Raw genomic sequence first — 72,089 nt, forward strand, 5'->3', positions numbered from 1 at the left:
TTAGTCAATCTCCGCTAATTTTTTATTTTCAAAGATCACTTCACTATTATAAAAACTCTTTTTCTTCAATTTGCATGGGTGTTTTATTGAAAAAAAAAAAACCTCAAAACAATTGAGTTTCAATGTGTTTTCAAAACAGTTCACTTTCCACGCATTAGCTCGACATCATGCCTTACTTTCAAACATACAAAAAAGGAATATTTTTACGTTTATTTTTATTTTCATGCAGTAAAATACTACTTTAAAGTGTAAACAACACGTTAGTACGCCATTTATCCATTGGTTTCACTAAAATGTTTGAATAATTGACGAAATTCGAATAGATAAATGTGATCATGGTTGGACCTACGCATGATGATGGTTGGACCTATGTGTTTCCGAAGACGGCCGCTAGGTGCGCTTCGGTTTGTCTACATCCTTCATGCTCAGCTGATTTGAAATTCGATTTCGTTTTGGCCGAGTGATCAGTTGCTTCGATTGAAAAAATGGCTAACGAAAAGAGCTATACAGTCGAAAATCTTCAAGAGGCTGTTATTTTAGTAAGAAATAAATTTACCACGTATCAGGCACAGAAAAGATACACGCAAAAATTAAGGGAAGCCACGGCAAGAAATATGGAAGGGAAATAGTGTTGAGTGTTGATTTGGAGAACCAGCTAGGGGATTGGGTTTGTATGTGCGCTGCTTTTGGCAGTCCCAAGACGACCAAAAAGATCTTGGAAGCTGCTAAAGACCTTGCGTCACTAGTTGGGCGTAAATTTAAAGGAGGAATCCCATCGTCAGGTTGGCTGAAAGGGTAACCACCGATTTCCGAACTACCACGAAAGCACCGAAAGAATCTGTTAATATGAATTTACCTTAAGCACTTCTCATACACCTTATGTGTGTAAATTAATTTGAAATAAAATGTTAACAAACTAAAAATTGCTAACTGAAACTTATTTCCGAAAAAAAAACTCAGGAGATAAAAAACACTATAAAACCGGAATTAAGTTCTGATATTCTGTCAAATTCCCCGGGGCACCCAAAACATGCCCGGAAGTGGCGAATGTGGTCCAAGGCACTGAATTTTGTTATTGATCTTGTTATCGAATTTGGAAGTAATGTGAAGTGTCGCATGATAGGTTTTATTCCTTCCATGTCAAATTTAGGTCCATGGTCCATAAACCCTGGAATTGGTTCTGGCCATATCTCCGGAACCAGTTGACCGATTTCAAAAATATTCGATAGCTTTCAATGGGACCACAATACCTATAGTTTGACGTTAAAAAATTTCCAAATCGGGTCAATGATTTCCGAGAAAATGAGCCATGATGAATAGCTAATGCGTGGAAAGTGAACTTTTTCAAAGACGAAGTTAAACAAAAAATTCTTGATTTTTTAAAATAGCAAGTTCATAAAAACTGTATAAGAAGGGTTTTTTTTATGATACCAATAAGTTCTAAACAAAGTTTTTGAACAAATATGGGCTAAACTAGCATTTGCAAAAATAGGTCCAACCATCATCATTTTTTAGGTCCAACCAACATCATAATTCTTTGCTGAATAAAAACGTTTTATAAAATCATTTGTTCATAATATTTAACTTTTTATGCTATTATTAGAAACAAGAAATGTAGACCTTTTCCCTCATCATGCATTTTTTATAATTATATGTTGAATTCAAAAAAAAAAAACGACATGAATGTTCGTGTAAAACCTGCCTAAATAGGTCCAACCATCATCAGTTACCCTAATATTTTGCACACTCATCGCCATACTCAGAACCACACGCTCCCAACGACCACACCACTGTGTGGTGGTGTTCGGTCATCGAAATTAGTAGCAGCAGTAGCAGCAACAATCAATACGAAACTAACTATTGGTCCCAAGCAAGCGATTAACGTACCCCATTCTAGTCGAAATTCTAGTACTACGCAATGTTTGTTTTGATTCGCTATGAAAGTTTGACAGATAAAATGAGGGGTTATTGGTTTCTCCTATGTTTCAAGGGGTGAATCGATTAGCTTGGGACCGAAGAGAGTACCAGAGCTGAGCCAAAAAGTTGAGCACGTTATTTCGGGACCTTCTAGTCTTAGAGTTACCTCTATGGTAGCAGTGCTTTCGGCGTGTGGCGTTGAAAATTGTTCTCCTGTAACAACGAAAGGCTGCCTGCAAGCAGCGAGCTGCAGAGCCCACATAAGCAACCATCAAAGGAGGAAGAAGCTGCACCGCTATGCTATGGATCGGAATCAGTAGCTCTTCATGAGTCGCTGCGGGTCGGTCATCTATGCCAAGCGTGTCACCCTCGCATACATACGACATACAGCTCGACAGCCTTATCCGTGTTGAACACCCAGCTCAGAATTACTCAACCATCACTGCAAAACTGTCCTTTTCAGGGCCACCAAAAATTTGTTAAAGAGTATTATTTGGACATTGGTCAAGGTCATCAGTTTCCGCAAGCAGCTAGCTATCAAGGCTCAACCTGTCTATAGAAGGTGTGGAATTGTAGGCCTGAATATATTGGTGCCATTAGTTTTTCCTCGGCTTTCATTCCGCACGATTCGTTTCTTTCGTTTAATCAATCACCCTTGTAGTGACGTCGAAAAGATTGTTTCAATCGGCGCTTACATATGAAATTTAATGTGGATTATAGAATTTTTTGTATGTTACCAAAATTTATGAAATTATGAAGGTAATTTATTGATTATTGGATTATCACACTGTATACCATGAAAAAGCAGCCTGTTTGTGAGTTTTTGCCTGTTTTCAAGTAAGGAGTTATCATCAAAAACAAATCGCCAGCGGGTATTTCCCGGCGACTTAACAAATAAATAAAATCAAACAAAATCATCATGCAGAACTAGCTAGGATTTGATACAATTGCTTTCAAGTCTTAAGATATCGTCTCCCGCAAAGGTTACATTTTTTCCTCTACCAACACATACATCAGGGCTAGATAGATCTCCACAGGATCTATAGAATCCACGCAATTTCAAAAAACTAAAATGCACAGCATTACGAAAAGAAGTCACGTTTCGACCAAAAGCAGATAGATTTTAATTCTAAACAAGCCAAACGATTGGAAATTTATCTACCAATCTGCTAAAATGAACACTTAGTTAATTTTCAATAGGTCACTATTGAAAAATACACAAATGTCCAACTGTTGCAATGGTGATCAAAATTATCACCGAATGTATGAAAACAGCGCATTCCCTAACACAGACGTAAAAATCGAATTCCATGCGGTCCCACTGAACGGTGCTCATTCAATCACCGTAAGTGGTGGTGTCCAGTCCAGCAGCAGTAGTAGTAGCAGCAGCAGCAGCAGCAGGAGTGCATTCAACAACAACAACAAAAACGAAAGGCTTCCTACAAGCAGCGAGCTGCAGAGCTCATATGAGCAACCATAGAGAAGAAGGAAGAAGTCCCACGGCTAGGATCGGAATCAGTAGCTCGTCGTGCTCAGCTCAGCATTACTCAACCATCACTACAAAACGGTCCTTTTCAGTACCACCATAAATTTGTTAAGAGTATAATTTGGACATTTGTCAAGGTCATCAGTTCCCGCAAGCAGCTTGCTATCAAGGCTCAACCTGGTCTCTATAGAAGGTGTGGAATGTATTGGTGAGATTAATCATCGTCCGACCATTTTCCAGAACACGCTGGTAGGAAGTGTTAAAAATCCATATAGAATTTGAGAGAAGTGGGAATAATTCGCTTTGGGTGTATATTCAGTCCCCAGAAAGCCAATCAAATCAAATTTGTGAGAAATTTATGTCGTTTTCGTTTTTACTACACTACACCGGTGTAGTGTAAGCAGCAATAAGTGCGAGTCATTGACAGTTCATCATCACTTCTTTGTAAACAAAGGTGCAACCGATAGCTACACCCTAATTTTTTTCGGTGTTCGGCAGTGTAGCACCGGTGTAGCTACACCGCAAAAACGAAAACGACATTAGTTCAAACGATACTTTCCGCCCCGCCCCATTCATATAGTTCGGAAGGAAATCCTGTGAGGGGTGAATTGAATACACTTTAATACCAAAATGCACAAAACTTAAAAATTCATAAATAACAAAACATTCAAAATACACCTTTTAAAGTCGGGTAGATGAATCGAAAATACTCAAGTTGACAGTCTCTTGGATTCTCTTCATCAACTTTCTCTTTGAAATAAATAGGGGAAAAGATGGCTTCGGCAATACCTTAACCTAATATCGTCAGGGGGGTAAACAAAGGCCTAGAGCACTCACATTTGGCCAAAAGTTGCTCTGAAACACAATGTATCCACATGCCAAAATTGAGCTCTCAAGGACGTTGTTTACCCCCCTGACGATAATAGGTTAAGGTATATCCGAAGAGAACTTTTCCCCTACTACAAATTTGATACGCTAACAAATAAAAAAAGGAAAGAGTTATGATGATTGATCAATTAAAAGAACTAAATGTTCACATTTGTTCCGTCCACTAGCGGTCCTACGTCAAGCTTCCGTTCGTGCCCCTAGGCACAGACCCTTCTACTTTTTAACTCCTTATTTGTTCCAAATTCAAAATAAATTACATTTCATTTTAACCTAGGTGCTCCAGTTACTACAGTAACTTACCAGCCTTAATTGTTATGATATATAGCTAAGTGTTTTTACATTGTTACTGCCTTGGCAATTCAGGTATTTTGAACCTGCATGTCATTATAACAATTTAAATCTTAAAACTAAGAACTATAACTAAATCTTATCTAAGTATAAAAGGAATTAATCGTTGCAATTGAGGATTTCAACAATTTTTGCCTGATTTTTTTGTTTTTTTTTTTTGTCGTTTGTTCTAAAGTCTCAACGTTCGAAATTCTATGTTCCTCGGCAGTACTGTACAAGGGAGGCAACTGGTACTGCAACAACTAGACCATATTGGCACAGCGTAAAGCATGGCCGGTCTAAAAACAGGCAAAGTTTGGATTTCCTGTTTGTGATCTTTAAAAGTTAATTTTTGGTCAAGCAAGAATCCAAGATATTTCATTTCACAAGACCGAGAAATTGGAACTCCGTTAATGTGACTACTGCTAGGTTTCAAAAAGGAAGCTCTAGGCTTATGTGGAAATATTATAAGTTGAGTTTTGTATTAAGTTTTGTAGTATTGAGAAATCTTCCATTTTTGTTAATAACAAGAAAAAATATTTAAACTTTTCTGCAGTCTGCTGCAAATAACACGAAGACTTCTTCCTTTAGCGGAAATGCCTGTGTCATCAGCGAACAAAGATTTGTGGCAACCCTGAGGCAAATCAGGGAGGTCCGAAGTGAAAATGTTATACAATATAGGCCCAAGAATGCTACCCTGAGGAACTCCTGCTCTAACAGGTAGTCGATTAGATTTGGAATTTTGATAATTTAGCTGCAGAGTTCTGTCAGTTAAATAATTCTGAACTAATTTCATAATATAAAGTGGAAAATTAAACATTTTCAATTTAACAATCAAACCTTCATGCCAAACACTGTCGAATGCTTTTTCTATGTCTAGAAGAGCAACTCCAGTTGAGTGGCCTTCAGATTTGTTTGAAATAATTAAATTGATAACTCTTAAGGGCATGCCCATGGCGAAATCCAAACTGCTCATCTGCAAAAATTGAGTTTGTATTGATGTGAAGCATCATTCTATTTAAAATTATTTTTTCAAAAAGTTTACTTATTGAAGAAAACAAACTTATTGGATGGTAGCTAGAAGCTTCAGCTGGATTTTTATCCGGTTTCAAAATTGGAACAACTTTTGCATTTTTCCATTTATCAGGAAAGTATGCCAAATGGAAACATCTGTTAAATAATTTTACCAAGTAAGACAAGGTACTCTCTGGGAGTTTTTTGATGAGGATATAGAAAATTCCATCATCACCTGGAGCTTTCATATTTTGAAACTTTTTAGTTATAGACCTTACTTCGTCCAAATCAGTCCCCCAGGAATCATCAAAAATATTTTCCCGAGAGAAAATATTCAGAAAATCCCCAGCAACCTGATTCTCAATAGGACTAGTAAGACCCAAACTGAAATTATGGGAACTCTCGAATTACTTAGCAAGTTTCTGAGCTTTTTTTCAAATTTGTGATCAAAATTTTACCACCTTCTTTAAGCGCTGGAATAGGCTTTTGAGGTTTTTTCAAAATTTTTGTGAGTTTCCAAAAGAGTTTGGAACTCGGGTTTAATTTAGAAACATTATTTTCAAAAGTTTTGTTCCTCAGGGCAGAGAATCGCTTTTTAAATTGTTTTTGCAAATCCCGCCAGATAACTTTCATGGCAGGATCGCGTGTTCTTTGAAATTGTCTCCTACGGACATTTTTAAGACGGATCAAGAGCTGAAGATCGTCGTCTATTATAATTGAATCGAATTTAACCTCGCATTTTGGTACTGAGGCAGCTCTTGCTGCAACTATAGAAGTAGTCAGAGATTCAAGAGCATAATTAATTTCATCTTTGGTTTGCAAAGGAATGTTTGGATCGAAGTTATATTCCATAAATGTTCGATATTGCTCCCAATCAGCCCTATGGTAATTGAAAGTAAAGCTGTTGGGATTAGAAATTATTTCTTGGGATATTTCAAAAGTTACTGGAAGGTGATCAGAACCGAAGTCAGCATGGGTAACCAATTGGCTACAAAGTTGACATGAATCAGTTCAGACCAAATCAATAGTGGAGGGATTTCTTGCAGAAGAAAAGCATGTTGGGCTGTTTGGATATTGAATAGTGTAATAACCTGCAGAACAATCATCAAACAGAATATTACCATTGGAATTGCTTTGAGCATTATTCCATGAGCGGTGTTTTGCATTAAAATCACCAATAATGAAGAATTTAGACCTATGACGGGTAAGTTTCTCAAGGTCACCCTTGAGAAAATTCTTTTGCTGGCCTACGCATTGGAATGGCAAATAGGCAGCTATAAACGTAAGTTGTCCAAATTTTGTTTCAAATGAAGAAAGAATTCTATGTTTGATTCGTCTATGTACAATGATGGCAACGCCACCACAGGGTCCATCAAGACGATCATTTCTATAAATTAAATAATTTGAGTCCTTCTTAACCTTATGGTCAGGTTTAAGGAACGTTTCAGTTATAACGGCAATATGCACGTTATGAACTCTCAAAAAGTTAAACAGCTCGTCTTCAATTATCTTTAAGATATCGAGCATTCCAATTTAAAATATTTAATGCTTTAAAATCCATTGCTGAATTTCAAATTTATGACAATATTATTTGCAAATTTTACTCCAGTTTGGAGTAAAGATGGAGTTAGATTTCAGCATATCAGAAATCATGTCAATTAATGATTTCTGTAAAAATTCCATTCTAGGAACAGTAATGCTTGCTAAGTCAAAAATTTCAAAATTTCCGTTAGAATATCGTTGGTTAGTATTTTGATTACCCGCTGCACTCGCATTAACTCGCTGAACATTGTTGGCAGTGAAGGGAGTAGGTATAGATGAAAAATTTAAAGCAGGGGTGATACTTGTACCTACGGGTACGAATGCAGAATTTGTTTCTCGCTGACCGTTGTTAACAGCTGAGTAATTTGTACCTGGACGGGAACGTGGAGCGGAGGTTTTTGAAATTGACTCCAGTCTTCCTGAAGTGTTCTCACTTCACTCGGACATGGAGCATAAGGCTAGCTTTTTCTAAGGCCTTAAGGTTGTTTCGTTCACTAGACTTCTTCTTTCCTTTATTTAACGTCGGTCTCTGTTTCGCAATCTAGTGCCAATCACCGACGGACATCGATTGCCATCCACACCTGCGTAGGATATCGCACCCATTCAACATACATGGGCCGGGACCAACGGCTTTACTTCCCTTCCGAAGGAAGACGTGACCAGAGATTTTTATGCCTCAGAAAAATCCCACCGACCTCGGCTGGGATTGAAACCAGGCCCATTGGGGTGTTAGAAAGCAGTCACGCTTACCACTACACCACTGGCGCCGACTGTTCACTAGACTTGAAGTGAACTAAATAATAATCATTAGAAATCCCGTTGTGCGAATCGCCAGGACGGGATTTCATTTTCATTTTCATTATTTGGAGTGGCACAACTCCAAGTAATTTTGCCAGTTCATCTTTGATCTGATCCAGGGATTCACCACTGGGCAGTCCTTTCATGACAACCTTGAACACACGTTCAGTTTTGGTGTCGTAAGTAAAAAATTTGTGCTGCTTCTCAGTAAGATACTTGAGAAGACATTTAAATTCGTCCAAGGTTTCAGCCAATACACGGCATTCACCCCGACGTCCAATTTGTAGTGAAAACTTAACTTTCACGAAATTCAAAAGTTCCATGCGAAGAGCATGGAAATCGGAAGTGGTTATCACAAAAGGGGGAATCTTTTCCTTCTTGGCATTAAGCCGGGAAAGTTTACTAGAATTTTTCTTGGATGATGGATCATTCTCATCATCCGTGAGCAAATCAAATTGATTACTCAAATTAATTTCTTCAGAAGGGGGGTCAAGAGTTTGCCCCTTTCTTTTGCGTTTAGGCGTCATGGCGGCAGTCAATTTTTTATCCAAATCGACTTCCAAGAAAGATTACCTCGGGTAGGGTCCAAACAAGGATCGAAGAGGAATAAGATTTGAACAAGGTAGAAATTTTTTTTACAGGTTGAGCACTGAAAAGTGCTGTTTAAATTTGTTGTAGCTTTAGGTAGTAGTAGCACTTCCTTCAGCAAAAAGCAAATAGATCCGCACGGCAAGAGAGCACGATGCGGACTGAGGAACATTATTAATTTAGTGCTTTCAATTGTGAAAACTCTTTTGAAGCAACTAGCTTCTAGGTGGTCCTTCCTTGTATCGATCATATCCTTTGATGGATAATTTTCCGAATGAGGTCGGGGATATGATCTCTGTTCTTCAGTGGAACTGTAGAAGTCTTATACCGAAACTTGACACATTCAAATTTTTAGTTCACAACTCACTTTGTGATGCATTTGCTCTTTGTGAAACATGGCTTTCTTCAGACACCGATCTCCCTTTCCACGATTTTAACATTATTCGCCTTGATCGAGCAGATTCGTATGGAGGGGTGCTTCTCGGGATTAATAAGCTTCATTCCTTTTATAGAATCTATCTGCTTTAAGTGACAGTCATTGAAGTTGTCGCATGTCAGGTAAATATTCGAGGTAAAAGCCTCAGTATATCTTCCTCCAAGAACTGCGATTTCTCGCCAAGGTCTTTCAGATATCTGCTCAGCTTTATCTGAGCCTCGGTGCGATAACTTCAATATGACAATTCTAAACACTGGGGAAGTAACACGAGTGACCAAACCTCCAGTAAGAGAAAGTAGATTAGACCTCTCCCTCAGTTCGAGTTCACTATCGTTGGATTGCTCGTGGAAAGTAATTCAAGATCCCTACGGTGGTGACCACTTGCCAATCAAAATTTCTATAACCAATGGTTCATCTTCCACTCACTCGGTTGACATCGCGTACGACCTCACGAAAAACATAGACTGGCAAAAATTTGCGGCCACGGTTCTCGGTGGTATTGAATCGGTTGAGATACTCCCTCCGCTGGATGAGTGCTCCTTTTTATCGCGACTCATCGTTGATTGCGCTCTTCAATCACAGACGAAACGCGTTCCGGGTATTTCCGTTCGCCATCGACCTCTCACTCCGTGGTGGGATAAGGATTGCACCGATGCACAGTGGTTGAAAAGACCATTTTGACGCTCTTAATTAATAGCACCATGGAGAGCGGATTTAGAGTAAGGACGTCTTCAACAAAGTTGATGAGTATGACATGCTTCGTATTTTGAAGGCACGGGTTTTGTGATTAATCCCCCTAAAAGTGAAATGAAAAATTTATTTTTTCAAAATGTCGAGATAAATGGTTGACGTCTTGAGCAAAGTTGTAGCAAAAATGATTACAAACAACTTTGCCGAAGACATAAAAGTCCTAAATTTCACTCAAATCGAGATAGAGAGCGTTGTTTGAGGACGGACCCCCAAAAACACATTTTTCATCAAAACACATATTTTCTTTAATTTTAGGTCCTCATTATGTTCAACAAAGTTGATTGGTTTACTAAAATATACATCGTTCTAGAACATACTATACCTGCATTATTTTAATAGGATGAGTTATTGATAAATTTTCTTCTATTTTCCTCATATTTTGGTCTTGCGTATCTTTCTTAGGTGCAAAAAGGTGCAGATTAAATCAAATGCATCTAAAACTACATTAAAAGAGTTTTCAAATGGTGGTAAATTTGTCCGTCCACGACCGTCTGCTGGGGAGTTGTGATCAAAACAAGTATCTATATCTTTATTCTGTTTTGTGGTATAACCAGTATAAAAAAGATAATCAACTTCAATATATCCACATATTTTTCTTGATTTAATTCTTTTTGTTCGATTGGTTTTGCATTTTTGTTGTCAATATTTTGTATTGTATTCAATTATCAACATTATTATCATAATCATAACCATTAATATAATCATTATCGTTTCCTTCAGCTTCTTCTGCTAGCAGCTGTTTAGCATCACTCGACAATGGCTTCTCGTACTTTTTAGGCCATCCACGAATGCTAGTAATCAATGGATCTGATAACTCTAGGAGCCAGTTCAATAGATCACGATTTGTAAGCGATCTTGATTGCTTGCGGGTATTGAACTCTTGGTATCTGTTAAATAAAAGTTTTATTAATTTATTCGTTGTTATTTTGGTTAAATACATGTACCTCTTCCAATCCTTGTTCCTTGCCTCCTGTGCTTCCTCAGAAAGCTGACCGATTAGAACAAGGAAATGTTCAATCACGGCTGATCCATGTATCAATACTTTATGAATACTAGCTGGCAAGTAATACCAGGTTCGATAGGTTGGTGTTAACAAAGCCAAAGCTTGTAGATCTGTGTATTCGGGTATAGGGTTGCTCAAGGACTTCTATAAAGAATGAACCAACTTATTTTCATCTGCAGGACTTGCGTGAGAAACGGTTTTCAGGATATCCGTCACTTTTTTCTCACTTGATTCTCTCATCTTCATTTGTGTCACAAATGCTAGCTCAGTAAGATGGTAGCTATTCCGAACCTCTGCAGTTTTCTTCCTCTACGTTGTTTCACAACATTCTTCGAAAGGAACAACCTTCCGTACTGCCACACTTTTTGCATTTTCAGAAGTAGACGGAAGCAAGTTTAAAACGTTTTCAGGAAGCGTAAACGGCTTACTGAAATACTCAGCGTGACACTTGGCAACCATGCAAGAGCATGTTTGGTCCAGAGCTTTTCAAAAAAAGTCGCACATCGTTTTCACGGGTTTTCCGACATGTGCAGCCACATCCGGCATAATATTCACATTTATGGCATAACACTGGAGTACCTTCTTATAAACGCAGTTGAATTTTGATGATTGGCCTCCACTCGTTTTTGACCAGAGTGATAAGAGATCACGCTTATCAATTTCAACTTAAATTGAATCAAGAAAAAAAAAGATCATTGGCACTTGTTGTGATCTAACGATGAATTGAAAAATTTAAAAGAAATTAAGCCCTTCCAGATAATGTCATTTTACGTCAAAGCCCTAATCTCGTAGCTTCCTCTGCTGTCCGGTTTCTTTGACAGAATTAGTCTCTCTCTCCTTCGCTTGGCTTCCGCAGTTCTTCTATCTTACATGCTTTCATATACTTTCACAATTCTCGATAAACATTTCAAATGGTCCTATCTGCTTTGATCGATTCTCTTCATCGACTTTCTCTTTTGATAGCCACTGCTATGCAAACAGATTTCGCGCTAATTATTCAACATAGTTTGATAAAGCAGATTCTTATCTAGCATCCAAAACGTGAAATACAATAGCGAAAGGTTTTGAAGCTGAGTTAATAACGGAAGAGAAAGTCGATGAAGAGAATCGATCAATGCAGATAAGAGCTTTTGAAATGTTTATCTAGAATTGCTTCACGCATGATGAAAAACAGTGATGAGCACTATGGAAAAACACTTATCACAAGTTTAACTGAATTTGATAGTTTTTTTTTTCATTCTTGATGCTTCAGTTTTGCCTTCTGCGGAATTTTTGGAAAGAATATGTGCCGTTCTTGAATTTCATAAGCTCTGAGAAGTGGGAAATTTTTTTATTGAGTCGGTTACTATGGAAACGAATTTATTACGCGGTATAAAACACACTATCCCCTTGTTGTTGACATGACTTCTATAAAGCCTATCAACGGGTGTTTGTTTTGATCATAACTCCCCAGCAGACGGTCGTGGACGGACAAATTTACCACCATTTGAAAGCTCTTTTAATGTAGTTTTAGATGCATTTGATTTAATCTGCACCTTTTTGCACCTAAGAAAGATACGCAAGACCAAAATATGAGGAAAATAGAAGAAAATTTATCAATAACTCATCCTATTAAAATAATGCAGGTATAGTATGTTCTAGAACGATGTATATTTTAGTAAACCAATCAACGTTGTTGAACATAATGAGGACCTAAAATTAAAGAAAATATGTGTTTTGATGAAAAATGTGTTTTTTTGGGTCCGTCCTCAAACAACGCTCTCTATCTCGATTTGAGTGAAATTTAGGACTTTTATGTCTTCGGCAAAGTTGTTTGTAATCATTTTTACTGCAACTTTGCTCATCACGTCAACCATTTATCTCGACATTGTGAAAAATAAATTTTTCATTTCACTTTTAGGGGGATTAATCACAAAACCCATGCCTTCAAAATATTAAGCATGTCATACTCATCAACTTTGTTCCAGACGTCCTTACTCTAAATCCGCACTCTATGGTGCTATTAATTAAGAGCGTCAAAATGGACTTTTCAACCACTGTGCAATGCGAACAGTGAGAAGTCCGCCGCGTTTAAACGCTTCCGCAAACACGGCAAGGTCGGGGATTTCGAGTGGCACACCGACCTCGAGCAAACTTTTAAGGGCTTGATTGACGCGGTTACTGGCGTCGGTTCGTCGATGGCTTGTCGCGAAAAACTTCCTTGAGAACACTCTGGAATGTCGGCAGTAGAATGCGAAACGCGTCATCACCGGTCAACGAAGACAAGTAGTACTCAGACAGTTGGATATTCGGTGTCGGTTCAAACCAACGTTCGTGATCGTCCGTCATGTAGTAACGAAATAGATCCTCTCATGTAACAACTCAGCTCCAGGAATGGATAGAATCAAGTTCAACTTGCTTAAAAATCTCCCAGACGTCGCGAAGAGACGCTTGTTGAACTTGTTCAATCAATTTCTGGAGCACAACATTGTTCCGGATGACTGGAGGTAGGTAAGAGTTATCGCCATTCGAAAACCCGGTAGACCCGCGTTGGATTATAACTCGTACCGTCCTATCGCGATGCTGTCCTGTATACGGAAGTTATTGGAGAAAATGATTTTTTTTTCCCTAGACAAATGGGTCGAGTCGAATGGTTTACTTTCAGATACGCAATTTGGATTTCGGAGAGGCAAAAGAACGAGCGACTGTCTTGCGTTCTTTCAACTGAAATTCAACTGGCCTATGCGCAAAAACAGCAATGGGTTCAGTTTTCTCCACGATAGTGGGCTTTCACCAATTATGAACAACTATTTGAGCAACTTGTTGTCTGAGAAATATATGAGCTTTTCTCATGGAAACTCGACAACTTCACGAGAATTAGTTACATGGGTCTTCCCATGGCTCTTGTTTAAGCCCCCTTCTTTGTATAAGACATTGATGGTTGTCTTGATGAAAATTGCACGCTAAGGCAGCTTGAAGATGACGGCGTTGTGTCCGTTATAGGGCCAAGTGCACCGGACCTGCAATGACCATTGCAAGATACCTTAGACAATTTGTCTACTTGGGCTATGAAGCTAGGTATCGAATTCTCTCCGCTTCGACTAAAGGGTAGAACAATCACTCAAAGTATATCTTTCAAGTATTTAGGTATCTGGTTCGATTCCAAATATTGCGTATCTGAAACAAAAATGCCAGCAAATGATTAATTTTCTTCGTACAATTACCGGAACTTGGTGGGCAGCACACCCGGAAGATCTAATCAGGTTGTACCGAACAACCATCCTTTCGGTTTTAGAGTACGCCAGCTTTTCCACATCCTTAAGCTGCAACGGATTCAATATCGTTGCCTCCGAATCGCGCTTGGCTGTATGCACTCGACTCATACGATGAGCCTCAAAGTACTCGCGGGTGTTCTCCCACTGACAGATCGCTCCGTTGAGCTGTCTTTCCGGTTTCTCATGCGTTGTGAAGCTATGAATCCTTTGGTAATAGAAAACTTTGAGAAGCTGCTCGACAGAAATCCTCAAACAAGATTCATGAGTTTGTACTATGAGTACATGACGCTGGAGGTTGGTCCTTCTTTATTAATCTCCAATCGTGATTGCTTTCAAGCCTTCTATAGTTACTCTGTAAATTTTGATCTGACCATGATGCAAGAAATCCATGGAATACCAGATCACCATCGGTCGATGGTTGCTCCCTCAATTTTTGCAATCACTTCCACTGGATTTGGTGTATTTAATCAATTTCATAGTGCCTCCTATAAACCATGCTCCGTACAAGTTGCGGAACTCGCAGCTAAATTTTACGCAGTAGAGCGCTACCTTCTGACCATTATGTCATTTTTAGGGATAGTCTTAGCTCATTGGAGGCTATTCGTTCAATGAGGCCGATGAAGCACTCCTCGTATTTCCTGTCTGAAATGCGATCTAAACTGAGTGCTTTATCTAACTGCTCCTATACTATCACCTTAGCTTGGGTCCCATCTCATTGCTCAATTACGGGTAATGAGAAAGCGGACTCGTTGGCTAAGGTAGGACGATATTTTTAAGCGACAAATTGCCTTCAAAGAATTTTTCTCCATTGCTCGTCAGCAAGTTCTCATCATTTGGCAACAAAAATGAAATGACGGTGATTTGGGAAGATGGTTACATTCTATTCTATAAAGGTGTCGAACAAACCATGGTTCAAATGGTTGGAAATGAGCCGTGACTTTATACGCGTTATGTCCAATCAGTTCGTTAGACTCACACTTCTATCGAATTGGGCTCTCAGGCAGCAATTTATGTGCGTGTGGCAGTGGTTATCATGATATCGAGCATGTTGTTTGGTCATGTACCTTACACCGTGTTGCCAGATCTGAGTTATCCACATCCTTCAGGGCCCGAGGAAAACAACCCGCGATACCCGTTAGAGATGTCTTGGCGAGCCGAGATCTCAACTATTTGAATTTAATTTATGTGTCTTTAAAACGGATGAATCTGAGGATTTAGTAGTTAGTGTCATCTTGTGTTCTCCCAAGTTGTTAGCTGCCCATCGGTGTACCCCCATGTTTGATTGCTCGGATTGCAAACATGCATTTTGTGAATTTGGATCGATCGGGTCTTAACGTTTATGTCTTTTGAAATTTATTGTCGTAGGAGATTTTTGTCTGGTCATGACTTGGTCGGTTTTGTGGGAACGTAATTTGCATGCTTAATTGAAATAGAAAATAATAAAGTTTGTCAAATTACTGAAAGAATGCTTTGTGCAAAATCAAGCTAAAAGAAAAAAAAAAGGTTCGCTCAGCTGAATATGAAGCCTATCGGTTCGATGATTCAGAACTGACTTTTTGTGCCTACTTGTTATCTAGCAAGATAAAGTTGAATGGAATTTGGAATTAACCGAACCTTTTAATCAGTGTTTGATAAAAAAAATATAAATTAATTTCTTAGAAAATGTTATCAGTAGGCGAAAATTCCGCGTTGTATAATCATTAATGCATTAGGTGTAATTAGGATGTTGGGCTAAGGGTAGGCACACAGTGGTCGGAGATGGCAAAATCACGAACTTAATTGAATTAATAATTTCGTCTGGCCATTTTCCACAGAGATGGCGCTGTTCCGCTGGTAGGAAGTGATAAAAATCGACATATATAAATTGAGAGAAGTGGGAATAATTCGCTTTCGGTACATATTCAGGTCAAAAAAAAAAATGAACGACAACCCAAATAAATTAGTCAGGGACTTTGTCGTTCAGTTTTTTCTCGGAAATTATTGTTAAACAAGGTACAATAAAATAAAATAAAATGATTTTTCTCCATACAGTTTTACCTGTTTTACTACCAATCAACAATCAATTCAAAACTAACGATTTTAAATTGGCCCACTACTTGACTAGTCTATTGGTCCAAGCAAATTGATTAGCATACCCCATTCTAGTCGAAATTCTAGTACTACACAATGTTTGTTTTGATTCGCTATGAAAGTTTGACAGATAAAATGAGGGGCTCGTGAATTTTCCTGTGTTTCGAGGGGTGAATCGATTAGCTTGGGACCGAAGAGAGTACCAGAGCTGAGCCAAAAAGTTGAGCACGTTTCTTCGGGATCTACTAAAGGGCGAACACGAAATTATTGCGACACCGAAAATGTCATGCTAATTTTCTTATAATGTTTAGAATCAAACCAAAATTTAAGGGTAGTTTTATACATATATTTACTTCAAAAATCAAAAGAAAAGTTAATCGATGGAGCCTTGAGTGTAAAATTGAACGCATTTTCGCTTGATGCCCTCCATCAAAGTCTTTACAGTGTCATCCGGTACCAGTTTCTCAGTTTTTTTTTTCCATTTTCTTAACATGTCCTTCTCGTCTTTGACTGTCTTCTTGCTCTTCCGAAGTTCCCGCTTCATTATTGCCCAGTACTGCTCCACCGGGCGCAGCTCCGGACAGTTTGGCGGATTCATGTCCTTTGGAACAAAATGGACAGAATTGGCCTCATACCACTCCAGGACACTTTTAGAATAGTGGCATGATGCCAAATCTGGCCAAAATAGCGGAGCTTCGTCGTGCTGCTGCAAGAACGGCAAAAGGCGCTTCTCGAGGCACTCAGATTTGTAGATCTCGCCATTTACTGTGCCCTTTGTCACGAAAGGCTCACTCCTCAGTCCACAAGAGCAGATGGCCTACCAAATGAGATATTTGGAGGCGAACTTCGACATTTTCTTCTTCTTAAATTTGTCGTCCACATCGAACTTGCTCTTGCCGGTGATAAACTCCAACCCCGGAATTTGCTTAAAATCGGCTTTTATATACGTTTTGTCGTCCATCACACAGCAGCCATATTTTGTCAGCATCTTCTCGTAGAGCTTCCGAGCCCGAGTTTTAGCCGTCGATTGTTGCCGCTCATCGCGGTTTGGAAAGTTCTGTACCTTGTATGTATGTAGTCCAGCTCTCTTCTTTGCATTCTGGACGTAGCTCTGCGACATGCCGATCTTTTTAGCCAAATCACGGCTTGAGACGTTGGGATTTGCTTTAATCATCCGCTTCACCTTTCCCTCCGTCTTTTTGTTCTCCGGTCCCGGTTTTCTTCCAGCTCCTTTGCCGTGGTCCAACGTCAACCGCTCCTGGAACCGCTTCAACACTCTGGAGACGGTTGAATGGTGAATGTTCAACATTTTTCCCAACTGCCGGTGCGACAGGTCAGGAAATTCCAGGTGTTTGGAAAGAATTTGATCTCTCAACTCGCGTTGGTTCACCTCCATTTTCGTTGAATCGAAAAACACGACTTCGAGTTTGACAGCATGTACACAATACACATCAATGAGAAAGTGTGCAAAATTTGGTTGATTTTTACCCAATGGTAAAAAAGTTATGCCCTGTTGAATGAGTCGCAATTTTTTTTTTGTTTAACTCTTTATTTGTTCCAAATTCAAAATAAATTACATTTCATTTTAACCTAGGTGCTCCAGTTACTACAGTAACTTACCAGCCTTAATTGTTATGATATATATCTAAGTGTTTTTACATTGTTCCTGCCTTGGCAAAACAGGTTTTTTAAACCTTCATGTCAGTATGACAATTGAAATCTTAAAACTAAGAACTATAACTAAATCTTATCTAAGTTTTCTTCTTCTTCTTCTTCGCATTTCAAGCTTATTGCATTTCACATATTAGCTTATTACGTGCTCTCAACTTAGTGTTCTAGATGCACTTTCACAGTTATTAATTGAGAGCTTTCGATGCCTGTACCATTTTTGCATTGGTATAATTGTGTGGCAAGTCCAATCATACTTCTATGCCCAGGGAAGTCGAGAAATTTTCCAATCCGAAAAATTCCTACACCTTACCGGGAATTGAACCCAGCCACCTCCAGCATGGTCTTGCTTTGTAGCTGAGCCTTTACCGACTGAGCCAAGGGAGGCCCCAGTATAAAGGCAATTAATCGTTGCAATTGAGGATTGCAACAATTTTTGCCTGAATTTTTTGTTATTTTTTTTTGTCGTTTGTTCTAAAGTCTCAACGTTCGAAATTCTATGTTCCTCGGCAGTACTGTACCAGGGAGGCAACTTCAAAATCATGTTCAGAATTTGTTCTGAATCCTTTGAAGTGCTTTTTTCCTGGTAGTGCAACAACAAGACCATATTGGCACAGCGTAAAGCATGGCCGGTCTAAAAACTTGTTTAAATATTAGAAGTTTATTCGTCAGGCAAAGTTTGGATTTCCTGTTTATAAGAGGATACAAACATTTAATATATTTGTTACATTTAGCTTGAATGCCCTCAATGTGATCTTTAAAAGTTAAATTTTGGTCAAGTATTAATCCAAGATATTTCACTTGGTTTGACCAGGAAATTGGAACTCCGTTCATAGTGACTATGTGACTACTACTAGGTTTCAAAAACGAAGCTCTAGGCTTATGTGGAAATATAATAAGTTGAGTTTTGGAAGCGTTGGGAGAAATCTTCCATTTTTGTAAATAAGAAGAGAAAATATCTAAACTTTTCTGCAGTCTGCTGCAAATAACACGAAGACTTTTTCCTTTAGCGGAAATGCCTGTGTCATCAGCGAACAAAGATTTGTGGCAACCCTGAGGCAAATCAGGGAGGTCCGAAGTGAAAATGTTATACAATATAGGCCCAAGAATGCTACCCTGAGAAACTCCTGCTCTAACAGGTAGTCGATTAGATTTGGAATTTTGATAATTTACCTGCAGAGTTCTGTCAGTTAAATAATGCTGTACTAATTTCATAATGTAAAGTGGAAAACTAAACTTTTTCAATTTAGCAATCAAACCTTCATACCAAACACTGTTAAATGCTTTTTCTATGTCTAGAAGAGCAACTCTAGTTGAGTGGCCTTCCGATTTGTTTGAAATAATTAAATTGGTAACTCTTAAGAGTTGATGAGTAGTTGAATGCCCATGGCGAAATCCAAACTGCTCATCTGCAAAAATTGAGTTCGTATTGATGTGAAGCATCATTCTATTCAAAATTATCTTTTCTAAAAGTTTACTTATTGAAGAAAGCAAACTTATTGGACGGTAGCTAGAAGCGTCAGCTGGATTTTTATCCGGCTTCAAAATTTGAACAACTTTTGCATTTTTCCATTTATTAGGAAAGTATGCCAAATGAAAACATCTGTTAAATAATTTTACCAAGCAAGACAAGGTACTCTCTGGGAGTTTTTTGATGAGGATATAGAAAATTCCATCATCACCTGGAGCTTTCACATTATGAAACTTTTAAGTTATAGGCAAGGTCCCGAGAGAAAATATTCCGAAAATCCCGAGCAACCTGATTCGCAATAGGACTAGTAAGACCCAAACTGAAATTATGGGAACTCTCGAATTGCTTAGCAAGTTTCTGAGCTTTTTCCAAATTTGTGATCAAAATTTTACCACCTTCTTTAAGCGCTGGAATAGGCTTTTGCGGTTTTTTCAAAATTTTTGTGAGTTTCCAAAAGAGTTTGGAACTCGGGTCTAATTTAGAAACATTATTTTCAAAAGTTTTCTTCCTCAGGGCAGAGAATCGCTTTTTAATTTGTTTTTGCAAATCCCGCCAGATAACTTTCATGGCAGGATCGCGTTTTCTTTGATATTGTCTCCTACGGACATTTTTAAGACGGATCAAGAGCTGAAGATCGTCGTCTATTATAATTGAATCGAATTTAACCTCGCATTTTGGTACTGAGGCAGCTCTTGCTTCAACTATAGAAGTAGTCAGAGATTCAAGAGCATAATTAATTTCATCTTTGGTTTGCAAAGGAATGTTTGGATCGAAGTTATATTCCATAAATGTTCGATATTGCTCCCAATCAGCCCTATGGTAATTGAAAGTAGAGCTGTTGGGATTACAAATTATTTCTTGGGATATTTCAAAAGTTACTGGAAGGTGATCAGAACCGAAGTCAGCATGGGTAACCAGTTGGCTACAAAGTTGACATGAATCAGTTCAGACCAAATCAATAGTAGAGGGATTTCTTGCAGAAGATAAGCATGTTGGGCTGTTTGGATATTGAATAGTGTAATAACCTGCAGAACAATCATCAAACAGAATATTACCATTGGAATTGCTTTGAGCATTATTCCATGAGCGGTGTTTTGCATTAAAATCACCAATAATGAAGAATTTAGACCTATGACGGGTAAGTTTCTGGAGGTCACCCTTGAGAAAATTCTTTTGCTGGCCTACGCATTGGAATGACAGATAGGCAGCTATAAACGTAAGTTGTCCAAATTTTGTTTCAACTTTGGTATCAAATGAAGAAAGAATTTTATGTTTGATTCGTCTATGAACAATGATGGCAACGCCACCACAGGGTCCATCAAGACGATCATTTCTATAAATCAAATAATTTGAGTCCTTCTTAACCTTATGGTCAGGTTTAAGAAACGTTTCAGTTATAACGGCAATATGCACGTTATGAACTCTCAAAAAGTTAAATAGCTCGTCTTCATTATCTTTAAGAGATCGAGCATTCCAATTTAAAATATTTAATGCTTTAAAATCCATTACTGAATTTCAAATTTATGACAATATTGTTTGCAAATTTTACTCCAGTTTGGAGTAAAGATGGAGTTAAATCTAAGCATATCAGAAATCATGTCAATTAATGATTTATGTAAAAATTCTATTCTAGGAGCAGTAATGCTTGCTAAGTCAAAAATTTCAAAATTTCCGTTAGAATATCGTTGTTTAGTATTTTGATTACCCGCTGCACTCGCATTAACTCGCTGAACATTGTTGGCAGCGAAGGGAGTAGGTATAGATGAAAAATTTGAAGCAGGGGTGATACTTGTACCTACGTTTCGTACCTACGTAGAATTTGTTTCTCGCTGACCGTTGTTAACAGCTGAGTAATTTGTACCTGGCCGGGAACGTGGAGCGGAGGTTTTGGAAATTGCCTCCAGTCTTCCTGAAGTGTTCCCACTTCACTCGGACATGGAGCATAAGGCTAGCTTTTTCTAAGGCCTTAAGGTTGTTTCGTTCACTAGACTTCTTCTTTCCTTTATTTAACGTCGGTCTCTGTTCCGCAATCTAGTGCCAATCACCGACGGACATCGATTGCCATCCACACCTGCGTAGGATATCGCACCCATTCAACATACATGGGCCGGGACCAACGGCTTTACTTCCCTTCCGAAGGAAGACGTGACCAGAGATTTTTATGCCTCAGATCCTACCGACCTCGGCTGGGATTGAACCCAGACCCATTGGGGTGAAAAAGCAGTCACGCTTACCACTACACCACCGGCGCCGGCTTTTTTGCGTTTTGTGGGCAATATTTATGTGCACCCTGCTGAACACGATTTGAAACTACAACGTCAAATAGTGTCAAAATATGACCAAAATATGTGCGTTTCCCCTTGTGATTTCATTCAATTTCAAATGAGCCGGCGCCGGTGGTGTAGTGGTAAGCGTGACTGCTTTCTAACACCTAGCCAGGGTCGATGGGATTTTTCTGAGGCATAAAAATCTCTGGTCACGTCTTCCTTCGGAAGGGAAGTAAAGCCGTTGGTCCCGGCCCATGTGTGTTGTGAATGGGTGCGATATCCTACGCAGGTGTGGAAGCTGCCTTCCTGCACATTCGATTGCCGTCAATGGATGGCAATCGATGTCCGTCGGTGATTGGCACTAGATTGCGGAACAGAGACCGACGTTAAATAAAGGAATGAAGAAGAAGAAGAAGAAGAAGAAGAAGATTTCAAATGAAACTTTCGACGCTTGCTTCGAGCCTCACTTTGGATTTGCTCCAATTTATAAATCACAGTCGTATTCGCATAATCAGGCTTATCGAATTTTTAGGAACTGAAAGATTAAATTGTAATTCACCGCCTCAGGAATCACATCACATTGTTTTCGCTTTTTATCGAATATCGATAACACGAGTCCAGTGACGTCGAGTTTTGAAGTCGTAGATTGATAACAAATCCACGGGTCCATTCACCACACCAGTACCATTACCACCACCACCGTCCACGGCAAATTCAAGATTATGCGCAGATATCAGCCGTTCACTGTTCACATAACCATTTCGTTTCTCACTTGTCAGTCAGATTCTGCTGAAAGGAAAAAAAAACATGGATACCTCCGTAAACCTCCGGCAAGAGCAACTGGTGGACTGGTGGACGCAAAACCAACCCTTAGTGGGTCCGGTAGTGATGAAGCAGATGCAGTTGGATTTAACGAATCGAAACCGGTCGAGACCCTGGCTGTTGGGCCGATTCCGAAACGGAAGGGATCCGTATTTCTAAACACACCTACTCCTTCGAACGCTAAGCTGTACTCTATGAACGGAGCGAAACGTGGCAAGGTGTTAATATTCAATCACTAAACTTTCGATGATAAGAGTTATCTGTTCCGACGCGGTACGGACAACGACGTAGAAAGATTATACCATGTTTAGCCTCGACTCGGATTCCAAAAGGAAGATTTTGAAGTGTACGAAGACATGAAGTCGAACGAAATCTACCGGACTGCGGTAAAACGTGAGTAGTGAATCGGTTATATGATGATCGGATTACTGTGATCGGTTTAATTTGCAGTGGAAAACGACGTTGATCTGGAAGAATCCGATTGCTTAGTGGTGGTGATACTGACATACGGTGCAGAGAATGACATGTTGATGGCCAGAGATGACCAGTATAGTTTGTACAAGTTTATTGAAAATTTCGCTCCCACTACCTTGAACTCGATGGCTGGAAAACCGAAGCTGTTCATAATCCAAGCAGGTTGGGGCAGAAAGGCGGAGATTATCACGTATCCGGGATTTCCCGATCTGGTTGTTGTGATGAGTTCCTCCTACGGTAAGCTTTGTTTGTAAGAGAGAGAAACGATTCGAATCGTGCACCTTAGTACTCTAATACCCCGGACAGACTATGGCTTATATCATGTAATATAGGCTTGCAATGAGCACTCATACATAGGATTTCAAGTGAAAACTAGATGTATGAGTGCTCATTGCAAGACAGTCTATATTACATGATATAAGCCATAGTCTGTACGGGGTATAAGGAAGCCTTATGCTTGTTCAGACTACAGAGTTATAAAACATGTTACAAGGATGTTATAATAATTATCAACAAGAAAACTGTCATCAAGATACGCTTGTAATATGTTATAACTCCATAGCGTAAAATTTCAAAAGCACAAATGTCAGCTTTCACAAAACATACAAAAAATATGAAATTGCTACTGTGCAGTTCCAGGCCAAAGAGCAAGCAAAAATGAATTTTTTACTCGACCTTCTCCGATTTGCATGACACTTTGTACAGTCAGTGGTTTGTTATGGGGAATCTTTCGATGTTTTGCCAAAACTCGGCCATTTTGAATAATGAAATAACGTCTTTGACCGTTTTCAATACATTGTAGCACGAAAACATCACTAAAATACCCCGCACAGACTATGCCTTGTCTCATGTAATATAGGCTGTCTTGCCTGTCTGTCTGTCTGCCTGTCTGTCTGTCTGTCTGTCTGTCTGTCTGTCTGTCTGTCTGTCTGTCTGTCTGTCTGTCTGTCTGTCTGTCTGTCTGTCTGTCTGTCTGTCTGTCTGTCTGTCTGTCTGTCTGTCTGTCTGTCTGTCTGTCTGTCTGTCTGTCTGTCTGTCTGTCTGTCTGTCTGTCTGTCTGTCTGTCTGTCTGTCTGTCTGTCTGTCTGTCTGTCTGTCTGTCTGTCTGTCTGTCTGTCTGTCTGTCTGTCTGTCTGTCTGTCTGTCTGTCTGTCTGTCTGTCTGTCTGTCTGTCTGTCTGTCTGTCTGTCTGTCTGTCTGTCTGTCTGTCTGTCTGTCTGTCTGTCTGTCTGTCTGTCTGTCTGTCTGTCTGTCTGTCTGTCTGTCTGTCTGTCTGTCTGTCTGTCTGTCTGTCTGTCTGTCTGTCTGTCTGTCTGTCTGTCTGTCTGTCTGTCTGTCTGTCTGTCTGTCTGTCTGTCTGTCTGTCTGTCTGTCTGTCTGTCTGTCTGTCTGTCTGTCTGTCTGTCTGTCTGTCTGTCTGTCTGTCTGTCTGTCTGTCTGTCTGTCTGTCTGTCTGTCTGTCTGTCTGTCTGTCTGTCTGTCTGTCTGTCTGTCTGTCTGTCTGTCTGTCTGTCTGTCTGTCTGTCTGTCTGTCTGTCTGTCTGTCTGTCTGTCTGTCTGTCTGTCTGTCTGTCTGTCTGTCTGTCTGTCTGTCTGTCTGTCTGTCTGTCTGTCTGTCTGTCTGTCTGTCTGTCTGTCTGTCTGTCTGTCTGTCTGTCTGTCTGTCTGTCTGTCTGTCTGTCTGTCTGTCTGTCTGTCTGTCTGTCTGTCTGTCTGTCTGTCTGTCTGTCTGTCTGTCTGTCTGTCTGTCTGTCTGTCTGTCTGTCTGTCTGTCTGTCTGTCTGTCTGTCTGTCTGTCTGTCTGTCTGTCTGTCTGTCTGTCTGTCTGTCTGTCTGTCTGTCTGTCTGTCTGTCTGTCTGTCTGTCTGTCTGTCTGTCTGTCTGTCTGTCTGTCTGTCTGTCTGTCTGTCTGTCTGTCTGTCTGTCTGTCTGTCTGTCTGTCTGTCTGTCTGTCTGTCTGTCTGTCTGTCTGTCTGTCTGTCTGTCTGTCTGTCTGTCTGTCTGTCTGTCTGTCTGTCTGTCTGTCTGTCTGTCTGTCTGTCTGTCTGTCTGTCTGTCTGTCTGTCTGTCTGTCTGTCTGTCTGTCTGTCTGTCTGTCTGTCTGTCTGTCTGTCTGTCTGTCTGTCTGTCTGTCTGTCTGTCTGTCTGTCTGTCTGTCTGTCTGTCTGTCTGTCTGTCTGTCTGTCTGTCTGTCTGTCTGTCTGTCTGTCTGTCTGTCTGTCTGTCTGTCTGTCTGTCTGTCTGTCTGTCTGTCTGTCTGTCTGTCTGTCTGTCTGTCTGTCTGTCTGTCTGTCTGTCTGTCTGTCTGTCTGTCTGTCTGTCTGTCTGTCTGTCTGTCTGTCTGTCTGTCTGTCTGTCTGTCTGTCTGTCTGTCTGTCTGTCTGTCTGTCTGTCTGTCTGTCTGTCTGTCTGTCTGTCTGTCTGTCTGTCTGTCTGTCTGTCTGTCTGTCTGTCTGTCTGTCTGTCTGTCTGTCTGTCTGTCTGTCTGTCTGTCTGTCTGTCTGTCTGTCTGTCTGTCTGTCTGTCTGTCTGTCTGTCTGTCTGTCTGTCTGTCTGTCTGTCTGTCTGTCTGTCTGTCTGTCTGTCTGTCTGTCTGTCTGTCTGTCTGTCTGTCTGTCTGTCTGTCTGTCTGTCTGTCTGTCTGTCTGTCTGTCTGTCTGTCTGTCTGTCTGTCTGTCTGTCTGTCTGTCTGTCTGTCTGTCTGTCTGTCTGTCTGTCTGTCTGTCTGTCTGTCTGTCTGTCTGTCTGTCTGTCTGTCTGTCTGTCTGTCTGTCTGTCGGTCTGTTTTTTTTTTTTTTTTTTTTTTTGGCAAGGAGGAAACCTTCAAAAAGGCCATCGTGCCACCGCTTGACGACTGGGCGCACAGTCACGGTGACACGGTGTGTGGGATTCTTACCGCACTAAAACCTCCTTAGACGCCTTGCCCTTTTTCCTCCGGAACCACTTGTCGTATTACTTCGGAGGGGGCCGTGCATTACGCACCTCACTTTACCTCAGCTAATTGGCGCTTCCAGTTCGCTGATCGTCTCTCCAATTTGTGAGCCATTTAGCTCCCAGCGTCACGTTCTACTCGGTTATCCCTGGTGGTGGATACAGCCAACTCTGACGGAGAGTTCTCCCGGCTTCGGCTTTCAGTTCGCACTTGTGTGAGCACATTACTACTTTCTAGTTGGTCTTCCCGCCATTTTCGCTGCAGCGCTGACATGATCTGCGTTACTGCTCTGCTGACGGCGTTAAAGGTGCCCTCCTCTCGACACATTTCTTCGACGACATTCTCCGTGCTAAGGGCGAGCATATCCTCTCGCACATCATCAAATCTAGGACATTCGAAGACCACGTGCTCTGGTGATTCTTCCACATTCCCACACTCCGGACAGAAGGGTGACGTTGTGTGTCCGAACCGATGCAGGTACTTCCTGAAGCAGCCATGACCAGACAGGAACTGCGTCAAGTGGAAGTTGACTTCTCCATGCTTCCTGTTCACCCAGGTCGAAAGAGTCGGTATTAGCCTGTGTGTCCATCTACCGTTCTCTGCTGCATCCCACTCCTGCTGCCACTTAGCCATCGACTCCGTTCTCACCATTTTTCGTACTCCTCTGGTTTCTCTCGTCATATAGCACTCGTAGTCCTCCGCCAAGGTGATGCCGATTGGGATCATACCGGCGATAACGCATACTGCCTCCATCGAAATGGTTCTGTACGCACTCACGACTCGCATGGCCATGAGCCGGAACGTACTGCTCAATTTCCTTTGGTTCTGCTTCGTTTTCAGCGCTTCAATCCAGGCTGGACCTCCGTACCTTAGTATTGATGAGGAAACACTAGCCAGAAGACGTCTCTTGCTGCTGCTTGGACCAGAATTGTTCGGCATGATTCTGGCTATTGCGTTGATGACCTTCGTCGCCTTCTCGCAAGCATATTCGATGTGGCTATTAAAGTTTAGCCGGTCGTCGATCATCACTCCCAGATACTTAAGCATGCGCTTCGAAGCAATGGTGTGCTCTCCAACGGTAATTTCTGCCCGCTGCACTGCTTTGCAGTTACTGACCAACATCACTTCTGTTTTGTGGTGGGCTATCTGCAGCTTCGCTCCTTGCATCCAGTTACCAATCGTATCTATCGCCTCGGCCGCCAACATTTCCACTTCTTCCAGCGTCTCACCGGTTACCGTCAAGACGACATCGTCCGCAAAGCCAACGATCTCAACTCCTTTGGGCAGCTTGAGCGTTAGCACGCCATTGTACATTCCGTTCCACAGCGTGGGACCTAGAATGGAGCCTTGGGGAACCCCCGCCGTGATTCTAAGAGATTTCTGCCCCGTGTCTGTCACGTAGACAAGGACCCGGTTCTGGAAATAACTACTTAGAATCCTGCAGAGGTAGCCTGGAACCCTCATTCTATGGAGCGCCTTGGCGATGGCCTCCCAGCTGGCGCTATTGAATGCATTCTTCACATCAATCGTAGTCACGGCGCAGTATCGATTTCCTCTCCGCTTCTGTTTGGAAGCTTTCTCGGCTCTGTCAATCACTGTCCGAATTGCATCCACCGTCGATCTCCCTTTCCGGAATCCAAACTGTCTCTCCGACAATCCGTGTTCACTCTCCGTGCATTTCGTCAGCCTGTTGAGGATGATCCTCTCTAAGAGCTTTCCTACAGTATCCAGCAAGCATATTGGCCTATACGATGCAGGATCCCCCGGCGGTTTTCCGGGCTTCGGCAACAGCACAAGCTTTTGTACCTTCCACCTATCAGGGAACTGACCATCGTCCAGACATTTCTGCAGCACCATCCTGAACATGTCCGGGAACGTCTGGATCGCCGCCTTCAACGCCACGTTGGGAATTCCATCCGGGCCGGGAGCTTTATTCGCTTTCAACCCTTTCGCTGCTGCTATGAGTTCCTCGTTGGAGACTTGTTCAACGTTGTCTTCATCTACCTCGCCATATGGTGTAGGTGGCCAGTTCGTTGGGTCATGCTGTGGGAAAAGTCCCTCCACGATGACTTTCAGCTTGTTGTGACACATTTCAACCGGCATCGTTGGGCCTCTGATCTTCGCCATCGCAACTCGGTATGCGTTGCCCCAGGGGTTGCCATCGGCATCGCGGCACAACTCCTTGAAACTATTTGACTTGCTCAGCTTTATCTTTCGTTTCAGTGCAGCCCTGGCCTCTCGGAACACCACCCTGCGCTCCTCTCTGTCTGCTTCTGTTCTTGCTCTCTGAGCACGCCTTCTGGCTAGAAGATAAGTAGCACGGAGGGTGCTAATTTCCTCGTTCCACCAGTAGGCTGGACGCCGCCTGTTCGTTGGCTCCAGTTTTCTCGGCATAGTTGTGTCACATGCCCTTGCTAATAATTCGGTCAACTCGTTCGCGCTTAGGCCCGGGACGCTGTTGTCTACCCTTAGAGCTTCGATGAAGAGATCCTTATTGAATGCCTTCGTCTTCCACTTCCGCTCGCTTACTTTCGTCCTCCGCATTTCCACCGGTGTTCGTTCGCCGATACTGTACCGGATCGCCTGATGGTCACTATGGGTGTACTCCTCGCACACTGTCCAGTTCATATTTGCCATTAGCGACGTACTGCAGAAAGTGACGTCGATAATGGATTCCCTACCATCTTTGCGGAAGGTGCAAATGGTTCCTTCGTTGGCCAGACTGACGTTCAACTTTGCCAGAGCTTCCAGCAGGCTATACCCTCTTGCGTTGGTACATCTGCTCCCCCAATCCACTGCCCAAGCATTGAAGTCTCCTGCGATGACGACTGGTCTCCGTCCAATGAGCTCTTCGGTGAGCCCATCTAGCATCTGGTGGAACTGCTCAATTGTCCATCTCGGGGGTGCGTAGCAACTACATACATAGATTCCATTGATTTTGGCGATCACGAAACCTTCGTATGGGATTGCCACCACTTGTTGAATGGGATACCTGCCCATGACTTGTATGGCCGCCATTCCTGCTCTATCCGCCACCCAGTTACCATTATCGAGAGGAACTCGATATGGCTCTGAAATGATTGCAACGTCGCACTTTGTTTCCGTTGTTGACTGCCACAACAGTTGCTGTGCTGTGTTACAATGATTGAGATTTATTTGGGTTACCTTCATTCTTGCTGGCCCACCATCGTCTTCTTGAACTCAGGGCACCTGAAACTTCCCGTCACATGGAAGTTTCCGTCCTCCTTTTTGCAGAGCATGCACCTCGGTTGCTTTGTACAGTCTTTTGCAACGTGCCCCTTCTCTCCGCATTTCCTGCACAGATCAGATCTGTCAGGGCCTTTGCAGTGTCTCGCCTGGTGACCGAAGCCCATGCATTTGAAGCATCTCTCCATTTTCTTAGATACCCGAGGAATAGCTTTCAACGGGCACACTGACCACCCAACCTTGATTCGGCCAGTCTTCAGCAGCTCGTTAGCTGCGTCCGAAGAAAGTCGTATCGACGCCGTCTGCGTGCCACCATACGCCTTTCTCAACCGAATTGCCATCGGTACGTCTCCCAGGTTGCATTGCACCTTCAGCGCACTTTTCAACTCGTCTTCTGTTGTGATCTCGTCCAGATCCCTGCACTCGACCACTGACTCCTGGGATAAGGCTCTTACGTTCGCCGTCTCGCCAAGAGATTTTTCGACGAGCTCCTTAAAAGCTGAGCTCTTAACCGTAGGGTCCCTTTTCAGCTCGAATAGCATCTCGCCTTTCTGGGTTCGCCTGGTTTTCACCACATTCTCGCCTAGTTGTTTCAACTCCGGATCGTCTCTCACTTTCCGGAGGAGTGCTGCGTAGGACGTTTTGTCCTTCGCCTCAACAACCAGAGCGTCACCCTTGCTTCTCTCCCTACGAGGCCTAGGCTTCTCCTTATTCTTCCTGTCTTCCTTCTTCTTCTCTTCCTTCTTCCTCGCTTCTTCTTCCTTTCTCCTCGCTTCCTCTTCCTTCTTCCTCACTTCATCTTCCTTCTGTTTTTTCTTCCTCTCCTGTCTGTCTGTCTGTCTGTCTGTCTGTCTGTCTGTCTGTCTGTCTGTCTGTCTGTCTGTCTGTCTGTCTGTCTGTCTGTCTGTCTGTCTGTCTGTCTGTCTGTCTGTCTGTCTGTCTGTCTGTCTGTCTGTCTGTCTGTCTGTCTGTCTGTCTGTCTGTCTGTCTGTCTGTCTGTCTGTCTGTCTGTCTGTCTGTCTGTCTGTCTGTCTGTCTGTCTGTCTGTCTGTCTGTCTGTCTGTCTGTCTGTCTGTCTGTCTGTCTGTCTGTCTGTCTGTCTGTCTGTCTGTCTGTCTGTCTGTCTGTCTGTCTGTCTGTCTGTCTGTCTGTCTGTCTGTCTGTCTGTCTGTCTGTCTGTCTGTCTGTCTGTCTGTCTGTCTGTCTGTCTGTCTGTCTGTCTGTCTGTCTGTCTGTCTGTCTGTCTGTCTGTCTGTCTGTCTGTCTGTCTGTCTGTCTGTCTGTCTGTCTGTCTGTCTGTCTGTCTGTCTGTCTGTCTGTCTGTCTGTCTGTCTGTCTGTCTGTCTGTCTGTCTGTCTGTCTGTCTGTCTGTCTGTCTGTCTGTCTGTCTGTCTGTCTGTCTGTCTGTCTGTCTGTCTGTCTGTCTGTCTGTCTGTCTGTCTGTCTGTCTGTCTGTCTGTCTGTCTGTCTGTCTGTCTGTCTGTCTGTCTGTCTGTCTGTCTGTCTGTCTGTCTGTCTGTCTGTCTGTCTGTCTGTCTGTCTGTCTGTCTGTCTGTCTGTCTGTCTGTCTGTCTGTCTGTCTGTCTGTCTGTCTGTCTGTCTGTCTGTCTGTCTGTCTGTCTGTCTGTCTGTCTGTCTGTCTGTCTGTCTGTCTGTCTGTCTGTCTGTCTGTCTGTCTGTCTGTCTGTCTGTCTGTCTGTCTGTCTGTCTGTCTGTCTGTCTGTCTGTCTGTCTGTCTGTCTGTCTGTCTGTCTGTCTGTCTGTCTGTCTGTCTGTCTGTCTGTCTGTCTGTCTGTCTGTCTGTCTGTCTGTCTGTCTGTCTGTCTGTCTGTCTGTCTGTCTGTCTGTCTGTCTGTCTGTCTGTCTGTCTGTCTGTCTGTCTGTCTGTCTGTCTGTCTGTCTGTCTGTCTGTCTGTCTGTCTGTCTGTCTGTCTGTCTGTCTGTCTGTCTGTCTGTCTGTCTGTCTGTCTGTCTGTCTGTCTGTCTGTCTGTCTGTCTGTCTGTCTGTCTGTCTGTCTGTCTGTCTGTCTGTCTGTCTGTCTGTCTGTCTGTCTGTCTGTCTGTCTGTCTGTCTGTCTGTCTGTCTGTCTGTCTGTCTGTCTGTCTGTCTGTCTGTCTGTCTGTCTGTCTGTCTGTCTGTCTGTCTGTCTGTCTGTCTGTCTGTCTGTCTGTCTGTCTGTCTGTCTGTCTGTCTGTCTGTCTGTCTGTCTGTCTGTCTGTCTGTCTGTCTGTCTGTCTGTCTGTCTGTCTGTCTGTCTGTCTGTCTGTCTGTCTGTCTGTCTGTCTGTCTGTCTGTCTGTCTGTCTGTCTGTCTGTCTGTCTGTCTGTCTGTCTGTCTGTCTGTCTGTCTGTCTGTCTGTCTGTCTGTCTGTCTGTCTGTCTGTCTGTCTGTCTGTCTGTCTGTCTGTCTGTCTGTCTGTCTGTCTGTCTGTCTGTCTGTCTGTCTGTCTGTCTGTCTGTCTGTCTGTCTGTCTGTCTGTCTGTCTGTCTGTCTGTCTGTCTGTCTGTCTGTCTGTCTGTCTGTCTGTCTGTCTGTCTGTCTGTCTGTCTGTCTGTCTGTCTGTCTGTCTGTCTGTCTGTCTGTCTGTCTGTCTGTCTGTCTGTCTGTCTGTCTGTCTGTCTGTCTGTCTGTCTGTCTGTCTGTCTGTCTGTCTGTCTGTCAGTCAGTCAGTCAGTCAGTCAGTCAGTCAGTCAGTCAGTCAGTCAGTCAGTCAGTCAGTCAGTCAGTCAGTCAGTCAGTCAGTCAGTCAGTCAGTCAGTCAGTCAGTCAGTCAGTCAGTCAGTCAGTCAGTCAGTCAGTCAGTCAGTCAGTCAGTCAGTCAGTCAGTCAGTCAGTCAGTCAGTCAGTCAGTCAGTCAGTCAGTCAGTCAGTCAGTCAGTCAGTCAGTCAGTCAGTCAGTCAGTCAGTCAGTCAGTCAGTCAGTCAGTCAGTCAGTCAGTCAGTCAGTCAGTCAGTCAGTCAGTCAGTCAGTCAGTCAGTCAGTCAGTCAGTCAGTCAGTCAGTCAGTCAGTCAGTCAGTCAGTCAGTCAGTCAGTCAGTCAGTCAGTCAGTCAGTCAGTCAGTCAGTCAGTCAGTCAGTCAGTCAGTCAGTCAGTCAGTCAGTCAGTCAGTCAGTCAGTCAGTCAGTCAGTCAGTCAGTCAGTCAGTCAGTCAGTCAGTCAGTCAGTCAGTCAGTCAGTCAGTCAGTCAGTCAGTCAGTCAGTCAGTCAGTCAGTCAGTCAGTCAGTCAGTCAGTCAGTCAGTCAGTCAGTCAGTCAGTCAGTCAGTCAGTCAGTCAGTCAGTCAGTCAGTCAGTCAGTCAGTCAGTCAGTCAGTCAGTCAGTCAGTCAGTCAGTCAGTCAGTCAGTCAGTCAGTCAGTCAGTCAGTCAGTCAGTCAGTCAGTCAGTCAGTCAGTCAGTCAGTCAGTCAGTCAGTCAGTCAGTCAGTCAGTCAGTCAGTCAGTCAGTCAGTCAGTCAGTCAGTCAGTCAGTCAGTCAGTCAGTCAGTCAGTCAGTCAGTCAGTCAGTCAGTCAGTCAGTCAGTCAGTCAGTCAGTCAGTCAGTCAGTCAGTCAGTCAGTCAGTCAGTCAGTCAGTCAGTCAGTCAGTCAGTCAGTCAGTCAGTCAGTCAGTCAGTCAGTCAGTCAGTCAGTCAGTCAGTCAGTCAGTCAGTCAGTCATACAAATGAAACAAAAATTTCTGCATAACTCGAGAACTAATCAAGCAAATGGAACCAAATTTGGCATGTGGAGGTCATAGATAACAGGGAGCGTACAATATAGCATGCTTTTTTAATCGGCGCATATGCTCAAGCTAACATTGAATCCCGAGCAAGGCCGGGCACTCTCAGCTAGTACCATATAAAATTGAACCAGCACATTTTGAGATATTTAAGTATTTAACACTTTTTTAACTTTTATATCAAAATCATTTTAAAAAAAATAACCGTGTATATTTTCCCCAAAAGCACTTCATTTGTTTCTACAACTTTGTCTTTGGCGTCATTTCGATAAGAATACCTCATGTTTTATATTGAAATTTATACTTGCCCATAACTCACTCAGGGAGCCAGTATAAACTGTCAAATGGGAGCCATCCATTCAGAAGCAAAAACTGCAGCTACTGTTCTTATCTATCGTCAAGCATTGTACTCTCATAAAACTGATTCATACTTTTTCATAACAAATTCTAAATTTTAAGCTCAAAGGCAAAAACCAACAACCTCAGTGATGAAAGTATAAAAACCAGCATAGTTTGTATGACTCTGCTGGGTTTTCATTCGCGCTAAAACATGCTTTGGCGAAACATGTATGTAGACAAACAAACAAACTGCAAAATTTCATGCAAATCGAAGAAGGTTGAGTTTAATCGTTTCGTCATTTGGCGTGGAGTGACTCTACTCCGTGTAGCAATTTTCTTATACACGGCAAACCAGAGCAACTCAGCGACTGAATTCAATTGACTCAGAGCGTGCTCTGAATCAATTGAATTCAGTCGCTGATTTGTTCTGGTTGGCCGTGTAGCAAAAATCAAGCTTAACTTTTCAGGTCACTACTCATTCCGGAACGAACTTCTAGGAAGCTGGTTTATTCAGGACCTGTGCACTGTAATCGAAAGCTGTGATCTGGAAACGGATTCTATGTATGACATTCTGACGGAAACGAATAATGCCGTATCCAAGCGGATCAGCAGTGCCGACGGAGAGTATGATATGAAGAAACAGATTCCTAGCTTCTACTCCACCCTGACTAAGAAGCTGTACTTCAGACCATCAAAATAAATGCAGCGACGTTTGATAAGATGCTTGATTCTTCTGTGGATAGCAAAGGCGAAATCAAGTTTGACACCTCGCGTTCGATCAAACAGTGGAAATGGATTATATCATTCACCCGAAAAAATAATTAATAAAACAACGAAATTACAATGATTTTAACTGTTGAATTTCGAGTGCATTAAAATTTATTGCTAATTTATTGTACGGGAGAAAAAATAGATTTGTTCGAGAAAAGTCACTTTTTTTTATTGTTAATATGCATAAGATAACAACCCCCCTTTTTACTGTAAATTTCTCAAATACCATGAATTTCATTGTGATTTTATGGTAATGGACAAAAATGACATGGTTACAATGACAATGAAAGTCATTGTACACTGGAGTCGCTTTTTACGCGGGTGATACGTCCCGCGTTACAAAACCACGTAAGTTCCGGAATCCGCGTAAAAAAAACCGCGTAGAGAGCGACTCCAGTGTATAACGATAAACCACGTAAATTCGGAAATCCGCGTAAAAAAAAATCCGAAATCCACGTAAAAAAAAACTAGGGTTAACAAACTGACTGTCTACAATCAAATCATAGCACCTGCTATTTTCTACGCTGCACCGGTGTGGGAATCAAGTGCTCAAACTCACAGGAACAAAGTCCAGGTGGCACAAAACAGAGTGCTTAGGATGATCCTTGATCGTTCTTTCGACACTAGAATAACAAATTTACACGGAGAGGCAGACATTCCAAAAATAGATTCCAAAATCAACGAAATTAAGACTAAATTTGCACAAAAATGCAATGTATCAGAACATGCTTTGATAAGCAATTTGTATATAGTAGGTTAGGTGTATATAGTAGTTGTAGTTGTAAATAGTTGTTATAAGTAGTTTCCCTTTTCCAATTTAATACAAACCAATCCCACCAAGGTGGTCATTCTTAAAAACAGGTCTGATAGGACTAGGAACTTTAAATAATAATTAAAAATTTCAAGATGAACTAAACTTGAGAAGACGCATCTGTGTCACTTGTTAATTCAAACATGTAGAACCACACAAATACCAGAAATAAAGATCATTTAAAGTAAAAAAAAAGACGTTTAACTTTTTGCTGAACGAGTTAGGATCAAGTAAAATGGCTTTAGATAAATACAATTCAGCCTGCAAGTTTTCTTTATAAAAGCCATTTTAAAACCTTATGAATTTGTTAAGGATTTCTTGAAAGCAAAACAACTTTTTCACAAATGAGCCATGAAAATCAATTTTTATGCCACCGCCATGTTATAATTAGTTTGCTTGTTTTTTACAATCTTCGATTTCCAATCTATATTTCCTTGGATATAGCTATATTTTGGTAAATTTAGCAATAAGCAAACATTTAAATGAGAAAATCATAAAAAAAAATCTCGGCCAAGCTCGACCTGAAGAATATTTTTTTTTTTTTCAATTTAAAATAATTAGTCAAATCGAAGTTTTACGAGGGCGTACTTATTTTTTTCGATGTTTTCAAGTACGCTTAACATAAAATTTAATAAAGCACATAAAACTAGGCCACTGAAAGCGAACGATTGTAATAAATTTCGATATTCAACAAGATTTTTATTCCATCAGTTTCTATTTTAATTATTTGGATAAGATCGGATTCATAAATCCTTTTCTATCTTGATTGATGCTTTCTTAGTGGATTTAGCCAGCGGCTAGGGGAAATGGCTCGGAAAGGGTTTTTATTGTTGCTAAATAGCTTTTGTTAAAAGCGGTCAGACGGACCACTTCGCTAGGCCCTCGATCCCTGGTCTAGCCAACGGGGCCCGAATAGAAATTTACATTAGCCCAACGTTTGATTTTGATGTCTACATCAGCATCGAAATCAAATGTATGCCTGATGTCAAACATTAGAAAACATTATGATTTAGTTGTATTTAAGCAACGTAACAGGGTGTATACATCAGAAATTTTGGAACAAAATTTTGCCATTCTAATGTCGGTCTGACGTCAAAAATTTCAATCTCTTGACATTAGAACCAAACGTTTTTTGGATGTTTTCGGATGTACACAACGTTAGAACTAAACGTTGTTCGGATGTTTTCAATTGTACTTCCTGTTTGTTGTTCTCTGATGTTTTCAGATGTACAAAACGTTTAAAGTAAACGTTGTTTGAATGTTTTAAAATGTAGATGTTTACTTATGTTTTAAGAAGTACAAACACTAGAATCTTACTTTTCAAATGCTTTCAATTATATTTACAACACATTAGAATTAGTAACATAATCGTGTAAACACTACACACCATTGTTGTTAGATAACATCATAAAAATGCGTACATAACTGTCAATGCTGAAGCTCCCGTTTTCCACCAGTCAGTTAACTGACCTTAGCTAACCTAATGTCATTGTGGCAACTCTCTATGCGGCAGGGGAACTATGCCATTAGCGCGCTAAGAGTTATTAGACCACTGACATAGGCGCCAATTTGTAGGTGACGAGGCACTAGGTGACGTTACAGCGAGCTTGACGATTGTTGTATCATTTTTGAACGAACTACCAGACAAAGATGCCTAGTGTTTACATAATCAAGTTTCCAAATCTACAGGGCCACCTACATTAGATCCGGATCTGGTGCGATGCAGCAAAGTGACAGCTAAATATATTGTCTAACTATAAAATTTACGACAACGCAACGCAAGCAGATCTAATGTGGGTTACCCTTAAGGCCTGTGGAAGAGTGAAAACTGGTGGCCGCGTGAAAGTTTAGGGAAATTCCCCAATAATTTGCAAAATTTAGCAAAACACAAATGCTCCGTCCATGTGTCGAACCACAAACGAAACTCGTCAGTTGGTGGTGATTGATGACTTCCTTGGTTGCTTTGGTGGTGTCATGCCTTCCTTCGAAAAGAAGCACAGCCGTGGATCCTGGCCCTTGAGTTGATGAGTCCAGGTCTAGGTGTTCAATTGCCTCCCTGGCGTAAGTGGTTGCCACTCGGTTGCAGAACATAGAACGATAGAAAATAAACAAGAAAACAAAGCCAAATTGAAGATTAATCCAGGGATTTTGCAGTAAATATTTAGATGAGCTAAGACTAGAGAATGCTAGAGAAACTGTGAAAGACTATCAAAGCAAACTATGCACCTAGCTCCAAATCTTTTCAGAAAACTTATCAATACGCATAGTTTGAACCGATGTATAAACATCATGCAGACATTGTTGTCTTTGAAATGTCTACGAGCCAGGTAAAGGGCCGAACCCAATGACACCAGGACAGCGGCATAGCGGTATAGCGGTAAATGTACATTTTAAGGTTAGTTAGAAGAACTACTAGAACTTCAGGGTAGTTCTATAAACATCAGAAAAATACCAGATTTAATTTAATTTAAGTTAATAATTATTCTGAAGACCTACAACTGAACAGAAATTCAAACGATGTCCTTTTGATATTCTTTGAATAGTTTAAATTGATCAGGTATTATTCTGAGAACCTACAACTGATCAATAAATCAATTGAAACTTTTCGGATATTACTACAAGAGATCAAAATAAGCAGGAATTGTTTTGAAGACCTACAACTGATCAGAAATTCAAATAAAGTAATTTAGAAAATATTCGAAGTGGTCAGGTTGATAAGGATTAGAAATTAAAATCTTGAGATATTTTTCGAAGAGGTCAAGTTGTTCAGGAATTATTCTGAGGACCAACATCTGATAAAAAATCGAATTGAAGTCGTTTGAAAATTTCTTCAGAACGTAGAATAATCGGAAATTGTTATGAAGATCTTACTACACCGAAGGTCGTAGATCTTCAGAGAAACTAGCAGAACTTTAGGGAAATTAAAAAAAAAACTTCAGAGAAGTTTTAAAAAACTGAAATCTGTAGAGAAATCAAAAGAATCAGGGAAGTTCGTAGATCTTCTGAGTAATTTACAGCACTACAGTAATGTTTGTCGTCGTTTCGATAAATAATCACTACTTTATGGATGTTCACAGATCTTCAGGGAAGTTTGAAGATCTTCAGATAAATTAAAGATAATTTTTTAGTTCCTAAGGGAAATTTATAGAACAGAATTTCAGAGAAGTTCGCAGAACTTTAGATAAACTCACAGAACTTCAGGGAAGATCACATAAATTTAAAGATCCTCGTACATCTAAGAGTTATTTTCAGTACTTCAGGGCAGTTCACAGAGCTTTAGGCAAATTGGCAGAACGTCAGGGAAAAATACTGAATTTCAGGGAAGTTTGTTGATCCTCAGAGAAATTTGCAGAACTTAAAGGAGGTCTTCAGATAAATTTTTATTGCTTCAGAAAAAAATGCAGAAATTCAGGAAAGTTTTGTAGACTTTTAGAGAAATTTTTAATGCTTCAGGGTAGTTCGAAGATCTTCAGAGAAATTCACAGACCTTCTGGGAGTACACAGAACTTCAGGGAAGTTCGAAGATCGTCTAAGTAATTTGCAGATTTTTAGGAAAATTTAACATAACTTTTACTTAACTTTAACTAAACTTTAACATAACCTTAACTTAATTTTAACTGAAATTTATTATAATTTAAATTTTAACATAACTTTAACCTAACATCAACTTACCATATCTTTAACTTCACTTTAGCTTTAACATAAATTTAACTAAACTTTAACATAACCTTAACGTAATTTTAACTTAAATTTAACATAACTTTAATCTAACATTAACTGAACTTTAACTTAACTTAAGCATTAACATAACTCTAAATTAATTTTAACATAACTTTAACTTAATTTTAACATAGCTTTCACATAACTTTACCTTGAACATTACTTCAACTTTAACTTAACTTGAGCATAACATAACATAACTTTAACTTATCTGTAACATAACTTTAAGATAACGTTAACGTTAACTTAACTTAACTTAGCATTAACTTTAACTTAACTTTAACTTAGCGTTAACTTAACTTTAACTTATCTTTAACTTAATCTTAACTTAACTTTAATTTAACTTTATCATAACTTAACCTTAACTTTAACTCATCTTTAACTTAACTTTAACTTCTCTTTAACTAAACTTAACCTTTTTTTACTTAACTTTAACACAACATTAATTTAATTTTAATTTAACTTTAACATAACTTTAACATAACTTTAACATAACTTTAACCTAACATTAACTTAATTTTAAATTAACTTTAGCATTAATAGAACTCTCACATAATTTTGACATAACTTTAACTTTATTTTAACTTAGCTTTCGCATAGCTTAACCTTGAACATTACTTTAATTTTAAAATCATTTTAATTTTAACTTCACTCCAACGTAATTTTAACTTTACTTTAACTTAACTTTAACAAACTTTAACTTATTTTTAACTTTAACATAACTTTAACCAAATTTTAACTTAACTTTAACACAACCTTAACTAAATTTTAACTTAAATTTAACATAACTTTAATTTAACTTTAATGTAATATTAACTTAACACATCTTTAACTTGACTTTAACTTTATAATAACTTTAACTTAACTTTAACATAACTTTAACTTAACTTTAACATAACTTTAACTTAACTTGAACTAAACTTTAACATAACCTTAAATTAATTTTAACTTAAATTTAACAGAACTTTAACCTAACATTAACTAAACTTTAATTAACTTTAAATTTTATCTTAAATTTAAAATAAGTTTACCATTAACATAACTTGAACTTAACTATAACCTAACATGAACTAAACAGATCTTTAACTTAACTTAAACTTTATAATAACTTTAACTTATCATTAACATAACTTTAACTTAACTTGAACTAAAGTTTAACAAAACCTTCAATTAATTTTGACTTAAATTTAACATAACTTTAACCTAACATTAACTGAACTTTAACTTAACTTAAGCATAAACATAACTCTAATTTAATTTTGACATAACTTTAACTTAATTTTAACTTAGCTTTCACCTAACTTTACCTTGAACATTACGTTAACTTCAAAATTATTTTAACTTTAACTTTAACTTAAACTTAACTTTAAGTTAACTTATACTTAACATAACATAACGTTAACTTAACTTTAACGTAACTTTTACTTAACGTTAATTTAACTTCAACTTAACTTTAACTTACCTATCACAGAACTTTAACTTCAGCTTAACATAACTTTAACTTTAAAATAACTTAAACTTAACTTTAACAAAAAATTAACTTTAAAATAACTTAAACTTATCTTTAACTTTAAAATAACTTTAACTTAACAATAACTTAAACTTAACTTTAACTTTACTTTAACATAATATTAGCAAAACTTTAACTTAAATTTAATCAAATATAACATAAATTTAATTTATTTTTTGCTTAACTTTACCTTACCTATAACATAACTTTAAATAAAGTTTAACATAATATTAACTAAGCTTTAACATAACTTTAACTTTAAAATTACTTTAACTTAACTTTGACACAACTTTAACATAACTTTAACTTATCTTTAACATTAATTTAACTTGACTTTACTATAAAATAACTTGAACTTAACTTTAAATTTAAAATAACTAAAACTTAACTTTAACTTTAAAATAACTTTAACTTAACCTAAACTTTACTTGAACCTAACTTTAGCAAAACTTTAACCTAAATTTTACCAAATCTAACATAAATTTAATACCTTTTTAGCATAACTTTAATTTTAAGATAGCTTTAACTTACCTATAACACAACTTTAACTTAATTTTAACATAACTTTAACTTTAAAATTACTTTAACATACCTTTAACATAACTTCAACTTAACTTTAACTTACCTTCAGCATAACTTTAACTTAACTTAAACTTTAAAATAACTTAAACTTAACTTTAACTCTAAAATAATCTAAACTTAACTTTAACTTAAAAATAACTTAAACTTTACTTTAACTATAAATTAACTTAAACTTAACGTTAACTTTACTTGAACATAATTTTAGCAAAACCTAAATTTTACCAAATTTAACATAAATTTAATTTATTTTTAGCATAACTTTAACTTTAAGATAGCATTAACTTACGTATAACACAACTTTAACTTAAGTTTAACATAACTTTAACTTCAAAATTACTTTAACTTAGCTTTAACTTACCTTTAACATAACATTAACTTACCTCTAACAAAACTTTCACTTACCTTTAAATTACCTTTAAATTAACTTTAACATAACTTTAACTTAAGTTTAACATAACTTTATCTTTCCTTTAAAATAACTATAACATAACTTTATCTTTCCTTTAAAATAACTATAACATAACTTTTTCTCTTACATAACTTTAACTTAACTTTAAACTTACTTTAACATAAATTTCACAAAACTTTAACTTAACTTTAACTCTACCTTAACATAAGTTAAACTTAATTATAACTTAACTTTAACTTTAACATAACTTGAACTTTATTTTAACAAACTCTTATCTTAATTTTAGCTCTCATTTAATTTTAGCTTAACTTTAACATAACTTTTACTTTAACATAACTTTAACTTTAACATAACTTTAACTTTAAAATAACTTTAACTTTAACTTCAAAATAACTTTAACTTTAACATCACTTTTATACTTAATGAATGATTAAAAAAAACTTAACATTATCATAAAATCAACTTAACTTAAACTTTATAATAACTTTAATTTTAACATAACTTATACTTTAGTTTGAATAAACCTTAACTTAACATAATTGAACTAAACATGAACTTAAATTGTGCTCAACTTTAACTCAATTTTAACTTAACTTGAACGTTACTTTAATTTTAAATTAATTATAACTTAACATTATCATAACTTTAAATTTAACATAACTTTAACCTAACTTTAACTTAACTTTAACTAAACTGCAACATAACCTTAACTTAATCTTTACTTAACTTGAAATTTTAACTTAAATTTAACATAAATTTAACTTAACTTTAACCTAACATATACTTAACATATCTTTAACTTAACTTTAGCTCTAACTAAACTTTAACATAACCTCAACGTAATTTTAACTTAAATTTAACATAACTTTAACCTAACATTAACTGAAGCTTAACTTAACTTAAGCATAAACATAACTCTAACTTAATTTTAACATAACTTAATTTTAACTTCGCATTCACATAGCTTAAACTTAACTTTAACATAACATAACTTTAAATTAACTTTAACTTATCTTTAAGATAACTTTAACATAAGGTTAACATAACTTAACTTTAACTTAACTTTAACTTAACTTGAACATAACTTTAACTTTAACACAACTTTAATTTTAAATTAATGATAACTTAACATTATCATAACTTTAACTTAACTTTAACATAAATTTAATTTAAATTTAACGTTAACATAACTTATACCTAAATTTGAATAAACTTCTACTTAACATAATTTTAACTTACCGTTAACTTAACATTAACTTAAATTTTACTTAACTTTAACTTAACGTTAACTTAACTTCAACATAACTTTAACTTAACTTTATCTTACACATAACTTTAACTATACTTTATCTTAACTTAAACATAACTTTAACTTAACTTAAACATAACCTTAACTTAACTCTAACTTACCTTTAACGTAACTTTAACTAAATTTTAACTTTTACTTTAACATAAGTTTAACTTAAATTTAGTTGTTACATACTTAATTTAACTTAACTTTAAATTTTACTTAACTATAATAAAACTTTAACTTAAACATAAACATCGGGATCCGGTATCGGAATGCGTTGCATCAGTAAGGATGCTTAACTCAGCCGGATTCCTCCTGCGGATCAATTTTGGAAAATAGTTACATCAAAATTGATCCGTTGGAGGAATCCGGATGAGTTAATCATCCTTGTTGATGCTTTGCATCAGTCAATTAAATCCGCCGGATTCCTCCAGCGGATCAATTTTTGGAAAAAAAAAATACATCAAAATTGATCCGCTGGAGGAATCCGGATGAGTTAAACATCCTTACAATAAGGATGCTTAACTCAGCCAGATTCCTCCAGCGGATCAATTTAAAAAAAAAAATAATTACACTTAATAACAAATTGTTCAATACTTACCTCTATTCCCGAACACCTCCGGAATTATTGGAAGCAGCCGGCTGAAAAAAAAAAAAACAATTACAAAATAATCAAAATTTTGGATCTGTTTGTTAGAATTTGTAATTATTTTTCAAAATTGATCCACTGGAGGAATCCGGATGAGTTAAACATCCTTGTTGATGCGTTGCATCAGCAAGGATGCTTATCTCAACAGGATCAATTTTTGAAAATAATTACATCAAAATTGACCCGCTTGAGAAATCCGGATGAGATAACTGATGCAACGCATCAATTTTTTTAAATTACAAATAATAACACTAAATATAACAAATATTTGAATACTTACTGTTAATACCCCGTTCACATTACAGTCTATATCACGTAATATAGGCTGTCTTGCAATGAGCACTCATACATAGGATTTCCAGTGAAAACTAGATGTATGAGTGCTCATTGCAAGACGCCGTATATCACGTGATATACGCTGTAATGTGAACGGGGTATAAAGTTGCTACTTTCCTTCGCGGCTCGGGTAAAGGAATTTGCGGTGCGCTCCGTGCACTCAGCCATCTTGTCTAGTTTGTTTATAAACAAACCAGACAAGATGGCTGAGCGCACGACAAAAAAAAACACACCAATTTAAAAACGTCAGTCTTTACACGCTAACTTGAAAGTACTCATTAATGAGTAAAAAAAGACCCATTTTGAAGAAAAGTGGCTTAACTCATTAATGATTAGACAATTTTACCCATTAATGAGTATCTGTTACCCATTAATTATTAACAATTACTCATTAATGGGTAACATATACTCATTAATGGGTAAAAAATTTACTCATTTAATGAGTTAAGCCACTTTTCTTCAAAATGGGTCTTTTTCAACCATTAATGGGTACTTTCAAGTTAGCGTGTAAGTCGCCAAATGTCAAATGACGTCACTTTGTCGCCGGCAATTCGTGTGTAAAGCCCTACAGTAAAAGTATGGACGTCTGTCAAAAGTTGTTCCAATCGAACCGTCAAAATGCACCGCTTTGCTCGATTGGAACAGCTTTTTTCAGTTTTGTGGTTTCAGTCGTCCTTACTTTTACTGTAGGGCTTTATTCGTGTGGGGTGCTGTATTCGTACACGGATGCGGTATACACGCTAACTTGAAAGTACTCATTAATGAGTAAAAAAAAGACCCATTTTGAAGAAAAGTGGTTTAACTCATTGATGATTAAACAATTTTACCCATTAATGAGTATCTGTTACCCATTAATGATTAACAATTACTCATTAATGGGTAACAGATACTCATTAATGGGTAAAAAATTTACTCATTTAATGAGTTAAGCCACTTTTCTTCAAAATGAGTCTTTTTCAACCATTAATGGGTACTTTCAAGATAGCGTGTACAGCACACTATGGCCGACGTTATGTTTAACGTACAGAACAAGAGTAAAATCGGTTTTCAATTGAAACGATAATAATCAATTAAAACACTAATTAACTCTTGCACTGTAACGTCACCAGGGCATTGTTTTACACACAAATAAACATTGCCCACAGGGCATGCCAAAACTTCTTTCAGTGATTTGAGGCTATGTCAGTCGTGCAAGAGTTAATGGTGGTAAGCTCTACCTTGTAATCGCAATGTGCTATTTTATATTATTGCGTCGAGGATCGCGCATTGGGCACATTTATGAGATTAATGAATGCGGAAACACTAATAAAAGTGCGTTTTACACAGCAAAAAAAAAATGTAATATCGATCAATGTAATTCAAGCTGATGTATGAAATAATGATGTAATAGCAAAAAGCAGATACAATATTACATCAATGGATGTAATTTTGTTCGCAAAATCGATGTACATCGTACAACGTTATATTACACAACCGATGGACTGACCTGGTTGCAGCAGTTTGGATGTAATATTCAACAACTTTTTTTCTGTGTACGTTAAATTGTTGTTGTGTCTTCATCGCACATATTCCTTGGTGAATGAAGAATAAGTGCGCAGAAGGCGTCAAGACGATACAACGTCTAAGAGCACTTTTATTAGCGTTTCCACTCTTCTAAAGAGTTCAATTTTATTTGCAATTGATAATGTCACAAAACTATACATAGGAGGCATCAGTGCGCTGCAAGCCACTTTTTATTGTTGTGTCATATGATGTATTCTAATGTTTTATGCGTGCAACAATTTACATCGTGATGAAGTTTGATTCTAATGTAACGTTTGGTTCTGTTGTCATTTGATGTATTCTGATGTTTTATGCGTGCAAAAAATTACATCGTAATGAAGTTTGATTCTAATGTAACGTTAGGTTCTGTTGTCGGTGGATGTATTCTGATGTCAAATTTTGATTCTGATGTAACGTTTGAGGCTAATGTATTTTTATGTACTTGGACGTCACACTGAAGTCTGAATACATTAAGGGTACAGCAATATACGTTAAAATTTAATGTATTGAAGATGTCTGCTGATGTTTCCTACATTACAATTTCTATTCGGGGGATCACTAAGGGTGGGTTTTACAACAACCTCTTTTGTGGTGGCTTTAGCTCGAGCATGAAAAAGGACCCTTCAGGGTCGGCTGTAGGTAGGATTGTTCGATCAAGGAATTGAAAGCACTTTCTCTCTTGTTAATTAGCTTTTTATTTCGACTTACTGTGTGTGTGTATGTGGGTAGTGTCTCACGATGCCGGCGGATGCAAGCACGAAATGTGGGAATGTCGCCTTTGCCTTGACGCTCGGGGTAATGCCTACGCCGAATCCAAGAGGGACGGATCGTACGCCGCATTGGCGGATCACACTCCTTCAGACGTCGGCGCTAGAAGTCCAATCGCACGCCGGAATGGCGGATAATAATGGGTCCTAAGGAATGAACGTCCCAGGGTGGGTATTAGGAGGGCTACCGGGTATTTTTTTAAACTTTATTCTGTTTTGTGCTATGTCCTTTTACTCCATACCTGATTCTTATTTCACTTTCTAATCTAGGTAACGGTGATTTCAAATGAACTTCTCTCTTTATCTTCAACTTTATCTCTGCTTTTTATGGGGGATAGCAAACTTAACGCTTCGAAGCTCTGGATAAGAAAGACGCTTATCTAGTTATTACCCGGTAGCTTGACCCTCCTTTTTCCATACCCTTTGTTCATGTTCCCTTTTTGACGTGTCCAGTCCCGGTATCTGTGGCAACTCTTGTTTTCCCTTTTTTGGCTCACTTCATACTGTTGTGTAGTGTGTGTTGTGGTGTGAAGTGTGTTAACAAATTATGTTCTTATTATTAGCTACTCCGGAGTATTTATCAATTTTTAGCATTAACATTTACTAACATTTATAATTATTTACTTTACTAACCTACTAACAAACAAATATTCAATTAATATGTTACAAAATCTAGGTTAAGTAATCTCAACAGTAACACTTTTATTGTATCTTTCAAATGGTTCTCAATGCGACCGTCATACCGTGGACCCCCGCTAATCTGAACGACACCTCATTCATATTAACGGGATTAAGTTTTAATTTGAACTTCTCATAACCCTATCAGCGTGTTTCTGGTTGCCTTATTTGCTGTTTTGTTTTGATTCTGCGTTCCGTTTTGCAATGTTCCATTTCGATTTACTCCGTTCCATGTGCAAAATGACGTTTAGGCAATTTTCAGTTTGCAGATAAGCGGGGTTCAAACGGATCATATCATTCGAGCAGTTTAAAATGACGTTTCCTACCACTCGAACTTTAACGTGGAACAATATTTTGGTATTTTTTCTTCAACAACCTTCAGAAAATAGTGTCTTATTTGTAATATGCTTAAAAAATCTGGAATTTTTTGTTTCATTTCCGTAAAATCGCTGGTAGAAGGTCGTCCCAAAACTGCTCGGCAATATGATTAATTAATTATTCAGATTAAAACCGGTCATATTACCAGGGGTCCACGGTACAAACTTTTGCAGTAAATCAATCTTGAAGAACTTCGAGAATACACCCTTCAGAACCTTCTCCAGGATGGGCCAACTAAACATATTCTAGTCTTAAAACTTAAAATGTTACTTGGGGCTGGTAGTCTTTTGTTATCATATGACTCGGGGAGGCGTGAGGTAGGAACTTGTAAGTACCAGAGCTAGGTATTCCGCTCCTTCCAGGTTGTCAACTCACCATTTTGTAGCCCTGTTGAACCTTTTGTCCATTTGACATTTGGTTGGTCATTCCGCACACCAATCGCAATTTTGGGTCATATTTTTTGACAATGTGCTGCAAGTGTACTGCAGGTGTGTCGGTCACAACCCGGTATTTCTGACACCTTGAATGCCCAGACAACCAAATGCACGTATATTCAGAATTGTTTTCGTGATATACAAACATATATACAAACAAACAATTCGTATAGAATGCAAATAAATGGCTTAAACGTACAAAAGTGGAGGCCATAAACGTGCATATTTTAATTTAATTTTAAACGAGTTGATTTAACATCATCGTATATAATGTAATCTGTAATAACAAATTCATTTTGAAAAGTCGATGTAATCCGATTTAGTTTGTGATACAGTACGACGGAAAAATGAGTAATCGCATATAGGTCGGTAATTTGCATTCTATACGATTTAACATAAACATAATGCGAGGTATGCCATTCTTATATTCGATTTTTATTGAATTCTTTCAATAATAATAATCACATCACATGTGGTTTCGGTGAGAACAAAAACAGAATGAATATATTTATTGACAGTTTCTCTCTACACGCTCAAATGGAATCAATTGGATTAGGGTAAAGTCTTGGTCAATACTGCACGCTCAATATTCCCCCTCAATTGATTATCCCCAGCAAATCGCGAAGCATTCGGAATCGCGGAGCAGCTAGACTTTTGTTCATGATATCGGTGTCAACACCGCAGGGCAGCAAACCCAACACAACGGTGTGCGTAGCTGCGGTTGGCGTACCTAATGTTATTGCCGTTTCGAACCGTTGTCAGAAGTGAAGAAAGGGAAGAGAAAAACAAAACCAAAACAAACCAAACACAATTTATAATGGACATTGTTAGCAGATAAAGTGAAATTATAGAGGAATTCAAGGAATATTTCGGATCATAAAGTTCGTCTATACTGTGCATCTGGTTCCCCTTCGGCGTCCCGAACATAGAAGGAAATTATAATTTGGAACAGGCGTATAGGAAAGCTAGCGACGATTTTAACGGGAGAATTCGTGGTAAATAGAAGGAAGAGCTAGAACGAGGAAACGGTTGTGTAGCGCACAAAAGTAGAATTAGACCACTTCTTTTTGAGCTGCCACAAAAAAAGAGGCTGCTACAAAAATTTTGGTTTGGTATCCGAACAATCTCAAAAAGAAGTGTACGAGAATCGGATAAACCTCAAAGCGCTATGGCAAATCCTGCTCCAACCGGTCTGAACCTCACGGAGACTCCTTGTGCGTCGTGCGATGAAGTTTCGACCGAAAATGAGGAGATGATCGGTTGTGATGGTTGCCAACGTTGGTACCATATCCGTTGCGTCGGGATTACTGATGCGAAGAAGGAAGGTACGTGGTACTGTACCGAAGAACCATGTCAACGGATCAAGAAGAAGAAGAGTCGCAGCAAGAAAAATAACGATGAATCGGATCGCTCCAGTGTCAAATCCGACCGTGCGCTCGCTCTGGAGCATAAATTGAATGCGATGGAGGAGAAACAAAAACGGATGGAGCAAGAGCTGGAGATGGAGATGAAGATTAAAAAGAAAGAGATGGAGTTCAAGCGATCCATTGAGATGAAGCGGATGCTGTTAGAGAAGCAGTTACGCGAAGAGGAAGAAGAAGAAGAAAAGCTGTTCCAGGAGGAGATATTGAAGCAGCGAAAAGAGCAGTTGAACCGGATGAAAGCTAGGCAGCAGTCGTTCGCGGACGAAATGAAGGAACTGGATGAAGCTATGTCGGAGACGAAGAGAGCAACAAAGGACATCGATGCCGGCGAAGGTACTTCAGGAGTAAAGCCAAAATTGCGCCATTCGAAGATCGGAAAATTGACGGAGCAGAATTTGAAGAAGTTGAGAGCTACTCAATACGAAAATTCGGATGAAGACGATGAAGATGAGACAGCTGATGAAATGGAGGATGATCAAACCGAATCCGGCGAAGAATCCGATGGTGTTTCGGAGAAAAGTGTAGCTACGAAGAACAGCAAGTCAACGAAAAAGTCCGGTAGATTGAGCCAACACGGGCTAGGGCAGGCACGATCCGGGCCGACCAGAATTCAACTGGCAGCGAGAAGTGGCGTAAGTAAAAGACTACCCACATTCTCTGGAAAGCCGGAAGAATGGCCGTTGTTCTACGGAATGTACCAAGCATCGAATGAAGCCTGCGGTTACTCGGACATTGAAAACCTGGTGCGGCTGCAAGAATGCCTGAAGGGTCCGGCTCTGGAGATGGTGCGTGGACAACTTCTTCTGCCGAAATCGGTTCCGAAGGTTATTGGAAAACTTCGCCAGTTATACGGCCGCCCGGAACAGCTACTGCAGAGCCATTTGGAGAAGGTCCATAAGCTGGAACCACCGAAAGTGGGTAAGCTGGCCAGTTTCATTCCGTTCGGCACGGCAGTCGAGCAGCTGTGCGAACACTTGGAGGCGGCGGAACTCAAACAGCACCTGATAAATCCGCTTCTAATTCAAGATCTGGTTGAAAAGCTCCCAGATAACGACAAGCGCGAGTGGGTGCGCTTCAAGCGCGGGAAAAAGAAAGTAACCCTAAGGACCTTCACCGATTTCCTCTCCGAAATAGTCTCGGAGGCTTGCGAAGTGAACGTCAGCATGGACTACAAGTCAACCGGAAGGTTTAGCAGCGACAACCGTTCGGGGAATGCCCAAAGCAAAGCGAAGGAGAAGGGTGCGGTGTTCAACCACAGCGAAGCTGATAATCGTCAATCCGGCGTTGGAGAACGAAGGAATCTAAAGCCGTGCAGGGCGTGTCAGCGTACAGACCATCGATTGCGGTACTGCCAAGATTTCAAGAACCTGTCGTACGCGGACCGGATGAAGGTTGTGGATCGCTGGAAGCTGTGCTACGTGTGTCTGAACGAACACGGTTCGGCGCAGTGTAAGTTCAAGCTGCGATGCAACGTTGGAGAATGCAGACAAGCTCATAATTATCTTCTGCATCCGATCGATGGTGCAATTGGTACCACAGCGCACATTCGGACAAACAACGTCACTTTGTTCCGAATGATACCGATTAGTCTCCACTGCGGAGAAATATCCATCACTGTGTTGGCTTTCCTGGATGAAGGTGCATCGGTGACTCTGGTGGAAAGGAACTTGGCGGATCGCTTGGGAGCAGTCGGAGTCCACGAGAAACTCACCATAAAGTGGACGGCCGACATTGCTAGAGTGGAGAAGGAGTCAAAGCGGATGAATTTGTGGGTCTCGGCTGTTGATGCGGATGAAAAACTTCTTCTGAAGACGGTCCGCACTGTCGAAAAGCTGATGTTGCCTACACAAGCTTTGGACGCAAAGGGGCTTTTGCGGCAGTATAAGCATATGCGAGGATTGCCCATCTCCTCGTATGACGGACGGCCGGAAATACTCATCGGGTTGAACAACATCCACTCGTTCGCCCCGATTGAAGCAAAGCTCGGTGCAGTTATTGATCCGATAGCCGTGCGGTGCAAGCTCGGATGGACGGTCTATGGACCGAAGCAAGCGAACGCTGTCGAAGCGAGCAGCGAATATCTTGGAATCCACCAGGAAGTGACAAACGAAGACCTTCATAAGCTGCTGAAGGCACACTACGCACTGGAAGAATCGGTCGTTGGCGTACCGCGGGAGTCTGCTGAGGACGAGAGAGCTCGCGAGATCCTCGAGAAGACCACGAGACGAATCGGTGACCGCTTCGAGACCGGGCTACTATGGAAGACGGACGATCCAAGGTTCCCGGATAGCTACCCGATGGCGTTGCGAAGGCTGAAGCAGTTGGAGAAGAAGCTAGAGAAGAATCCGGAACTTCACGTGAACGTTTGTAAGCAGATCGATGAGTATCAGGAGAAGGGGTATGCGCACCTTGCTACTCCGGAGGAGCTCGTTGGAACGGAACCTGATAAGGTATGGTACCTTCCACTAAACGTGGTACTGAACCCCAAAAAACCAGGTAAGGTGCGCCTCGTGTGGGATGCTGCGGCTACGGTGCAAGGTATCTCCCTGAATTCACAGCTGTTAAAAGGGCCTGACATGCTTGTGCCGCTAGTGACTGTGGTTGTTGGGTTTCGGGAATACAGAATTGCTGTAGGTGGCGATCTGCGTGAAATGTATCACCAGATGAAGATCATCGCTCGGGATCGGCAAGTACAACGTTTCCTCTTCCGGAAAGATTCCAAGGGACCTCCACGCGTGTTCGTCATGGACGTTGCCACGTTTGGATCGACGAGCTCTCCCTGTTCGGCCCAATATGTGAAGAACCTCAACGCTCAAGAGTACGCTGGGCAATATCCGGAGGCAGCAGCGGCGGTTATCAACCGTCATTACGTCGACGACTACTTTGATAGCGTCGACACCGTAGACGAGGCGATCGAGCGAACGGAGCAAGTCAGGTTCATTCACCAGAAGGGAGGCTTCGAGATTAGGAACTGGGTTTCGAATTCGCCGGAAGTTCTCCAGAGCCTCGGTGAGCAGAAACCGGTTTCAGCCGTCCACATCACCGAAGACAAAGTAACGTCACACGAACGCGTGCTAGGTATGATCTGGGATCCGGATCGTGATGAATTATCTTTCTCCACCCAACATCGCCAAGAGCATCTTCCGTACCTATGCGGAGACAAACGGCCAACGAAACGTGCGGTGTTAAGCTGCGTCATGGGCTTCTTCGATCCGCTTGGTTTACTTTCTCCGTTCACGATCCACGGAAAGATCATCGTGCAGCACTTATGGCGTAGTGGCTGCGATTGGGACGACGCGATTAGCGACGATTGCTGGGAAATGTGGAAGCGCTGGATTGCTGTACTGCCGGAAGTCGAGAACATTAGGATTCCACGTTGCTATCTTGGAGATTCCTTGTCGTCTGCGGTTGAGTCAATTGAAATTCACATCTTCACGGATGCCAGCGAACACGCATACGGCTGTGTTGCGTATCTGCGAGTAGTCATCGACGGAGCTGTGCGGTGTATTCTAGCTATGTCTCGATCGAAAGTGGCACCGTTGAAGCGCCAGTCAATCCCACGACTGGAGTTGATGGCGGCTGTACTTGGAGCGCGGATGAGTCAAACGATGATCGCTACGCATTCACTGAAAATCGATCGATGCATACTGTGGACAGATTCACGAACGGTTTGGAGTTGGATCCAGTCTGACCAACATAAATACAAACAGTTTGTTGCGTTCAGGATCGGAGAAATACTGGAGTTGACACGAGCGACGGATTGGCGATGGGTTCCAACGAAGCAGAATATGGCGGACGTCCTGACGAAATGGCATCGAGGTAACGATCTGGAAAGCGATGGGGTATGGTTCACGGGTGCACCGTTCCTGCACCAGCCCAAAGACCAGTGGCCGACTATGGAGGTGACGATCGAAGAGACGTACGAGGAAGCCAGGGGCCACGTGACATTCCATGGCGTGGTTGAAGTAGACCGATGCTCGAGATGGACAACGCTGCAAAGGGTGATGGCGTGTGCGGTCAGGTTCATCGACAATTGCAAACGCAAGGTAGCAGGGCTGCCGATAGTCACCTTGAAGGCAACAGATAACCAGCAACATCAAATCCTGGTACCGATGCAATCGATGCAACGTCCGCTCGAGAGAGATGAGTTTCGAACTGCGCAGATCATCCTGTGGAAGCAAGCACAGTTCGAAGGATTCCCAGATGAGATGAGCATCCTCACCAAGAATCTGGAACAACAACCAGATGTAGTAATGGAAACGGTGAAGAAGAGCAGTTGCCTGTACAAATTGACTCCGATTCTGGACAAAGAAGGTGTGCTGCGGTTGGGTGGTAGAATGGATATGTCCGTCGACATGCCTTTCGACAAAAGGTGTCCAATAATTCTGCCAAGAAAGCACGCGACGACGGAGAAGCTGATCCAGTTCTACCACGAGAAGTATGGACACGCCAATCGAGAGACAGTGATGAACGAGCTTCGCCAAAGGTTCTGGATTCCGAACACCCGAGCTGCAATCCGTCAAGTGATGAGCAATTGCGTGTGGTGTAAAGTCCATCGCTGTCAGCCGCATGTTCCTATGATGGCACCGCTTCCGATACAGCGAGTCACACCCTATCTGCGACCGTTCAACTCGGTGGGTATCGACTATCTAGGTCCGATAGAAGTGACTTTGGGACGAAGAAAGGAGAAACGATGGGTCGCGGTGTTCACTTGTTTGGCTGTACGAGCGGTACACCTAGAAGTGGTGCGTAGTCTCTCAACGCAATCCTGCTTGATGGCCCTTCGAAGGTTCAGCTGTAAGCGAGGCGTACCACAGGAAATTTTTTCGGACAACGCGACGTGTTTTGTAGGTGCCGATAACGAGTTGAAGAAGATCAACAGCGACTGTGCGACCAGCATAACGAACGATAATACCGCGTGGCACTTCAATCCACCGGCTGCACCGCACATGGGCGGCATCTGGGAGCGGATGGTGAGGTCGGTAAAGGAGGCGATGAAGGCGCTGGACGATGGGCGAACATTGTCCGACGAGGTTCTGCACACAACACTAGCTGAAGCAGAGGACATGATTAACGCCCGGCCGCTAACGTACATACCGCAGGAATCAGCTGAGGAAGAAGCGATTACCCCGAACCATTTCCTTCGTGGGTCGGTGACAAGTGCGGATTTGGTGGTCCAGCCAGTGGACATTGCGGAGGCTCTACGAGATACTTACAAGCGTTCTCAATACCTGGCGAACCGAATGTGGGAAAGATGGTGCAAGGAATACTTGCCGACAATCAACAGACGGACGAAGTGGTTCGAGGAGCAGAAGCCGCTACAGGTGAACGACCTGGTCTTCATAGTGGATGGAAAAACCCGGAAAAGCTGGATCCGAGGGATCGTGGAAGAGATACTCCGAGGACCAGACGGAAGAGTGAGGCAAGCGATAGTGCGGACGGCTAGAGGAGTCTACCGGCGTGCTGTAGCGAACTTAGCGGTGATGGAGGTCTGAAAGTAAATCCGGGATTTCCGGAGGAACTACCGGATGTTACGGGCTGGGGTATGTCAACACCGCAGGGCAGCAAACCCAACACAACGGTGTGCGTAGCTGCGGTTGGCGTACCTAATGTTATTGCCGTTTCGAACCGTTGTCAGAAGTGAAGAAAGGGAAGAGAAAAACAAAACCAAAACAAACCAAACATAATTTATAATGGACATTGTTAGCAGATAAAGTGAAATTATAGAGGAATTCAAGGAATATTTCGGATCATAAAGTTCGTCTATACTGTGCATCTGGTTCCCCTTCGGCGTCCCGAACATAGAAGGAAATTATAATTTGGAACAGGCGTATAGGAAAGCTAGCGACGATTTTAACGGGAGAATTCGTGGTAAATAGAAGGAAGAGCTAGAACGAGGAAACGGTTGTGTAGCGCACAAAAGTAGAATTAGACCACTTCTTTTTGAGCTGCCACAAAAAAAGAGGCTGCTACAAAAATTTTGGTTTGGTATCCGAACAATCGGCAATTTGCTGTTCAGTCGGCAAGTACACAATACGCAGCTTACCATCCTCAACCAACTCACGAACGAAGAAATGCTGGATATCCACATGTTTCAACCTTTTCTGCTTCCCTGGTTCGACGATTATAGCAATACAAGGTTGATTGTCTTCAAAGATGTTGATTGGTTCGTTCATAGCACATCCAATAGAGCTGAGTAATTTCGCCATCCAAGCCAGCTCGCAACTGGTCAGGCAAAGGGCCATCAGTTCCGCCTCCGTGGTTGAAAGCGCGACCGAAGACTGCTTCTTGGTTGTCCACGCAACCACAGATCCACACAGCTTGATAACGAACCCGGAAACCGAACGCCGATCATTCGGGTCATTACCCCAATCAGCATCCGCGTACGCTTCGAGAATGGTTGGTGATACCTGTCGACGGTACACGAGCTTGTAATCGGTCGTACCTTGAAGATAGCGTAACACTCGCTTGAGGTGCACCCAATGCTCCTCCGTAGCACAGCACTGGAATGCAGCAAAATAGTTTACTGCCGCACAGATGTCCGGCCTCGATGTCACCATGAGGTACATTAGGCAACCGATAAGCTCCCTGTACGGCTTGGACGTCATCTCCTTCGTATCCTTCTTCTTCTCTAGCTTCAGGCCAGGCTCCATTGGTATAGCAGACGGTTTACAGCAGCTCATCCCAAAGCGCTCCAGAATTTTACTTACGTAAACGCGCTGGTCTACAGTCAACACTCCTGCTTTGCGATCGCGATGTATATTCAAGCCAAGAAACGACTTTACTTCCTGAAGATCCCTAGTTTAAAACTCACCGCACAGCTTCGCCTTCAGCATACATATTATATCCACCGAGTTCCCGAGGACAAGTATATCGTCTACGTAGATGACTACGTACAACATCACACCGCCCTTCGACCAACTGTACAGGCATGAATCGTACTCGCTTTGTTTGAACTGCAGCCGGATCATAAACTGGTGGAAACGCAAGTTCCACTTCCTCGAAGCTTGCTTCAACCCGTAGATCGCCTTGTTTAATCTGCACACCAGTGTACCTCCCCGCTCAAAACCAGACGGCTGGCGCATATACACCTCTTCGTCCAACACGCCGTTCAGAAATGCGCATTTGACATCTAATTGGTGCACATCCCAATCTTCCTGGTTGGCCAATGCCAACAAAACACGCAACGTAGATATTTTCACTACCGGAGAGTAAGTGTCCGAATAGTCGAAGCCTCGCCGTTGCGAGAAACCGCGCGCCACAAGTCTGGCTTTGTAACGCTCCACTTCACCATCACTGTTCCGTTTAATCTTGAAAACCCACTTATTGTCCACCACTTTTCGACCTTCTGGCAGTTCAACAAGGGTCCACGTATCATTTTTGTCCAGAGATGCAAGTTCTTCATCGATGGCCTTTTTCCACATAGGCCAATCGCTTCTAGTCTTCAACACTTTCACATCCGACGGAATGTCTTCAACAAATTCATCCGCACTGAGCGCAAACGCCGTTATATCCGAGTTATCCACATCATAATCACTCAACCACTTGGGTGGATTAATCACTCTTCCACTTTTTCTCACGTTACTGTTTTCCTCTGGGGTCTCCTCCAGATCCGAATCCGCACCTCCGACCGCTTCTTCTGCCGAGTCGGCTGCCGACTCCCAACCTTCTTCACTTGGAGGATTACTATTTCCAGCCTCTGAATCGTCTTCTTGAACACCATCACGCTCCGATTTATCCGGCTGTTCCATGATAATCACTTCATCAACCCGGTTTTCTTCATTAACTGCAGTGAGCTTCCCGAATCGTGACTCATTGAAGACGACGTCTCTAGCCACAATCACTTTTTCACCGTTCCAGCAACGAAAACCGTTCGGCGCATAGCCCACAAAAACTGCCTTTTGGCCTTTCGCATCAAGTTTCTTCCGCAATGCTTTTGGAACATGTACGAAACACTCGCTTCCGAACACGCGAAGATTCGATACGTTCGGTCGTTTGTTGTACCACGCTTCATATGGCGTGATATTACCTTCCACCGCGACAGTCGGGCTTCGATTCAGCAGATATATAGCTGAGTACAACGCTTCACCCCACATTTCCTTCGGAAGTTCACTGGCTTCGAGCATTGCACGCACTTTTTCAATAGCTGTTCGATTCAGCCTCTCGCTAACCCCGTTCTGCTCTGGCGTATATGGCACCGTTTTCTCCAGCCTTATGCCTTTCTGCCTACAGAAGTTCTTCACGGATTTTCCGGTATATTCGCCGCCGTTGTCACTTCGGAGACGCGCGATCTTTGTCCCGAAATGGGCGGTTACCATCGCCTCGTACTCCATCAGCCGTTCAAGCACTTCATACTTACGCTTCATGAGGTAAACTACCGCCATATGCGTAAAATCGTCCGTAAACGTAACAAAATACTCGTGGCCATCCCAGGAGAGAGGGGAGATGGGGCCACAAACGTCACTGTGCACAATCTCGAGAGGCCTGCTAGCACGCTTTTCCACCCGCGACTCGAACGTTTCCCGCGTCTGCTTTGCGTTAATGCACGGTTCACACAAGAACTTTTCGGTATTAGCGCGCCCGATTTCCACCCGCATGCCCTCGACCATCTCGTTCCGCACAAGTTTCATGAGATTCTCATTGCCAAGGTGGCCAAATCGATAATGCCACATTTTCAAACTTTTGCACACTCGACCACTCACTAGCGCTTTTTCGTCAGGCTTCAATTTGTCACAAACAAAGTCCATACAGTACAGACGGCCTAGTTGTCGTCCGGTAGCCACAATTCCCTCTTCGTCCTCGACACTCACTTTTCCGCCGAAAAATACAACTCTTTTCCCGGAATTTTCTAGACGTCGCAACGAAAGCAAGTTCAGTGACAGTTCCGGAATGAACAGCACGTCTTCCATGGTAATCTGAATCTTTTTACCATCCACCAAAGCACTAGCGATAACACGACCTTTGTAGCTTGCAACCAAGCTCACACCACTCTTGGCAGTTAGAATTTCAACCGGACGATCCAACTTTTCCAAAACCGAAGTCGTTGGACATATGATCCGATGCCCCACTGTCCAAAAACCACCGCACGTCAGTCATTTTACTAATCGCCGCCATCTCGGGGTGGGTTTCAGCGGCCACGAACGACACCGTTTTTACTCCCACATTTGCTTTTTGCGTTTCACTTTTCTTCACTGGTTTCGACGCACTATTCTTCTTCTCGCTGGACTTTGGACATTGAGCACGTTTATGCCCGAGCTCCCCGCAGCCAAAGCATTTCAGCTTGCCTTTGAATTTTCCCACGAAAGCCGCTTCCTCCGTTTCAGCTTCTTGCCGCTGCCCTCTGCGTTTAGCCTCAACGTCGAGGTACTTTCGTCGCACCAAATCCATTGTCAGCTTTTCCGAAATTGCTTCCATTGCTGTGGTGACAGCATCGAACGAATCTGGCATCGTTAACATCAGATGGCATATAACGTCTTCTTCATCCTTACGACCACCAGCACCTTTTATTTCTCGCACAAGCTGGTCGAACCGTAAAAAATGATTCTGCAGCTTCTCACTCTCGTTGTATCGCATTGCGAGCAGCTGCCGTTTCAGCAAGAACCTGTTAGTTATACTCTTCCGTTCGAAGACATCATGTAGACCGTCCCAGATTTCCTTCGGTGACACTTTGTCCTTGACGTACTCAAGGTGGCTGTCCGCCACCGCTTGAATTAGGACAGACCGACACTTGTTGTCTTTTCTCACTCGCGCTTGAACCAGGATCTTATTCGCCGCTCTCATTTCCGCCGTTGCCGTATCAGGAGTATTCCAAAACTCTTCCTCTTCCGCACTCCGCTCCACGCAGTGTAACACTTCCAGCTGCTGGAGGTAAGCTCGCATGCGGAAGCTCCAGTTGTTGAAACCAACTCCATCGAATGGTTTGATTCGAAAACTCTTCGATTCCTCCTCCATTTCGTACGACGTTTTCTTTTCGCAAACTACTCCCGGAACAACGAAACCCGCCGAAAAGTTAGAAAAAAAAACTTCAATTTAATCGCGTAAAAACTGGACACATAACCTATTGAATTCTTTCAATAATAATAATCACATCACATGTGGTTTCGGTGAGAACAAAAACAGAATGAATATATTTATTGACAGTTTCTCTCTACACGCTCAAATGGAATCAATTGGATTAGGGTAAAGTCTTGGTCAATACTGCACGCTCAATAATTTTGACTGTAGCAATTTACGATGCTGTCTGTACATTTTTATACGAATTCTGGTTGTCTGGGTGTTTTGGTTTGAAATCGAAAGAATAAATCGGATAAGACGCGGGAAGTGGCGGGTGTGCGACATTGTTCAAGTAGACCTGGAATGATCTGCCCGACAAGTAGTTTTTGATGATCTTCACGAGGTAGATCGGTAAGTTGTATCGATGCAGTTTGTACACTAGGCCATCATGCCAGACATTGTCAAACGCTTTCTCAACGTCCAACAATGCCAAAGCAGATGTTTTTGTAACGGACTTGTTCCGCCTGATGATGGTAATAACTCTACTTAGTTGGTGGATCGTTTAATGGCATTTCATAAACCCGAATTGCTCCTTGAGTAAGATGTTATTTTCATTAGAGAACTCCAGCAACCGGCAGAGTATCATCTTTTCGAATAGCTTCGAAATGGAGGACAAGAGGCTGATGGGGCGATAGCTTTTGACACTGGTAGGATCTTTGCCAGGCTTGTGTATTGGAATCACTTTGACTAACTTCTAGCATACAGACAAGTAGCCAAGCTCCAAACATTTGTTGAAGATAACGGTAAGATGGTTGAAGAAGTCAATACTCAAGTTTTTCAACTCGAGGTTGGCTACACCTACACTAAATTGCAACACTATGCCGTAACTTAATTTTTTTTTATATCATATGAGATATGGTAGATAAAACATTAAGCTTTGCTATGAAAGTTGTTACAGCAGTTTTCGTTGTTTCAGTCGCGAGATACAAAAAAAAATAAAGGGTTGTGTCCTAGACACGACCGCAGTATGTCGTAGAACTACGCAAAATTGATGTATGTCATGCATTTTTGATTATTATACTTTATCTTAAATTTTTCAAGTATTTCAATGTCTCGGTTATGATTCAAAACTCGCGACAATCCACGTTAGCATAATCAGACCACGGTTCATCTTACGCATGAGATAATGTATTTACATTTAATGTAATGGTTAAGAATTGACAGAATTTTCCCTCCATGACTACCTTGGGTTGATCAATGTTGAGCTATTTTACTGTGATCAATGTACACTAAATTTGACATCGACATCGACTACAATAAGAATTGACACTATTTCGTTACACATTTTTTGATGATTTGCACCTCAGTATAATACACAAAAACGCCATGCATGTTGTGGGATAAAACAATTCGCACAAAATACGTTATTTTTTTCAGTAGTTCCATCATTAGTTTTGAATTAGATCTTTGAAGCAGAGAAGAGAGTGAAGGTCGAATTTTATGATAAAGCGCCAGGAAGTTGTTTTCCCTTTAAGAAGACGGTACTTTCAATATTGAACAAAATGTCAGTAAAGTAGGGGAGAAAGGGGTACAACGATAATATGGGGTTTAAGCACCTCTTTGTTCTCCATAACATAAAATTATCATGCATCATCATTATGTACTTTACAGCGTGTTCGTAGAATGATGAAAAATAGAATACTGTGACTTTTCTCCAATCAAACGTTTGGTTTCCAATAAGTAGGTGCTTAGTACAACATTAATTGAAAATTATGGGGATTCAGTTATTGATTTTCAAAGTCAGAGCAAAAGCTCGTATATAGGTTCTCCACCTGTTCAATGTTTTGATAGTAAGCATCATAGTTAAGGTACACCGGGGCAAGTTGAAACGGTACATGTATCTCTTAGCGGAAGTGAATATTCACTGTAATTATTTTTAAGAGGAATTGTGTACTACCGCAAACTATATTAGAAATAATCTCAGTGATTATTCACTTCCGCTAAGAGATACATCTACATTTCCGGTGCAGGGCAATGGACTTTGGTTGGACCTATTCATGTTATTTTCGCACTGCGTCTAAATGAATGTCGTGTTTTTTTTTCTATGAATATTACATATGGACATGTGTTTGGTGAAAAAGAGTAACTTTCTAGTTTCTAATAATACTAAAGAATGAACAATGTTCCCAAATTAGGATTCTATTGAAACGTGGGTTCGTAATCACACAAGCATTCCTGAGTAATTGTGCTAATTGAAACCGTAGATATATCTTCTTTTTCTATGATGCACGGTATATGCATTTGGGTTAATATCCGACGACCCTCCTTCTTTACATATTCTGCACAAAAAAAAAATTCTAAGGCCCACCCCTGACAGGATTTCCCACCGTTTTTTTTTTATGAATGGGGCGGGGCAGAATGTATTTTTTGTGCATAATATGTAAAATAGGATGGACTTCGGATGTTTATCTTATTCCATACATAGAGGTACCAGAGATGTTTTACAGTCAGTGAACAGGCTCATTCTTTGCTCGACTGTCGAGCTGTTCAGTCCGTATTTTCGCTCGAGTTCTCGATTCGATTTTGTTTCGTTTTGTGCTGTCGCGTTGCGCCGTGGAAGTGTCGCCACCTTCTCGCGTTCTGGCAAGTTAAATTGAACTTGCAAACACGAAACAAATGGTGCGTAAACGTGCCAATGAGCCAGCAGCGGGCCCTTCAAAGAAGGTGCTAATCAAGCCCAGCGCGTCGTAGGATGACGTCGTAAAACGAGTACTGCAAGCCAACAAGTATGCAGTACTCCCGGAAGAAAATGGCGATGGTGACGCCGTTCCCATTGCAAGACGAGAGCGGATTCCCCCGCTTTTCACGCCGGTGAAGGATGTTGCCTAGCTGGGTGCCGAACTGGCAAAACACAAGCTGCTGCCTCGCTTCAAGCTTTGCAGCATCGGTACAAAAATCATGTGCTCCAGCTTGGAGGACTACAAACAAATAGGAAGTTTCTTGAAGAACAACAACGTGGACTTCTTCACGCATGATCTGCCATCGAGCAAGCCACTGAAGGTGGTTTTGCGTGGATTACCGTCGTTTGAGGCTGCTGCGGTGAAGTTCGAGCTGGAGCGGCTTGGGCTCCAACCTGAGGCCGTGTTCCAGATGAACCGGCGTCCCAACCAAAACACCAGCTTCCGTGATCAATTGTTCCTGGTGCATTTCACGAAGGGATCCACCAGTCTTGCGGCTCTGAGATCCAAAATCCGGGACCTGTTTCAGGTCATCATCAGTTGGGAGCATTACAAACCCCAACATCGTGATGTAAGGCAGTGTATGAACTGCCTCTCATATGGCCATGGCACCAAAAACTGCCACATGAAGACAAACTGCGGCAAGTGTGCTGGAACTCAGTCAACTGCGTCCTGTGAGCAAGCCGATAACATCGAGCCAACGTGTGTCAACTGCGGTGGAAACCACCAAGCCTCCAATCGCGGATGTCCCAAGCGAGTGGAGTTCATTAATATCCGTCGGAAGGCCACAATCAACAACCAGCTCGGTCGCCTTCGTAATCATCGTTCGCCTCCTGTACTAACGGAAGTCCAGTACCCAGCTCTCCAGCGCCGTCGACATGTTCCAAACCTAGCCCCGCTTCCGCTCAACAACCAACAAGCCAATCCTGCGAGTATCCAAATTGTTCCCAACAGTCGGACAGTTCAGCATCGTCTCGCTACTGCTGCGGCCCAACCAATTCCAGGTTCATCCACCACCCCTGGTTTATCATACGCTGGTGCTGTCTCAGGTGAATCTGGCGACGATTCTCCGTCCACCTCGGAGGAACTTGTGACGCTCGTGGCCGAGGTCATCATCATCATGCGTACCTGCAAGACTCGATCTGAACAGCTTCATGCTGCCTTGTCACTCGTCACCAAGTATGGACCGTGAAGCTATAAAAATTGCAAATTGGAACGCTTGCTCACTGACGAACAAGCATAGAGAACTACTCGATTTCCTCAACGCCAAGGAGGTCGACATTGCTATCATCACCGAGACGCATCTGAAGCCCGAACTGAGCGTATTCCTTCCCGACTTCCGGCTCGTCAGACTTGATCAAACTCACCCGGAGGAGCGGGAACTTTATCATCGCTGGCGATCTGAACGCAAAACATCAAGCTTGGGGCAACGGTCGGAGCAATAGAAACGGCATCATCCTCAATGAAGACCTGCAAGAGGGTCACTATACCATCTTGGCCCCGGTCTCTCCCACCCGGTTGAGTCGGTCTGGGGTCCATGCGACCATCGACATCTTCGTAAGCAACATGGGACACAACGTCTCGCAACCTGTGGCATTCCAGGAGCTGAGCTCGGACCACTACCCGGTGGTGGCCGAAGTTGGATCCTCGGTAAACCGATTCGAAGCTTCCCGGCGCAACTACCATCGAGTCAACTGGGCGCAATATCAACACTGCGTCGACACAACCATCGACAACGATGTCCAACCGGGGACGTCGGAAGATGTTGACCGGTGTCTACAAACCATCGAGGAGGCGATTTCCCGAGCCAGGGAACAACACGTGCCAGTATCCAGACAGGGGAGTAACACTCTGAACCTTGACAGCCCTACCAAAGATCTCATTAGACTCCGTAACACCATTCGTAGGCAGTACCAGCGTACTGGCCTGCCTAACTTGAAGACCAATTGTAATCGATTAACAAAGATCATTCAGGCCAGGATGGTGGATCTCAGAAATAACGATTTTGCTAGTAAGATCCGCTCTCTCCCAAATTGTGCTAAGCCCTTCTGGAAACTTACAAAAATTCTTAAAAACAAGCCTAGGCCCACTCCCCCACTGACCCCACTGGATCGTCCCGGCGACCCGGTGGTTCATCTGATAACTCCTGAAGAGAAGGCTGCCGCGATAGGTCAACACTTCGTCAGCTCCCATAATCTCGGACAAAACATCGTCAGCCCTCATGAATCTGAGGTTGCTGAAAATGCAACCAATCTTCTTCAGATTCCTAACATTTTTCCAGAGGAATCCGAGATTACGGCTGACGAACTGTTGGCCTATATCAAATCATCTAAAAACATGAAGGCCCCAGGTTTCGACAACATCCTGAATCTGGAACTCAAACACTTGAGTTCCAGATTCTACAACCATCTGGCACTGATTTTTAATCAGTGCCTCAGACTTGGCTACTTCCCCTCGTGTTGGAAGTCAGCTAAAGTCATACCCATCCGGAAACCTGGGAAGGATCCGTCCTCTCCTTCAAGTTATCGACCAATCAGCCTTCTCTCAGGGTTATCAAAACTGTTCGAAAGAGCACTGTACCACCGGCTCCTAACATCTGCCGGTGAAAACAACTTGTTACTCGAGGAACAGTTTGGTTTTCGGAAAGGTCGTTCAACCGTCCACCAACTGACTCGAGTAACAAACATTCTCAGACGGAACAAGTCTGTTTCAAAAACATCTGCCATGGCGTTGTTGGACGTTGAAAAAGCGTTCGACAATGTCTGGCATGATGGCCTGGTGTTCAAATTGCAGCAGTACGGTCTTCCAATCTTCCTAGTGAAGATCATAAACAACCATCTATCAGACAGGACGTTCTGAGTCTCTCTGAATGGCATCACATCGGATGCTTTCAACGTCGGTGCCGGGGTTCCACAAGGAAGCATCCTTGGCCCCATCCTATTCAACCTGTTCACCTCCGATATGCCGGCTCTCCCTGATGGTGGATCGTTGTCTCTGTTCGCAGATGACACATCCATCATCTACAAGGGTAGGGTCATCGGAGCTCTGACTGCCAAACTTCAGAGAGGCCTGGACGTTCTGTCTGAATATTTCAACAGCTGGAAGATCCGTATCAACGCGGCAAAGACCCAGGTCATTATCTTTCCACACTCTAAATCTCCTAGACTTGTTCCGTTGGAGAATAACAAGATCTGCCTGAACGGCACAGTGGTGGAATGGTCCAAAGAGGTCGTGTACCTCGGGCTAACACTAGACAGCAAGCTTCTTTTCAGGGAGTTGACAAAACAAAAACCAAGTGCAACATCTTGATAAGATCGTTGTATCCACTTATCAACAGGAAGTCAACCCTGTCCCTGAAAAATAAGCTTGCTGTCTACAAATAAATCATCCTTCCTGTAATCGAGTACGGTACGGTATGCCAATCTGGGAGAGTTGCGCAAAATGCCATCATCTTAAACTCCAAAGGATCCAGAACAAGATCCTTAGGATGGTCCTAAACAGTCCCCCGCGGACTAGAAATTCTGAGCTTCACCTCCTGGCTGGAATTCAGACATTAGAAGAACGGAGAGTATTCATCCTGGAAAGGTTCAGAGACACCTGTCTGAGATCAAATCATCAGATCATACGTGATCTAGCACGTTAGGCTAAGTTATACTCGTAGTTAGGTAGGTTATCACTTTTTCAATTCAAATAAAACACATCCCCAAGGGATATTCTATAAACTAGTTGAAAACGCAAATATTAAATTAGAATATCAAATTAAACAAAGATGAAGAGCCAAGTAGGCTAATCAATTAAAATGATAAATCAATGTACTACCATAATCAACAGAAATAAACATAATTTTACTACTACTTTTACAGTCAGTTGGTGATAAATCACCCACTGAATAACATCTAAATATTGTGAGCGATTTTTTTTCTCAAATTCGAAGCTCTCTGGACAGTAGTTGGGTAACAAAATTAACGGAATTAAACTTTTTTTTTACAATAATTTCCCGGCAAAAAGTGATCGTTAAAGTTCATGTTTTTTTCAGGTTGTCGGAATAGAGGAGGGGGGGGGGGAGGTTGTGTTTTGCATAAATAACTTTTCCACGTTTCGTATTAGGGGCAGTTCATTAGCAACGCAGACATTTTTTTGGGATTCTTGCCAAAACCCACCCTCCCCTCGTAATTAATGAGCAGCCCCTTAGTTGAACGGGACCCAAGTCATCTTTAACCACTGACTTGCTCCTGCTTACTACAGGACAAAGTGCCACGCCGTCCAAAGCGGTAATGAGCAGAAGCGCGACAGCAGCGCTGTTTTATATCTTTTCAGAACGATATGCAACCAACTGGTACTCGATCATGATGACTGGGTTTGGGAAAAACGCTTATTTCAAGGAAACAGTGATAAATTTTATCTTTTGTTCATTTTCGAACAGTTTTATTACGGAAAATTGGAAATATATTTATTTCGACAAGTTCGTTATGTGATATCCTATCGATTGGCGTATTTGGATTTTAATTTCATTTATAAATGACAAAGTTACAAGCGTTCAAAATCTAACACTATTTCACCACACATATTTTTTGATTTGCACCCCCAGTATAGTCGACAAAGACGTAGTTCTACGTCAAAACGAAACATGTATGGTACCTTTATTTTTGTATTTTTATTAACATCCGTAGATACGTTCATAGAAATCGGTGGGAAATCCTGTGAGGGTTGAGCTATTTTATGTGCAGAATGTGTAAAAAAGATGGGACTTCGGATGTGCTATATTCCCACTATGGCTTTTAAAAACTAATTCCAGAGACTTCTTTAAACGAATAGCTGTAGGCACGACTGGTTCAGTTGATAGTCAAACTACTTATAACTTTATTCACGGACTGTACAAATCCAGAGCATCTGCTCCACTCAATCTTCTCTCGCTTCGCCTATGCTCTCAGTGCCCGACTAGCGGGTTCCTCCATTTTACCGAACGTGGAGGCTTTTCGCCTTGCCATTTTCAACTTTCTAAAAATCAAAACCATAACAATTCAGAAAGCAAACTATTATTTTCACGCTTGCAAATTCGAAATTTCATGCTAATTCACAGTAATCCTAACTAAATATTCGACAATTCAAAACAATTCTCGCCTAACTTTTCAAAAGGTCCTATCTAACATTTCACTCTTTTCGAGAAAAACGAGGTTGAAGATTGACAAAATCTTTTTTGATAGTATTTTAAACCAAATCAACTTTTGACATTTTTAAGACCTTTAATAGTAAAATGCGATAGTAAAATTTAAATTGTAATTATAATCTACCCATTTCATCCATTTTTTCTATGAAAACGTGAAAAATGTTACATAGGACATTTTGCTCTTGTCAGGTGTACATTGGACATGTTATATAGGACGTTTTGTTATAATCACAGTTACATAGGTCATTTATGTTTTCAACATTATTTGTTTGTTTTTAAGCATTATGAGTGCATAATTTAAGTTATACGAGCTAAACGAACAATATGAGTATTGGACAATGCATCAACTTTTTTTAACGGTATATCGCAACACTGCCCACAGATTGTTTTGGTCGATCGTTGGTGGTCGTCACGTGAGCTGCTTTTTATTTCAAGAGCAAATTTTCATTACGTCGAATGTAACAAAGGTAAACAAAGTCGAGCTATCAGTGTCAATCGATGCTCCTGCTATTACACTGTATACTGTCCGAATATAGGATAAAGGGTGATACGGTCAAAATTTGGTCAATATCAACTTGACGTATTTCTTTCAATTTTGCATTTAAAAAACCTGAACACCCCTCATTTTGAAGGTGTGTGTGTGTAGAATGTTGCTCCTATTTTGATTTTGGAATTCACTCTTCAGTTGTCAAAATGCCGTCCAAGCAAGAAGAGCAGCGTATCAAAATTTTGCTCGCGCATCGCGAAAATCCGAGCTACTCGCACGCAAAGTTGGCAAAATCGCTAAAAGTTGCCAAATCAACCGTTACAAATGTAATTAAAGTGTTTGGGGAACGTTTGTCGACAGCCAGGAAGTCTGGATCGGGGGGAAATCGAAAACCGGAAGCCGCTGAGACGACAAAGAGAGTTGCCGGTAGTTTCAAGCGAAACCCTAACCTCTCTCTCCGAGATGCCGCAAATAAGCTGGGTGTATCGTCTACAACCGTGCATCGAGCCAAAAAACGAGCCGGACTATCGACTTACAAGAAGGTAGTGACTCCAAATCGCGATGATAAACAAAATACGACGGCCAAAGCGCGATCCCGGAGGCGGTACACGACGATGCTGACGAAGTTTGACTGCGTGGTAATGGACGACGAAACCTACGTCAAAGCCGGCTACAAGCAGCTTCCGGGACAGGAGTTTTATACGGCAAAAGGAAGGGGAAAGGTAGCAGATGTTTTCAAGCACTTGAAACTGTCAAAGTTCGCAAAGAAATATCTGGTTTGGCAAGCCATCTGTACCTGTGGCTTGAAAAGCAGCATTTTCATAGCTTCCGGGACTGTCAACCAAGAAATTTACGTGAAAGAGTGTTGGAATAAACGTCTGCTGCCTTTCCTGAAGAAACACGGTTGTTCCGTACTGTTTTGGCCGGATTTGGCATCTTGCCATTACGGTAAAAAGGCCATGGAGTGGTACGCCGCCAACAACGTGCAGGAGGTTCCCAAGGACAAGAACCCTCCCAACACGCCAGAGCTCCGCCCAAATGAGAAATACTGGGCTATTGTCAAGCGGAACCTGAAGAAGACCAAAAAAACTGCTAAGGGCGAGCAGCAGTTCAAGGCAAACTGGCTTTCTGCGGCGAAGAAGGTGGACAAGGTGGCTGTACAAAATCTGATGGCAGGGGTCAAGCGTAAGGCCCGGCAATTCGGATTTGGAAAAGCGGAAGCCTAACTGAATATTTTTCCTGAATTTTATACTAATTGAACTTGAAAAAGAAATTTAATTTGATTTTTTAAATAAACGATTTCACCGATTTACACGCGTTTTCCCTTGACCAAATTTTGACCGTATCACCCTTTAACAACCCATTTTTAAATTTATTTACCAGTCGAATTGCTTTTTGACGTAATCGTTACTTAAGTCACCCGCTTTCTATGGAGATGCCGTTTGCCTTAAGTAACAGCACTGAGAAACCCGTGAAAAGTGTACGTTCGTCGTTTCGATTTCTCATTATTAAAGTGAATAAATCGAACTGTTTGTTGCTAGGATGATTTCGGTGGTCCTAAAATGATGAATGGGCTGCACGTAAGGAGACGTAATTGATAATTCTCCCGAATATCCTGGTAAATACACTTTGACTTAAGTAACAATAGGGGCCACCAAACGACGTATAATAAGTTTTGACTCAAAAACCAGTATTTCTTAGCATGAAAGCTAGCGATTTGCCTTTGTATGATTAAAACCCGGCTAAATATGTTAAACATTGCTATCACTATGAGATTATATGTGTTTAATTGGAAATAGGAATAACTTTTCGGTCATCAAAACAAAACTTTATTTTTCTCGGATCGGTGCGAATGTTACTTACGACATAATGAAAATTTGCTCTTGATTGAATTTTAGTTCGTGCATTATTAGTTTGGGTCCCCGTCGATTACATTATCTAGGGGTTATATTGTGAAGCGTTCGTTGTGGTACGATCGGAAATCGGGGTAGTAATTTGGAGGACTCGCCTTGAGGAGGCTCGTCGGGTCCGCGCAAACCTAGCCTCTTCACATGTAAGTGACTCCTTTGCTTGCTTGGCGCTAATAAAGTGGAGAGGTTGATACACCTAAAGACGAACCTTTCGGCCAGCAACCCGTTACAACTTTTAGCTCGATTTTCAGCGCTATAGGTTTCACAGTCTGGCACAGGTGGCAGAGTGAAAGCTCTGTAATTGTTTAGCAAGGTGGATGTAATGTCGGCCTAAATGCCCCTAATTTGGGCCCATACATATATTCAGCAATCGACTAAATTTTCAATAGCGACCAAAAATATCCATTAGCCGGTAATTAGTAGCCGGTAAAATTAGTCGGTAATGACGCGTTCATCTAGATAAAATTGATAATTAACAGATTTTTAGCGATTAGTCCAATCTTAGATCCATTAGAACCATTTCCCCTATGTGTTTGACACATAAAACCTATCAATTTCAGTTTCAAAGAGTCACAATCAGCGATTTTATGATCACTGAGCACTCTAGGGGCCTCATAGCCTAGTCAGCAAAGGCACGGTATTACCAAGCCGGAGGCGGCGGGTTTGATTCCCGGTCCGGTCGAGGGAATCTTTCGGGTTGGAAATTTTCTCGACTTCCCTAGGCATAGATTATCATTGTGCTTGTCACACAATATACAAATTCATGCATTGGTATTGGCATCGAAAGCTCTCAATTAATAACTGTGGAACTGCATTAGAACACTAAGTTGAGAGCACGCAATAAGCTAATATGCGATAAGCAATAAGCTTAAAAATGCGAAGAAGAAGAAGAAGAAGAATAAGAAGAGCACTCACTCTGTATACTTGAATCTTTCACCTCGAATGCCAACGGAAGTGTATGTTCTCCTAAGTTGGACCAACAGACTTCGCTAAGTCCGAGAGCTTTATGCTACCTTACCCTGCTGGGCCAACGTTAGTACATTCCATGTTCCAATCCTTGTCCGCCGTTTTATAATTGTAATTGTAATTGTTCAGTGCATAGTGGAAAGTAGGTAAAGACGGACACCTTAAGGTTAAGTTGCAAAATCTGTTCAAATAATAATATATTTTTCGCACTTATCGTACAATTCGAGATTTTAGGTCACATTTTGCCATTATACTCACATACACCGGTGATTTATTCTATTTTCTATGATAATTAAAAAATGTCTCAAAATCGTATTTTCTACACATGGTCGGGAAAGATGGACATAACGTATGAGTAAGACGGACACTTTGAAGGGTAAGATGGACACTCACAGAAACTGAGTTGTGTGTGCTAAAGTAAGCTTATTTTCAATATTACTTGAATGTTCTTCGATTCTTAATGAATGAATACAACATTTTGATGTGTTTTAAAACTTGTTTATCAACAGAAACTTATCGAAAATTCAATTCATAGTTCAAACAAATCATATTCAAATCAATTCATGTTTCAGTGGCAAAATCAAGTAGCAGGAAGTAGTGAGTTAAGAGCAGTTGTGGCAAACAGTTGTAGCAGCAACGTGGCATCCCGTGTGAAACCAAGAAAAACATTGCAAGCACATTGTCCATCCTATGCCTGCATCCGAATCCGAAAATTGGCAACCGCATTTGTCACACAGATTGTCAGATGAGGTGTCTGCCTTGCATTGCTTTTTCTTTGGGTTCTTCGACGATCTTTGCTTCCGTTCCTTTTTAATGGATTGTATGTCTTTCGACGCTTTTGCCTTCTTTAAGGTATCGGCATACTGATTAGATGTTACATCAGCTGCCTTCCCTGCTTGGCGTTGCCTTTTGGTGACCCTCGGGGTTATCATTTTGGGCAATGGCAGTACTTCCGATGGTGATACATCGAACAACGGTGTATTTGCAGCTGTTGAAGAGCTATCAGTTCCAGAGCATTGGGCCATAATGTCTTCGGGGAGCACCTGAACGGCTTTATCTTCACGTAGGAGATGATCTCCATCCGATGGAACTAAAGTGGGTCCAGGATCCGATTGATGCGCTTCTCCTTCGCGAGGTACCTCAGCACCAGCAGGTTGATCAGTCACTAGTGACGGAGCAAAAGCATCCTCGCCAAAAACGTTGCGATTACAAGGCCAGATTCCAGTTTTGCAGAACCCGTTCACGGCCACACTCATAGTGGCTGCTTTGATGAATGCCGTTTTCGTCAGCTCTGCAACGTCGTATTGACCGACTACCTTTCCTGGATTCTGTTGCATGAATCGCTCCACTTCAGATGCGTAATACGATTTGAAAGGTGCCATAAAAGACACATCCAGTGGCTGCATCTTGTTGCTGCAATGGGGTGGCAAGACCAGAACGGTGACGAAGTTAGCTCTAGCTTTCTGTGTGAAAGGTAGGTTCTTCGTATGTGAAGAATGTCCATCAATGATAAGCAGGGCAGGCTTATCTTCAGATGGTTTCACATGTTCCAAAAAATGGTCGAACCAGTCGTTGGAGATTGCCACTGCACAGTGGTCCAGGAAGCAAAATTAGGTGGAATAAATTAATAACTCGAAAAATATTAGAGATAGCGTATTGACGTCTTCTAAACATTTTCTTGTGAGCTTTATTCGCGTTGGTTGCAAAAGTGTCTTAAACGCCAAATTCTACCAGCAACGTAATTTGGCCTCTAACTTTTTTATTTCAATAGATAGAGAAATTAAATGTTCTACAAAGTTGTGAAAAAAAACTAAACTAAAAAACTTTTTTGAACATCGTTTTTGTCTATCTCTTTTATATTTGGAGATATAAGCCATTTAAAAAAACAAAAGCCGAAAATCAGATTTTCTGTCATATTTTATTTAAATATCACTTTTTTGGCCTACTATGTTCAGAACGATTATAGCTAATTTTAAAATACATATTTGCTCCAAAGACACTATACCAGTACAAGTTTCCTGTCAAAAGTTATCGTCAGTTTGGTAGTCTTTTAGCTCAAATTTTCAAGCGTAATATTTCAAAATGGCGCAAGTACAACCGATAGTGATACATATCACTTTAAAAAGCATATCAAGAAGTACATTTTAGCAACTTTTGGTGAAGGTAATTTTTGATTTTTTTAAATAAATGCACTTTGAAAATAGGGGTTTTTATTCCATAAATCTACATTGTTCGGACTTCTTTCGAGTATTAAAGAACCAGATGGATGATTTACAGTAAATATTTATATTTACAACTAGTTATATGCTACTAAATAAACCAAAAACAAAAAATACATAAAAAATAAAGCTAGTTTTCAAAAATTAACTGCTTGGCTTTATCTGGTAGTGCAGGATTGTTCAAAGACAAAGATGCTCTATTGCTTAATGAAATCACAGGATCTGATGATAAAAGCAATCTGTTGAATACATCCGTAATATTAACCGTTCTGTTGAATTTTCGGGAGTGAAGCTCGCGATATCTCCGGATGAATTTATTCCTCGTCTCCTGAAC

General features: G+C 41.0%; 3 protein-coding genes and 1 pseudogene across 3 annotated transcripts; 3 read left to right on the forward strand and 1 right to left on the reverse strand.

The window, feature by feature from the left end:
* The first annotated feature begins 22,156 nt into the window (after nucleotides 1-22,156).
* On the forward strand, nucleotides 22,157-33,678 carry LOC135707956 (caspase-1-like; annotated as a pseudogene).
* Nucleotides 33,679-48,019: 14,341 nt separating this feature from the next.
* Nucleotides 48,020-50,909, forward strand: LOC135707938 (uncharacterized). The gene is made up of 2 exons (XM_065229860.1): nucleotides 48,020-50,813; nucleotides 50,899-50,909. The coding sequence occupies exons 1-2, from the start codon at nucleotides 48,020-48,022 to the stop codon at nucleotides 50,907-50,909; spliced, it is 2,805 nt and encodes a 934-aa protein (XP_065085932.1).
* Nucleotides 50,857-53,890, forward strand: LOC135707957 (uncharacterized). Its single transcript, XM_065229872.1, has 2 exons — nucleotides 50,857-52,813; nucleotides 53,309-53,890. The coding sequence occupies exons 1-2, from the start codon at nucleotides 50,927-50,929 to the stop codon at nucleotides 53,768-53,770; spliced, it is 2,349 nt and encodes a 782-aa protein (XP_065085944.1). The 5' UTR covers nucleotides 50,857-50,926; the 3' UTR covers nucleotides 53,771-53,890.
* A 354-nt stretch (nucleotides 53,891-54,244) lies between these two features.
* On the reverse strand, nucleotides 54,245-54,928 carry LOC135707939 (uncharacterized). The gene has a single exon (XM_065229861.1). The coding sequence runs from the start codon at nucleotides 54,926-54,928 to the stop codon at nucleotides 54,245-54,247; it is 684 nt and encodes a 227-aa protein (XP_065085933.1).
* Nucleotides 54,929-72,089: the final 17,161 nt, after the last annotated feature.

Source organism: Ochlerotatus camptorhynchus, unplaced genomic scaffold, assembly GCF_037179485.1.
Source record: "Ochlerotatus camptorhynchus isolate MF236.1 unplaced genomic scaffold, CSIRO-AGI_Acam_v1.1 ptg000323l, whole genome shotgun sequence".
In the NCBI taxonomy this organism is placed as follows: domain Eukaryota; kingdom Metazoa; phylum Arthropoda; class Insecta; order Diptera; family Culicidae; genus Ochlerotatus; species Ochlerotatus camptorhynchus.

Excerpts from the sequence above, each read along its gene's own strand:
- LOC135707938 (XM_065229860.1), top strand. The coding sequence starts at position 48,020 with ATGGCAAATCCTGCTCCAACCGGTCTGAACCTCACGGAGACTCCTTGT.
- LOC135707957 (XM_065229872.1), top strand. The coding sequence starts at position 50,927 with ATGTATCACCAGATGAAGATCATCGCTCGGGATCGGCAAGTACAACGT. Across the intron at positions 52,814-53,308 it reads GTCAAGTGATGAGCAATTGC|GTTCTGCACACAACACTAGC; the intron begins GTGTGGTGTAAA and ends TTGTCCGACGAG.
- LOC135707939 (XM_065229861.1), bottom strand. The coding sequence starts at position 54,928 with ATGGAGCCTGGCCTGAAGCTAGAGAAGAAGAAGGATACGAAGGAGATG.